Source organism: Xenopus laevis, chromosome 4S, assembly GCF_017654675.1.
Source record: "Xenopus laevis strain J_2021 chromosome 4S, Xenopus_laevis_v10.1, whole genome shotgun sequence".
NCBI classification, from domain to species: Eukaryota; Metazoa; Chordata; class Amphibia; order Anura; family Pipidae; genus Xenopus; species Xenopus laevis.
Window position 1 is genome coordinate 8,189,734 of NC_054378.1, and position 72,089 is coordinate 8,261,822.

General features: G+C 41.1%; 1 protein-coding gene across 1 annotated transcript; it reads left to right on the forward strand.

The window, feature by feature from the left end:
* Positions 1-3,176: 3,176 nt before the first annotated feature.
* Positions 3,177-56,208, forward strand: bbox1.S (butyrobetaine (gamma), 2-oxoglutarate dioxygenase (gamma-butyrobetaine hydroxylase) 1 S homeolog). Its single transcript, XM_018260139.2, has 8 exons — positions 3,177-3,484; positions 9,965-10,401; positions 19,062-19,176; positions 31,126-31,324; positions 45,692-45,797; positions 51,879-52,075; positions 55,060-55,226; positions 55,713-56,208. Exons 2-8 carry the CDS (start codon positions 10,018-10,020, stop codon positions 55,871-55,873), a joined length of 1,329 nt encoding a protein of 442 aa, XP_018115628.1. The 5' UTR covers positions 3,177-3,484; positions 9,965-10,017; the 3' UTR covers positions 55,874-56,208.
* The last annotated feature ends 15,881 nt before the right edge of the window (positions 56,209-72,089 follow it).

The window sequence follows — 72,089 nt, forward strand, 5'->3', positions numbered from 1 at the left end:
ACAAGAGTTCGCCAATCTATAGCTCAGATCAAGAGGCACGGTTGAGGCAAATTAATGCCAATAAGTCATCAGTGACTTCTCAGAAGCCTGACTGCAACTGGTTCCTTTCTAAACAAAATCAGACTTTGCATCACAACACATCTGACCAAACCACAAGGTCACCAGTCGCATTTGACCTAATGTAAATGTCAGGTGGCGGAACTTTCACACCGAAGATCTATCACTGGGATAAAAAATGTCTTGAGCTGCTTTATCAAGATGGATGCTGACCTACATTCATAGTGACTCGCATCTTTCAGCAAATATGGTTTCAGTCACCATACACCCTTGCTATAAAAATTAACTGCTGAGCAGGGATGGAGGTACTGAATACACATGAATGAAATAGTGCAGATTAAGTGTTGCGGATCTACACAGGCCTCGAATTATTAGCTAAAGAACGTAATTTTAGATTTAAACTTTCCTTTTCTACAGATGTTGATGCGTTTCTCTGTTACTTAATGGAATATCCAGACCCTGTTCCATGGGAACCCTTACAAGACTGCCAGGTAGCATTACAGAGCAGCAGTTCCCATAATCTCAGTAGGATGGACAGGAAAGTAAAAGACCTTAACTCACCATGTGCCAGACCGCAGATTCCTTTGCTGACCAAAAGAGGATATAGGATTTTTATTCAAAAATGTTTCATTTTGCGTGGTTAACAACTATGCAGTGTATACTAAAAAGTTGATTAAAGCTTCATTTGTTTTCCTTATTCTAAGGGGCCGATTCATGAAGCTCGAGTGAAGGATTCGAATTAAAAAAACTTCGAATTTCAAAGTGTTTTTTGGGCTACTTCGACCATCGAATGGGCTACTTCGACCTTAGATTACGACTACGACTACGAATCGAACGATTCGAACTAAAAATCGTTCGACTATTCGACCATTCGATAGTCGAAGTACTGTCTCTTTAAAAAAAACTTCGACCCCCTACTTCGGCAGCTAAAAGCTACCGAAGTCAATGTTAGCCTATGGGGAAGGTCCCCATAGGCTTGCCTGAGTTTTTTTGATCGAAGGATATTCCTTCGATCGTTGGATTAAAATCCTTCGAATCGTTCGATTTGAAGGATTTAATCGTTCGATTGAAGGATTTTAGTTCCTAGTCGAATTTCGAGGGTTAATTAACCCTCGATATTCGACCCTTCATACATCTGCCCCTAAGTGTTGTATTTGAACATAAAGTCATTTTTTTTTAAATCAGAATATTTTAGTTACAGAAGAAAAAGAAAATGTGCTTAATGAATTACTACAATGCAGGAGCCAGAGTTACTGAGCGCAATACAGTAGGCTTAGCCCTAAAAAATAAGGGACGTGAATATGATAGTTAAACCTTTAAGTTACCAGGGCCTTACAGAATACACCCACAAATATTAGAGAGTATTAGCCACATAAGGTTTAGATCCAGGAATGTAATGGTGGCCATACACAGGGAGATCCACTTGTTTGGCGATAATGCCAAACGAGCGGATCTCTCCCCGGTATTCCCAGATTGAGGTGGGCGATATCGGGCTGATCCAATCATGACAATCGGATCATAATGCAGGGTAACGGGTTATTGGATCACCGAACAGATGCGGCCTTAAAACACAGAGGATGAGGTTTAGATCCAAGAATGTAGGGCACTGGGGGATATTAAAAATCGTACGATATTTGGTGTGCATGGTATCCACCCACAAGGGGGATATTTATTAAAGTCCAAATGGAAAAACCTCGAAAAATTTGAGTATTTTTTTTTTTTACTATTAAATCCAAATTTTTAGGGGAAAAGATTTCCCCGGGATTTATTAAAGCCCGATCCGATTTAACTGTGCTTTTTTAATAATAAATAAGGTCACATTGTGGATTCCAGTTTTATATTAAAAAATGTGAAAAAAATTGGATTTTGCTAAATAAAAGCAGACCCTCAGGGGGTAATGTAATAAAAGCTGAAAAGTTTGCTACCAAAGTTTGCTACTATCCAATCAAACGCATCTGGTGGTTACGGGTTACTAGACCTGGCTCTTTTATTGCATTGCCCTGCAGAAAGTCTGGCACTACTGGGCTATAAGGTTACATCTAGTTTAGGGTAATGTCACACTGGGAGATTTGGGGAGATTTAGTCACCCGGAGACTAATCGCCTCTTCTTTGGGGTGATTAATCTCCCCGAACTGCTTCCCCCTGTCCTCCGCCTGCTAGAATGAAAAAACGCCTGTGGCATGGCACTTCGTTTTCCGAAGTCGCCTGAAGTGCAACTTAGTCGCCCCAAAGAAAAGCAGATTAGTCGCCGGGTAACTAAATCTCCCAGTGTGACCTTACCCTAAAATCAGGGCCGGAACTAGGGGTAGGCAGAGCAGGCACGTGCCTAGGGTGCAAAGTTAGGGGGCGCCAGGCACGCGCCTTCTCTGCTTCTCCTACCCCCTAGTCTGGTCCCCGCTTGCAGATGAATCCGGCGTGTGTGTGCTTTTTAGCACATGTGCACTGCGTTGGCTTTTCGCGCATGCGGGCATTCTTTTTTTTCTCGCATTCGAGCATCCGGTATTTCCGCACATGCGCACATTTGGTATTTCTGCACATGCGCGTCTGTGGGCGTTATGCCCGGCCAGGCAGCCTAGGGCGCTTGCCCAGGTTGGCCCGGCGCTGCCTAAAATCATAGTGTGTCTCTCTGTTTTCTGCTTGGCCCATTAGGAGAGCTCTTCACCTATTATCTTATATTGTTACCATGACTTATTTGCTTATCTCAAATGTGTTACAAAAGTATCTTATCTGCAGCTGTGGCTGTTCTGGGCTCTCTGCCAAAAGCCAATTAAGTCAGAAACTTTGTTTCTTTTTATGGCTGTTCAGTGCAGAGAAAATCTGGACTTTCCAGTACAAACAAGGGACTGCGGGTTGAGCTGTCAAAAGCGGGACTGTCCCGCTGAAAACAGTTGGAAGGTGTGTTTATAGGAGCTGGATCTTGTGATTGGGGTGGGGGCCTGGCTAAGATATGAGCTGAATAGGTCCACCGCCTGCCCAATATCCAAACCTTATTACTTGGTAGAGAAATTGAATTACAAGGCAGAAGCAGGAGGAGGGAGATCTAGTACTAAACACACTATCAGTCGCAGTAAATCAGTGACTGGCACCAGGGACTGAATAAAAGAACAGGCTGATAACAGGAGGAGCTCAGGGAGGGCTGAGAGCTGTGTGTTTGGCTGATTCACCTGCCCTAGGGCCACTGGGTGAAAGGGGATAGTGTAAAGCCACCCACACAGGGCTGTTTGTTTCTGTGACTAAACCAATGGCGGCAATAACACAACAATGTCAGTGCTGAGAGCGGCTGAGTCCTGTGACATAAGCAGCTGTGACCTTTCACCCACTTTCTGTGTCAGCTGCTCTGCACATTATTTCTGCTGCTCAGGGACGACCTGTACTCACCACAGCCTATGGGAGAGACACAGAACCAGCGCCTTCTCTGCTCCACCAGGTACTGGGCTCTCAGGCCCCTCACTTTCTCTTTAAGGCTTTTACAGTTGGGGGAGGAGGGAGTAATGCTGAAATGTATTCATTAAATGGGCAGCAGCACAGAGCTAGGAATAGTCTTCAAATACAATGTGCTGTTACCCTGCCCTTATGTGTGTGTTGTATTCAGGGCTGAAACTAGGGGTAGTCAGAGTAGGCCCGGGCCCAGGGCGGCCACATCCTAAAGTGTATGGGGAACGCAGCATTCCCTAGCGCTATGGCGCATGCACTCGCTTCGTGGGGAAAGATGCGCGCCTGGGAGACAAATCTGATGCTGCCAGTCCCTGTATTTGTTTCCCTGTATTTTTTTTGATTTGCACATGCGCACATGTGAGCGCATTTCACGCATGCGCACCCAGCTGGGTTTCCTAGGGCGCCTGATCGACTTGGCTCTGGTTGTATTCACCTATGATTAAGTAATGGATGGTATGAAACGCATAAGGTGGGCCATATGGGGTCAGTATATACCATTTTAATGTGATGTTTAATAAAAAAATTGACTTTTAACTAGGCATGCACCAAATCCACATTTTTGGGATTCGGCCGAATCCCCGAATCCTTCGTGAAAGATTCGAAAAGGTGGGGGAAAATGTTTTTTTTAGGGATGCACCAAATCCAGGATTCGGTTCGGGATTCTGCCAGGATTTGTCCTTTTTCAGCAGGATTTGGATTAGGCCGAATCCTTCTGCCAGGCTGAACCGAATCCGAATTTGCATATGCAAATTAGGGACGGGGAGGGAAATTGCGTGACTTTTTGTCACAAAACAAGGAAGTAAAAAATGTTTTCCCCTTCCCACCCCTAATTTGCCTTCGGATTCCGTTCGGTATTCAGCCAAATATTTCATGAAGGAATCGGGGGTTCGGCCGAATCCAAAATAGTGGATTCGATGCATCCCTAGTTTTTTTACTTCCTTTTTTGGGACAAAAAGTCACGTGATTTCCCTTCCCACACCTAATTTACATATGAAAATTAGGATTTGGATTCCTTTCGGCTATGCACAAGGATGCGGGCGAATCCGAATCCTGCTGAAAAAGGCCGAATCCTTGATTCGGTGCATCCCTACTTTTAATAATGTTTGAGTCTTTGGATATATATCTTTGATATCTAGTTCACTGTGTTGTATTCATGTCAGTAAGATCCTTTGTTACAGTGGAGGAAGCTGGGGAGGGAAATGGGAACCAATCAGTATTGGACTGGCCTGCAGGGAAACTGGGTAATAGCCCAGTGGGCCCCACTGCAAGTGGGTTATTTTGTCCTCCTGCGCTTCTCAGGACAAGCACAAGGTGCAGGCAGTCGCATGTGGTGGATTACGGCAAAGAAATGCAGGATCTCTTCTTTGCCGAAATCCACCGCATTTGCCTGCACCCGAGCGGACGCAATTGTTTGCAGTGCAGGCGAAGAAAAAAGAAGCTTCCATTGTAGAGGCTGTGGTGTAAGCCTTAGGGAGGCCGAATAAAATTTGCTGACTAGTTATTGGCTTATTAGCCTGTAGATGGTGCCAGTGACGGCCGCGTCCGAGCGATACCTGTCCAGGTGTGTTTGGTTTTCCCTTCTGAGCTGCATCTGAGCATTAATACAATCCTCGTCCTGATGGCTTACACTACCCAGAATTATTATCTGGTTGTTGGCTCTACGGACAAATGGTCAGATCATCCTTATTGCTCACATGTATGGCCTCCTATATTTGTCTATATTTTGGACTACCTTGCACCCAACAGCAGTGAGCACTGCATTATTAATCCAGCACATGGTGCACCTCGCAGTTTGCATTGCTTATCTCACAGGTATATGTTCTCCAGATGGACCATAGGATACGTAGAAACTTAAGTGGACCAGAGTACCTATCGAAGCCCAGTATAATTTTAACCCTTATGACTTCAGCACCTTTACTATGGGATTGCTAAAGGATGCCATGTATACTGCAAGAAATATTTTAAAAATATACCAAGATTGTCAATAACAGCTGGACAGATGACCTGACCTTCCAGGCACAACTCATGACACAGCACTTTTATTCCTACTTTCATCTGTTGCAGATACCCAATTTCCTAAGTACTTCTTTGTGTGTCAGGCCAAGAATTTGGAGGTGACTACTGTGCACCAGGCACTTTTAGAAAAAAATTATTTAACCCCCATATACAGTATCTGGGCCAGGAGACTGGCTGTTGAATGCTACATCAGATTATGGATATGGCCAATCACCAAATTATCTACATGTGATTGTTGGATTCAGCTATGAAACCTTGGATCAGCTGTCTTTGGTGACGAGATCAGTCAAAGATCAACGTATTTGGCCTCCGTGAAAAATGTGAATGTCCTCCTGTATATTCCCCCCTTAACAATAGTGATGGGCAACCAAATACCCACAGTTAAGCTGGCCATAGACGCAAATATCTGATCGTTCGAATCCTCGAACAATCGGACTTCCCTGTGTGCTGACCTGCCACTAACCTTCAGTTTAAATAAAATTGTAAAAGAACAGATCAGCTGATGTTCTGCCCCTGACAGCAAACGTATGAAAGTTTATGTCCGACAAAAGCTGGTGACAGTCTCCCACTCAAAATCGTCCAATCGGCAATACATGCAGAGATATTATCGGCAGTCGACAGAAATCTTTTAACCTTTCCGATCAACTGAACGACCGATCTCCATGGGACGTAAAATGTTGGGACCCTCCACACGTGGTCCTTAAATCGTACGAATTGAGGATTTGTATGGTCGGATCATATTCGTCTATGGCCAGCTTTAGTGTTTAAAACCACGCGGGTAGTGTAGCACTTCCCATTCAAGTAAAAGGAAGGCAATCCCTGGCAGATAGCAGCATATTCATCACCAACTTACCAGTACAAGTAGCAGTGATCAATACCCCATGTGTCTCATGAATGTAACCAGCTCAGCTTGTGGTTATTTATACTGATTCCATAAACAAGACAAGAATATAGAATTTAATTTAACGGTATGGTACCTGCCTTTTAGAATGCTCTGGACGTGGAGTTTTTATCGTATAACTTTCAGTAATTTAGTTCTTCATATCTTAAGTCTATTTAAAAAATCAAGTAAACATTAAATAAACCCAATAAGCTGGTTTTGCTTTCAATAAGGATTAATTATATCTTAGTTGGGATCAAGTACAAGTTACTGTTTTATTATTACAGAGAAAAAAGCATATCTTTTTTTAAAATTTGGATAAAATGGAGTCTGTGGGAGACAGCCTTTCCGTAATTCAGATAATAGGGTTTTGAATAACGGATCCCATGCCTGTACAAATAAATATATTCATAGCATAACCAAGAATTCAACACTTCAGGCCTTTCCCTTTTATTGCATGTGAAAGAATAGAGATACAGTTGCATTCTGGGCTTGATATTAACATTCTATTCATTATATACTGTATTTATTTTCCTCAGTCATTCGAACCTTGACCTTCTTGAAAGTTTTCCATAATACTATTAACCAAAATAGAGAAGGCTGTTAAAATCTTGAATACAAACTATTCATCTGAGCTACCAGGGCACTACTTGTTTGGGTAAAAATGTACCATTCCTAGATATACCATGTTATTTTAATGAGGAGCCAAAAAGTAAAACTTCTATTTGAAAATAATCATACATAGGCCTTTGTGTGTTGGATCAAGATTGAATTGAGTGTTGGCTTATAAGTACAGAGCTCCTTTTGTATCCAGTAGTGCTAATGAGTATTAACTGGATTAGTTCTGGAGATGGAGGTCAAGACCAATCATATATGTTACTGAAATGTATGGAGAAAGAGAAGTTGGGTACCTCAACCAGATAGGATTTTTCTTCTCAAGGAATACTCTAAATACTCTCAAATACAGGATTACCCCAAACCAATGCTGGCACTTTCAGCTGGTTGATCTAACAGCCAATGGAAGGCAGCATTAATGGTAATGGAAACACCAAATTCCTGGACAGCGCACTCTTCGGATCACATCAAGGATTAATGGTAATGAACTCTTCTATGGGACTGAAACACTCCAGAGAAGTAAATGCCCCATGAGCCTTGCATCTAAATGCTTCATGTACGATATCACAATAAACATTTCACAATATAGGTTAAAATTATTATGATGAACAGTATGGCAGACACCTCTTATATGGATAGAAATATACACAGAGGATAGTTCTAAAATATAAGAATATTAGATGTCACCAAGTAGCTCCATAATCATTTAAAGCTTCTAAATTAATGGGAAGCAAAACTGGACAAATTCGCCCATCTCTATACATAAGTTCTAATGAATTATTTAACACATAATATCAAACTATAGATTATAACTAATGACATTACTAAGCTCCTGTTTTAAAATGATATTTCACAGAATTCTGTGTTATATAATTTAAATAACAAAGAATGATACCAAAGCCTTTGTGGGTAGAAGAACATCTACCCATATGTGTGCATAACCATTCTTATACAAGGGTATATGTTATGTGGTATATTCTAAGAGACCTGCATGGTTCAGGGGTATTGTTTCTCTTTAATCCCTTCTTTTTACAAACACTATGGAGAAAATGGAAACAGTAATTAGGTGTTGGTTGGTGGAATGTTGGGAATGTCCCTGTTGGGCCATTGGTGTAACAAAACTGCAGGCTTCAGCAGTAGGGACCTATATTTGTTTTGGTTACGGTTGCCTTCTGCCTCAGCCTTGCAGTCGTAAAGACAAACCTTCTTATACAACTGTCTGTCTTATATAACCTATATTGCCCCGTTGACATGTTATGCCGTTCCTGTCCAAGAAGCTTTAGCATGAGAATGCCATTATGCAATATGTAAAATTAGAATACGCAAAAATGCCCTATATGGTTTCTCATGGAAACTTGAGCTGGCTAAAATTGGTGATGATTATACATTATGTTTTCAAGCAGATCTTCTAAAAGAAACAACATTTGGACACCCAAATAAGTATGCTGAAGTTTCAGGCTAGGGCAGTAAACATCAAAACAACAATTACAGTATGTCTTTGATGAACCCCAAGCTTGCTGTAATGCTGTTCTTATTGTATTGATTACAACAACCAACTTGCCTAGCGAATCAATGACTGTAAGTTTAGATTCCATGTGATTTTATTGTAGTGATCATGTCCACTTCTAGTTCATTTGTACAGACCAGCTTGCTGTAGGGGTTGGCTACTGTAGTTTATAACATCTCCAGGGTAGAAAAAACACATTGTAGGAGTAGGCTTACCATCTATGTTAACAATTATCAGCCTTACTGAGTTCATGCTCCACTTTGTGGATGAACATTTTATCAGGTACCTTACACAGATGTATAAAAATGTTAGCAAATTAGTAATCGTATTACAGTCCCACGGAGAGTCAGGAAAGCAAAAGTATAGTCTCCCCAAATCTCACCTTAAGTAATTTTAAGGTTAAGCCTTTCTGAAATATCTTGGAGAAAAAATTGGCCCTTGTACTAAAGTGTCACCTCTACTAGCCATCAGGTTGAGCACTAAGTCTAGTGCTTTGGGTCCCTAGGAGGAGCTGTCTCCAGGTCAGGAACCACATATCTACAAGTTCTCTTAAAATGTAATCTCTTGGTATCTGTCATGTTATTTCCCTAGACACCCAACCACTAGTTTCTTGTGAATCCAGTAGCTTCAGCTGAACAGGGCTATTTTTAGGATAGGACCTTCTACAACCTCCGGCCTTTGAAAACCTCTGAATTCGTCATTATATTTTTAAGATTTGGCCATAGATCTGTTGAACAGTTAAACTTACAATTGAAAGCTAATTTATATTTAAATCAAAATCAGTGTAAAGGTGGCAGTAGATGCACCAATAATATCGTACAAAACAAATTTTCATATGATATTTGGTGTGTGTGGTGGGAGATAAGCTGACTGATATCAGCAGAAGACTTGGATATTGGGCTGCTCATTGATCGACCTTTGAAGGCCTTTTATCAGGCAGCTTTGAAGGCCTTTGATCGGATTCATTAAACATATTTTCAATTAGTTTGAATGTAATTAGTTTGATTTTTGCTTTGTTTTTTGCCTAATGGCAAAGGCGGTCAAAATGTCATGTGTGATATTACGGACTCCCTTGATGCATTTCAATTAACAATTCCACTGGCTGGCGATTGATTTCAAGATAACTTCCATGGACACACTATCACAGGGTATTGTTTCATAATTGTTTCAAATGCAGTCATAATTATACAAATAATGTTTATGGTTCTATGGTCCTCATGGGGATGCTGGGCCACTGCATTCCTATGGGTGCATAGCACAATGGAAGTATTTATGTTGTGAGTACCAGCTGTAGTTGCTTTCATTGCTTTGTGTGCCCATGTCAAATCTTATCTGAAATTGTCGAAGAATAAACCTCTAAACAATGAGAATGTTAGAGTGTTCACATCACTCAAGAAAACAGATGAAAATAGCTGCAGCAATGAAATAATTGCATGTATCGCTTTTTTTGTCAGGTTCCTCCTGTTTGATTTCTAGGAATTTGTGCAGGTAAAGGAGTTCAGTCATCATGTGGGGCACTATCGCTAAACATTTACTGAAGGCTAAAGTCCACTGCCGTACAACACCTTTAAAGGTTCAAAAGAGCAGTCAATTCCCTTCAAGATCGCTGCTTCAGTTCATCCGTTGGCAGCACAGTGCAAGGGTCCTTGCTGAGGAACAGCCAGCTCCATCTGTCGCTATGATCCGCAATGTGGAGTCTTTACGGAAGGAGCGGTTTGTTTGTGTGCATTGGGAAGATGGAGGCCAAAGTGTCTACCCCTTTGTGTGGCTAAGAGATAACTGCCAGTGCCCTCAGTGTTTCCTTGGTTCTGCTAAAGCACGAAAACTTCCCATTGAAGATTTGGATGTAAATACAGGAGTGAAGGATGTTACCTTGACAAACAGCAAGAAGGTACTTGGTATTCTTTGTGTTTGTTACGGTGATATATGTCTTTGTATCTATCTATCTATCTATCTATCTATCTATCATCTATTTATCTCTGTTAGGCATTTTTGGTGTTGGATAGCTGTTCTGGGCATGTCGGACCCATTAGATATATCTTTCATGGAAAAATGGGGGTTGGCAGGATGTTGAATCAAGGCAAATAAGGTACATATGACAGAAGGAGCTAATTGGTTCAATCTATACCCATCTCTGTTTGCCATATGTATCATATTCCCCATGTGTCAACATCTGCCACCATCTGAACAGCAAATATAACCCCTGCACCAAATTTTGCTATGCTCTTGTCAACACTAAAGAACAGGAATGCAGGGCAGCAGTTGGCTGGTACTAGGAAAGATACCTGTGTAGCTGATTTTACTGGGTCAAAATGATGTGAAACATCTTGAAAATTAAGCATTTTTGTAAAATTAAGTAATACAGAGCTTATTTACAATGTACACAGTACAAACATGGATACTAATTGACTTTTTGTAAGGAAAATTGCATCTGCTTAATAGTGTACCCCACAAATGATGCACCATTTGCTAATGTTGATGAAAGTTAGTGTCCAAACAGGCAGTACTCATGGCATTGTCAATACGGTATTGAATGGCATTATTGTGTGTGTGTGTGATAATGGGTGCTGTACTTGAAAGGCATTAGCATGCAAGTCATAAGGTGCAATAAAATCGTGTGTATAGGTACAACATGCAAAGGTAGCATTAGATGTAACATCTCATCAGTGGAGGTGTTAGTCCCATGGTTCCTTTCTCTACTTAGCACCTTGTAAAGAAAGTTCAGCTGGCAGTTTAATGCAAGGTGCAGGTATAAAGATGTGTATTGTACCCTAAATAGCATTTAAATTGATGCAATTCTGTGCTTTGCACTTCATCTTTATTAAATATCAACTTCTATTTTAATTATACATACTGAATGTTAATAACTGAACATTTTTTGGCTTGGTTTGTGGTGGCCTCGGAAGACCATTAGTAGTTCTTAAAGGCCGTATTCACGTCACCAGGTTACATTCATGTGCATCAGCTAAAACAACATTACTGTAAAGATTTTTTTTTTAGGAGAAAATCACCCTTTTAGGTAAACACACTCCGAAAACCACATGGTGCCGTGACGTCCGCTCCTTTTAATTTACAGGAAGACACCAATTTATCATTCCATTTGTGAGGAAGCTGTGAGAGAAACACAGGAATCACTGATTTCAGGGCAGCTGCTGGGCGACGGACTTGCCCTGGATCTTAAAAAATAGCCTTAAAAAGTCTTAAAATAACAAGGTTAAATCTTTGGTTCAAACGATTTATGATGTTTAAAGAAGTGTTGTTTTTGTAAAAGTTAAGTAATTTGTAGTCAAGTTTATCTTCATGTCAAGTAGCGGAAGTGTTATTTCTTGATATTTTTATGACTGTTTATAAATCCTTTAGTCTTATTTCTTTGTAAAATAAATGTGATAGTCTTACAAGACTCATTGTCAAGGACCTTCTACGTCAAATGGGCAAAAAATGTACATTTTCCCAGGGACCATCCTCAAATAGTTCATCTGTTGACTAAAGCATTCTCCAATATATTGTACAACATATTAGTTTTCTTGATAGATGACAGACGAGTCAGGGTTTTCCAGATGTCATAAGAATACTAGCTGCATGAATGTATAATGCCAACTGTAACGATGGATAGGGAAGAAATAATGATGCTATTTTCCATGGTTTGGGCTAGGGACCATAGTTCCAGTAAAAGCTGCACAATGCCCGTCTTAACATTTTTGAGCTTCCTGGTTCGTAAAGCCATTCCTGAAGAAGAATGCCTTCATGTACAATAAGGTCCATACAAATGGTTTTGGTGAAATGGGAGTGAAAGAACCTTACTGGCCTGCAGAAATCCAGTGTGGATGGCAGGTATTTGGATACTTTTGGCCATAAACCACACTGGGGCTCATTTATCAATACTGGGCAAATTTGCCCACGGGCAGTTACCTATAGCAACCAATCTGTAATTAGCTTTTTAAAGCCAGCAAGCAGTACAATGAATGCAGCAATCTGATTGGTTGCCATGGGTTACTGCCCATGGGCAAATTTGCCCAGTGTTGATAAATGAGACCCACTGTGTTGATAGATGGCACTGCTCTAGACAAACCGAAACCTCTACTAGCCAATGTGCCAACTGAAGAGGGGTAAACCCCCTTACCCTTAGCTAGGGTTGCCACCTGGCTGGCAATTCACCAACCTAACTGGGGCTGATATTAAAAATTTACTGCCAATGTCCTGTCTTTGAACCTCTCTCTACCAGCTCCCTCCTATCCCACAGATCCCCTCTCTACCCTCTCTTCTGATGCTGTCGATGATGCCTGGAATTCGCCCCCAACTCTGGACCTTACATAATGTACACACAGGGGCCGATTTACTTAGCTCGAGTGAAGGAATAGAAAAAAAAACTTCGAATTTCGAATGTTTTTTTGGCTACTTCGACCTTCGACTTCGACCCTCGACTTCGAACGATTTGATCTAAAAATTGTTTGACTATTCGACCATTCGATAGTCGAAGTACTGTCTCTTTAAAAAATACTTCGACCCCCCTAGTTCGCCACTTGAAACCTACCGAGGCAAATGTTAGCCTATGGGGAAAGTCCCCATAGGCTTCCTAACAATTTTCTGATCGAAGGAATATCCTTTGGTCGATGGATTAAAATACTTTGAATCGTTCGATGTTAGGAATAGCGCTAAATCCTTCGACTTCGAAGGATTTACATTCGGCAGTCGAATATCGAGGGTTAATTAACCCTCGATATTCAACCCTATGTAAATCTGCCCCACAGTGTCAGACTGCAGTGTCCAGGTTCACCGGGGATGCCGCTTCCACAGCAACCCCCTCTGCACAACACAAACAACCCCATTCCCGCCCCACCACATGCCTTGTCCTGCCGGGCCATCTTGCTGACAATTTAAAATACGTGAGATTACTGAGTGTTTCTTTTATATCTGATGGATTTAGCAAGTGTTACACTGTGTAATTTTCCCCTTCCTTTTTCTGTCTACCATTAGGTACAGTGAGCTCCATTGTTTGGTTTTAATCAGCGTTTCAGATGGGAATTTTATAGAACCAATAACGAAACGCAGCCCTGGTGTATAGGTCTATAAGTAAATAAAAAACAGCTACCGTCATTTCCCCTATTGTAATAGAGTGTTTATCCTAATTTTATAGCGAAACCAGCAACATCAGCTCAGAACTTGGTTCATTTAATTTCATCAATAACTTTCCTCGACTGTTATTGGTGTAAAACTGAATTGTGGCCAGAGATTTGACTAGACTGGCCATATGGTTTCAATCTGGGAGAAGGATTAGAGCAAAAACTGCAACTCAGGAAAACTTGAAGTACAGACTGTGACCCTTCATAATTTGGTTCTTGAAATAATGAATGCTGGAATTAGATCTCCCAGGCATTCAGCTATTAAAAATAATCCTGGCTGTGATCAGAGCCAGATAATTCTGCGATCTGTCTTCGGCACATAGTCAGGTACCAAGGTAACCCTACTTAGCACCTAATAGATTTGCTGTGGATCAGAGTTTGGGGCATTAGTTCATTACAAGTTTAGTAGTGGAAAGAGTACAAAAGAAAAGGAGAGAATGGTGTAAAGGGGACATATAACTTGATGAGGCTGAGTTTTCAATTTCAAATGGTTTTTTCCCAAAACCATCAAAAAGCAAGATCACAATTAAATATGGTGTTGATTTTTTTTTCTCGATCATTAGCATGTTAGAACAAAAATTTTGTAAAAAAAAACTATTCTTAGACGCCGGCGACTATTCTTAGACGCCGGCGACCGTTTTTGCGCTTGACCCGAGTATAAGCCGAGGTAGCGTTTTTCAGCATATTTTGGGGGCTGAAAAACTAGGCTTATACTCGAGTATATACGGTAAACTAAAGTTGAAGGTAGTGTGGCTGACATTGTGACTTGCTGTTTGTTGCGGCTGTGAGCAGAAATTAAAGGACCAAGGACCATCAGGATGCCATCAATTAAATCTATCAATAACACTTTTTAATAGTCTAATGGAAATGATCTTCTGAAATATTCCAGTTTTCTGTTTTTATGCCACTGCAGAATGGATAATATTTATTGAAATAAAGTACAAGTATGGAATGCTACTTTGCCCATAAAGCTCCATACAAATCCTGCACCAGGGTGCTTTAAAGGAGAAGCAAAGCTACCGAAGCAGTTTATTGCCAATAGATTAGCCACAATAGTGCAAGTTATACGACTATATTTATTCTGCAGAAAGCTTTACTATACCTGAGTAAACAGCTCTAGAATCTCTCTGTTTGCTTAGGATGGCAGCTGCCATATTAGCTTGGGGTGACATCACTTCCTGCCTTAGTCTCTCCCTGCTCACTCCTAGCTCTATGCTCAGATTACAACAGGAAGGGGAGGAGGAAGGGGGGAAATGGAGGGGGAGTGGGAGAGAGGAGCAAACTGAGCATGCTCAAGCCCTAGCCCTGGAGGTTTAAGTCTGATACAGAAGCCCATGAGTACACAATAGAAGGAAAGAAATGTGCTGTTTCTTTTGACAGAGGACTCAGAGAAGCATTACTTTGAGGGATTACTTACTGGTGTATTTATATAGACCTTTCTGATAAAACTTACTTAGTTTTAATCTGTATTTCTCCTTTAAATGTGTTGCACTGTGTGTAACCAGTAAACCTGAAACCATAGCTCAAATGGGAACCTGGTACTTCTCTACTGCAATTGGGGGGTTATCATTTTTATCTACAATGGTACCTTTAAACCTAAACTTAATGGCAGGGAGTGAAATTAAAAACGATGTAGATAAATCGTTTTTACTTAAGCAGCTTTGAATGTGATGTATGAAACAATGCCGAAATGTTTCTCTTTCAGAGCGTATTGTCTTGTGATATGTATTTAGCAAACCAGAATGTTTTTTTTTGTGTTCATATAAATTTAAAATGACAGGCTTTACCATGATTTATGTAGAAAATGAAATCTTCTGACCTCTAGCAAGAGATCGGGCCAAGACAGCTGGGTGAACATAACAGGGAGAGAGATGTGCAAAACACACTTGTTATGAATTATGGGGGAACATAGTACCATGGAATATTTGAATCGCTGGATCATAGAGTCCGTATGTATTCTGCACCGGCTTTATGGCACAATTCCCACACTTCTCCTGTAGATACAATGTGCTCCTTCTGCCGAGTTATTCTCTACTCAGCAGTTTATTACAGGGTTCCTTTTTATCCTGTATATATTGTAGGCTTTTGTACAGTTATGGGCATCATGCAGTCTTCTGGCCCTCTGCTAGAGCTGTATATAAATAAAATAATTATGGGCTAACATAATAATAAAAAATAAACTATAATTTGAATATAGTTTGCCCAACAGGTAACATAAAAAGCTCATATGTGGCCACCTAAACGTCTGCTGGCAAGTAGGGATGTAGCGAACGGCGGAAAAAATGTTCGCGAACATATTCGCGAACTTGCGACAAAACATGCGAATAGTTCGCGAACGTCGCGAACCCCATAGACTTCAATGGGAAGGCGAATTTTAAAAGCTAGAAAAGACATTTCTGGCCAGAAAAATGATTTTAAAGTTGTTTAAAGGGTGCAACGACCTGGACAGTGGCATGCCAGAGGGGGATCAAGGGCAAAAATGTATCTGAAAAATCCATTGTTGACACAGCGCTGCGTTTTGTGCTGTAAAGGGCAGAAATCACACTACGTCACTCAGGTGATGTTTCTGGACACGGAATGTGAAAAAGCTCACACAGCGAGGTGGCACTTGGTTAAAGACTGGGCAAATAATGCCTGCAAGGTCAACGTATACACTACAGCCGTTGGATACGGAATATATTATTGCTGCTTGAAAAACGTCACTCGGGAGGTGTTTCTGGAGACGGTATTATTATTGATATTTAGACAGCTAGGTGGCAGTTGTTTGAAGAACAGATGCAGATGAGAGATCAGCAGCAGGACAGCTGCCCACAGCAGCTACATACAGAGCACTGCAGTAGAAGGTAGATTACTAGCCAGCAAAGCTACCTAACCTAAAATGTCCCTCAAATCCCTGCAGACTTCTGTCCCTACAATACAGAGCAGTATCAAGTAGATTACTAGCCAGCAAAGTTACTATCAACTGTCCCTCAAATCACTAACAGCTCTCTCCCTACACTAGCTCTTCCAAGCACACACAGGCAGAATGAAAAAACGCTGCAGGGCTTCAGTTTATATATGGAAGGGGAGTGGTCCAGGGGGTGTGGGGGTGGTCCAGGAGGGAGAGCTTCCTGATTGGCTGCCATGTATCTGCTGGTCTGGGGTGAGAGGGCAAAAATAAGCGCCAGCTAAGGCGAACCCAAATTGGCGAACGTCGCGCGACGTTCGCGAACATTCGCCGAACGCGAATAGTCGATGTTCGCGCGAATTAGTTCGCGGGCGAACAGTCCGCGACATCCCTACTGGCAAGTAGACCTTACTAGTGGCCCACTGACACTTGCCACTATACTGTTTGGCCACCTGAAGCCTTTATTGGCTAATTGTGTGTAGTGAAGCTTTTTTTGTGCATGAGGTTTGATATACAGGTATGGGACCTGTTATCCAAAATGCTCGGGACCTGGGGTTTTTCGGATAACGTTTCTTTCTGTAATTTGGATCTTCATACCTTAAATCTACTAGAAAATTTGTAAACATTAAAGGGATTATTTACTTAACTCTAAATGGAAAAATCACAAAACCAATTTTTCAGAATTTATTAAACCCCTAGGATGGAAAAGTCAGAATCTGAAAATCCGGCATCTCAGACCTGTCGAGGTTGCATATAAGTCAATGGGAGAATATCCCCAGAAGTTTTCGGGTGAAAATTCTGAAAAAAACATGAAAATCGGATGAAAAAATCCAAAAGAAATCACGAAAATCAGATTTTTTTACCGCAAAGCAAATTTTCGGGAAAATGTAATAATAAATAAGCGTAAAAAATGTGAGCGGATTTGATCGGAGTTTGTAGCAGAAAATAATGAGACTTTGATAAATAACCCCCTAAATAAGCCCAATAGGCTGGTTTTGCTTCCAATAAGAATTAATTATATCTTAGTTGGGATCAAGTACAAAATACTGTTTTATTATCACAGAGAAAAAATAAATCATTTTTAAAAATTTGGATTATATGGATAAAATGGAGTCTATGGGAGACAGCCTTCCTGTAATTTGGAACTTTTTGGATAACGGGTTTCCAGATAACTGGTCCCATACCTGTACTAACATGGGGGCTAAAAAGCGCCTTTACCATCTGCAATCAATCAGATTTGATCAGTTGATACAATTTTCTCTGAAATGTAGCACCTGCCCAGGGAAAAATTGGGGAGGCTGATCTATGAAAAAATTGAATTTTCACTTTTTTTCTAATTCAGAGAAATCTCAAATGTGTGCTCATTGACTAAAAAACTCCAGTTTCTATTGTGTAAAAGCTTAGGGAAGAAAAACAACTGGAACACATTGATATCACCTTCTACCCATGATTTTCAATGAGCCTGGCAAATTTAGAATTAACTTAGAAAACTCTAGATAGAAAAAAGCTTGAATTTTCCAAATACAACTTCTAATTATGTCTGCGTGAACTCACCAGCTTTTAGATGATAAATTGTAACATTTGAGTTTTCAAGTGTTTTTTTCACTGAGTTAGCACTTGTATCAATTTACCAAGAAGAGTATGTTTCTCCAGAGATTTGGGAGCTAAAAGCTGCTGAGCTCCATCCAAGCCAATACATAAGATGCAACGGAAACCTTTTTCACTCTATTTACTCAAAAATTCTCAAGAGTTTCCGACAATTTGCGAGTTGCTGTACCATTACACTTGATGGGAACCTTCCAACAAACAATAACAACTCAAGAACGAGAACTAATGCCTCTGACATGTTCCACATGTGAGATGTGGCAAAAAGATATATATATATATATATGTATTAAAAAGTCAATAACCTGCAGAAAGCAACAAACAATAAGGGGTTTATTTATCAAAATAAGATTTTTTTAAGTAAAAAAAGTCCTACCAAACTAGAATCCGAGATTTGAGCTTATTTATCATTGAAAAAACTCGATAAAATCGGTTTGGGAAAAAAAACTCAAAAATTTGTGGAGTTTTTTTTCTGGGTTTTATGCCTGAAAAGCTTAAATTTTTCATAAAATCACTCGAACCCCTAGATTTTTTTCGGATTTTTGTCCGAAACTCAGCGCAGACCATATTCTAAAATTTGAAATGGGACCTTTGCCATTGACTTCTACAGGACCCCGACAGCTTGGAAGTATTTTTGGAGGCTTTTAGCAGCCCTTTGGGGTATAATAAATTCCAGTTTTTTTCCACTAAAAATTTTGATTTTATAGTAAAAAGACCTAGATTTTTTGGAGTTTTTGGCATTTGGACTTTAATAAATAACCTCCAAAGTATCAGGCTAGTAACTCAACAGAGTCAGTTGGTAAAATAGATATTTGGGCACGAGAAGGCTGATGGGCATGAAACAACAACTGAAACATATGAAATAAAGAAGAAAGAGTTGGTAGTTGGCAACTTGGTTGCGGCCTTTCTAATATTTTAACTATACTTTATTATTGGCAGGTCTCCATTACGTGGCCGGATGAGCACCAGAGTGTTTTTGATGCCCAGTGGCTGAAGAGTAGATGTTTCTCCAAACGTGCCAGATCAGAAATGAAGGATGAACTGTTTGCCCCAGGTATTTCAAAGCATGGATTCCTAATATTTATGGTTTAGACCAGTGATCCCCAACCAGTAGCTCGTGAGCAACATGTTGCTCCCCAACCCATTGGATGTTGCTCCCAGTGGCTTCAAAGCAGGTGCTTATTTTTGAATTCCAAGCTTGGATGAAACTTTTGGTTGCATAAAAAGAAGTTGTACTGCCAAATTGAGCTTTCTGTAGGCTAACAGGTGATCAGAAAATGCTACCTGCAGTTTGGCTGCTATAGGTGATAAGAAATGTTGCAGACTTTGCTCCTTATATTACACAACATTTTTAGTGTGATATTTGGGGAAACAATTGAAAATATAGACATATTTGTTACTTATATGAACCATGTTGCAGTTCTTTGAGCTAATAGGTGCCCCAAACAAATGTAGGACCTGAAAGAGGGCTTTGACCCAAAAAGATTGTTAGGGGGTTATTTATCAAAATCTGATTTTATTTTCTCTGATTTTTGTAAATAAAAAAATCAGACCAAACTAGAATCCACAATGTAAACGTATTTATTATTAAAAAAGCACGATTTAATCAGATCGGGGACAAACTAGAGGAAATCGAGAAAAAACCCCAAATCGTACGATTTTTTTGGGGGGCTTTTTGCCCGGAAAGTCAGAAATAGTCTGATTTTCGGGTTAATTCCAGCACAGACCATAGAAACTTTCAAATAGGATAGGGACCTCTCCCATTGACTTTGTATATACAACCTTGGCAGGTCTGATTTTTGGATTCTGATTTTTTCCATCCTCGGGGTATAATAAAAAGATTAAAAATTCGGATTTTATAGTAAAAAAAAAAGTTTTTGGCAGTCAGACTTTAATAAATAACCCCCTTAAAGTGTGCTTTTTCACTTCAACTGAATCATTTTTTTAACTGGACTTTAGTACAAATATTATAGGGATTCCTCTGCACTTTCTGGACTGTTTTTATTTACAAAAAGCAACTCCTTTTAACAAACTTTTTGTCAGGTTCAGCCTGTGTAGTTGATAAGTAGGTTTGTGTTTGGTAACCCTGTGTACATGTTACTTGCTGGTTGAAGACTAGAAGCCAACTTTCTCTTTTTCTATTAGACAAGAGATGTGGCCAGCTCCTTTGTGTAGCCCCATCTTTCCCTCTGGTATCCTGTAAAAAAAAATCCAGAACAAGGAAAACTTGTTCTTGGAAAGGTTAAAGGGCATGTAAAGGCAAAAAAATAAAATTCCATCTTTACTTTCTTTTATGACAAAGAAACCTTTTTCCATTATACGTTAATTAAAAAATGTGTACAGTTTTTATAAGAAACCTGACTGTATGCAGTGAAATTCTCCCTTCATTTACTGCTGTGGATAGGAATTGTCAGACGGTCCCTAACTGCTCTGCAGGGAAACAATCATACTTATGAACAGAAGGGGGAGCCCCCGCCTTACTTCCCAGCCATGCAGAACTCAAGCAGCTTTGTTTGTTTCCCTGTAGAGCAGTCGGCGATTGTGAAGAGATTTGTATTGGATTTTATTTTTGCCTTTCTCCAGCTGCAGGGACAAAGATCATGGAGCCAGATTTAAACAGATAAACTGGGATTCTAATTGGAGGATTATTTTGCTGCAGCCACTGGTTCTCCAGAGTTGGAGAAAGTTTGTATTAAAAAATGCAAAAACTATAAAATCCACATTAGATTACATGACAACACAGGACCCAGTGCAGTCTGTATATTCTGATTATTAATCAGTCTTGCTGTATCAGCTGCTGGCAGATATTATTTGACTTGTGCTGTTTTGATCATTTATGACGATCTCTAAGCAGCCCAGACCACACTGAGCATGTGCACAGTCTTGGTCTTGCAAAGATGTATAACAAAGTTACAAGATGGTGACCCCCTGTGGCCAACTTTGAAAGCATAAATCATTTGTTTGATTAGGCTTGTGGTGCAGTCAGTTCATGTTTATGTTTAGTATACAAAATACAGCATTTCTAGCCTTATTCTATTTTAGACTTTACTTTATATTGTAATATATGGACAAATAACCAGTGTTTTTCTTATATGTATATGAGAGAGTGCAAATGAAATACTGGGACATATGCAACAGATGTTTAGCATCATTTAACCAGTGACCTGGAGTGATGGGACAGAAGGGATGAAGGTAGCACAGAAGGAGCCAGATGAACAACATATATAGGGAGGCAATGTTCAAGATTAAGCAGGATGGAAAAAATATGCAGAACTAGATCTGAGATGATTTAAGAGGTATTAAACTGAAGATATAAATAGAGATGATGTGCAGCCATTCATTTTGCTCCTGCAAGTTGATCCTTCAGGCATACAGAACATACCAGCTGAGCAGAAACTCTGAAGCAAACTAAAGCATGAGCGGACCTAAAAACCTACTTTTGAGAAAGAATAGGGGATACAAAAACACCTGCCTAAAGGCGCAGAAAACTTGCAAACAACCTCTAGTACAAACAGATATATCATATGTGCTTCATGAGTAAAGCGCTCTGCACTTCTAAAGCCACTAGGAGTATCAGAACCTGTAATCAACCCTGTGTTGCCTTTTGCCTCTTCTCACTAAGGGGCAGATTTACTAAAGGACTAGTTTGCTAGCCAAAACCGTCAAAATGACAATTCGCAGGGACATTACTAATTTACTAAAAGGCGTAGAGGATTTGATATCGAAAAAGTTCAGCACTAACGAAGTTTCCTGTCCTTTCGCCAGGCGAATTTTCGCTCAGGCAAAGGATCATTACTACGCAAATTCATCAAAGTGCAAATTGTACAATGCGCTACCCTTTTCGGCAGAGTTTGTTTCACAAGGTTATACCTTACACATTTGTTTTAGGGTGGGCTCGTGTCTAGGGTATTAGAGGATCTCTTTTGTATTTATTTTGCTTCATTGGACATTTTTAATAATAAGTGGCCACTTCAAGCATTTGCACCAACATCTTTAATAAAGACATATATACGACCTTTATGTACCTGCCCTATTCAAATTTACCTAATCATGTTAGCAAAGTTTCACTAGGAAGAAAGAAACTTTATCGAAAGTTCGCTCAGAAATGGCCACTCTGACGAATTTTCTTTGGCAAAACTTTGGCAGTTTTCGTCTGCCGAGATGTAACATCACATTTTGATAAATAAGAGTATGCGCTGCGAATAAACGTCTGACCAAGTTGCTCAAAGTGTGGTGGAGCCTTCCGAGGCAAAAATTTGTCCTTTAGTAAATTTGCCTCTTAGATCAAGTGAGTCTACTTAGGAAGTAGAGCTGTGGGAAATGGTCCAAATCTTTTCACTGAGGCTTCGAGAGAGAGAGAGAGAGTTACATGACATATTTGAAACCCATGGGCTGTTATTAACTAGTTGAACGGAAATTGTCTCCTTGCTTTGGTACTACACCAACATTCTATGGAAGCTTTAAAATTCAGGATCAGCTTCCCTTTCAGTAAACGAGTCAATATTGCTGTGGTGGGCAACACAATAACTTGTTTGGCTTCATATGTAGCTCCTGATCCTACAGATCCTACAGAATGAGGGATAATTTGGCCCAAGTGGTGTAAGCGCCTTGCACGATTGGCTTTAACAGCCAGTGTTACAGCCACAGAACACAATAATTAGTGTTAACTACTACTGAGTGCACCAGTGCTATAAGTATCTGCATTGATGAATGTGTTAAGTTTTGAGAAAAAAGATCCAACTGCTGATAATCCTTCTGGAATCCCCAGTTCTGTTTATGATAAATCTGGCCATAAGTACCTTTCTTACCCGTCTGCTTTTTAAGATACAGGATCCAGAATTGAGACCACTTTTTCAACAAGAGTTTATTCTATCCTCAGCAGAATCCTTCATCGCACTCAATGCGTGGATTAACTTTGTACTTTGAAATAACATATTTTTGCACGACTGTTCCTCAAATCCATTCTACAGAAGGAGTTTCCCAACAGCAATCCGACATGTGCTTTAATAATTATCACTGTAAGTCAATGTAGTCCGTTGTATCACATGGAGGGAAAAGGAAGCAGCCATATTGTTTTATGCTAAACTCATCACCTGTGTTGGATTTAGATTCAGTATGAACTGTTGGCTCTCCTTTGCCAGATGTTCAGCAGCATAATGAAAAATAAATATGGATGAGCTGCCAAGAATATATTTTTCCATTTATGAAGGTTTGGCCCTCAAATAATTCTCAAAAATCCAGAGGTCACAGTTCCAACCACAGTTCCCCACTGGCTGTAAACCGCTCAGGGAGAAGAACCACAGAAGACAAGAATGGAGTCAAACTCAATCAAGGGAATAGACGAGCATATGGTGATATGATAAAGTTCTATTAACCCATATCAGCCACTTGCAGGTAACGTTTTACCTGGCTGCTATATGAAAACGAACATTTGATTGGTTGCTATGTGTTACTAGACCTGGAACAAACTTTTTAATACTATTACTTTACCCTCATTGCATGCAGACTGGCAGTTGCAGTTGGGCAAAGATAAAGGTCAGAACTTGGCAAAAAAATATATTCACTTAGCTTTTGGGAGGCAAAATATACAGGTCATCTGTACATCTTAGGTTATCAGGTATGCCAACTGTGGCCCTCAGTTATCCGGTATAACGACTGTGACCCTAAAATAGCTGTTCAATCCTTAATCTCTCATACATTTTATACCATGCGCCTTATGTTGCTCAAACCAAAAATAAGAGGTTTATGCCTTCACTAAAACAATTAGAACAACAGGTACACTGTAGCACACCACAAACTTGAAGATTAGTGCATCAAAGTTGGTTTATTGGCCCTAAACAGTAGATATATACGAGGCTTGAGAAAGGGCCCAGTGGGGTCCGAAACATTGCCTTGTATATATCTACTGTTTGGGTCCAATAAACCAACTTTGATGCACTAATCTTCAAGTTTGTGGTGTGCTACAGTGTACCTGTTGTTCTACATGTTTCTTGGATCACAGGCGGATGGTCCTTCCACTGTTTAGCACCCTACCCACTAAAAAGGGTTCTTTCTACAGGTAGAAGCTTTTCATATTTGTGTGGAATTCACTAAAACAATTATGGTTGGACACTCTAAAACAGTGATCCCCAACCAGTAGCTCGTGAGCAACATGTTGCTCTCCAAGCCCTTGGATGTTGCTCCCAGTGGTCTCAAAGCAGGTTGTTATTTTTGAATTCCAGGCTTGGAGGCACGTTTTGATTGCATAAAATCCAGATGCCAAACAAAGTCTCAATGTTGGTTGACAGTCCACATAGGTGCTACCAATAGCCAATCAAAGCCCTTATTTGGCACCCCAGGAACATTTTTCATGCTTGTGTTGCTCCCCAACTCTTTTCACGGGTGAACAAGATTGGGGACCTCTGCTCTAACGTATTCTTTATGGCCCTATTGGGCAACTATCTATCCAGAACAGCTGGTTACAATCACACTAGAGGTTAATTATCCAATGGACTTATAGGATAGAAATGTTGAATGCACTTCTATTGAGCTCTGTGACATCACTGGTGTGTCATATTTGATTTCATCTGACTTTGGGGATATTATGACAACAGATCTCTAAAGCAGCCGTGTGAAATGGGTGTCCTTGCTTGTTCCAGACGTTCCCTTAAATGAACAGCAGATGGCCAGGAGACAAAATAAATTACAAGCAGTGCTTATCGCATTATGACCACATATGAACAAGCAAATCTCAATGGGATTTAATAGGAATTTGCAGCATCACTGTTAAATCCGTTAGTGACGTGTTGATAAGATTCTGAGGGTCTGGGGAAGTTACCGTATGTCTGCCAGGTTTACTTTGTACAGGAAAAGAAACTTTACTCCATTAAGATATCCTGCACAATGTGTGCACCATATTTATCCAAAGGTCCCCAGCAATTTTCTCATCATTTTTAAGGTTAGCAAAAGTTTTCATTTCCTTGAGAGACCTATATTTGGTTCTTTAAACATCTGCTGATACAACAATAGTTTAGTAAAGAAACTAACTATGGACTTGCTTTGGCTCAACGTTGCAGATATTCCAGTAAATAAGGGCTGACACATGATTGTGGTACAATGTACAGCATTCTGGATGGGGTGCCATTCTTGACCACAAAATGCATTTCATCATTACAAAATAAAATTTCTGGATACTGAACGGTCACCCAGGTGGTAGGTGAGATTGGTTGTTCGCTTGGCCCCTAGGCCAACAATGGAATATTGCTGGAACCTATTCAGGCCCACTGGAGGTAGAATACAACTGACTAACCCCCAGACAACTATCAATTAAAGTGGACCTGTCACCTACACATAAAAAGCTGCATAATGAAAGTCCTTTGCAAATTAAATATGAAACCCCAAAAAAATTTTTCAATAAAACATCCATACCTGTTATGAAGGTGTTTAAATATCTAAACTGTCAATCAAATATTACCTGCCCGCCTCTATGCCCGTGGCATAGAGGAGGGGCAGTCAATTACTTTCACTTTCCATTCAACACTTCCTACATGTCACTGCTCTCCTCACATTCCCCCTTCCCTCCTCAGGCTCTATAATTGTGTAGGGCAATGCACATGGACATTAGGTCCCCCATTCTGGTGCATACACAAGATTTTGGGGTGATACACAATTTCCCTTAATAACCGTGTCCACAAAATGGCTGCTGCCTGCTTGCTGTGATTGTATAATTCCAATACAGAAGGAAACAAAATTTAAATAATAAATACAGTGTAAGTAAAGTTTATTTTGCTCAACTAACGTGATAGAAAATAATTTGAAATTATTTCTTAGGGTGACAGGTCCCCTTTAAAGGGGATGTAAAAGCAAAAAAATAAAATCCCATTTTTACTTTCTTTAATGAAAAAGAAATCTAACTCCAATATTCTTTAATTAAAAAATGTGTACCGTTTTTATTATAAACCTGATTGTATGCAGTGAAATTCCCCCTTTGTTTTACTTGCTCAGATAGGAAATTTCAGACGGCCCTAACTGCTCTGCAGGGATCATACTTTCAAATGGCACTTTACTTCCCTGACTTCGAGCAGCTTTGTTTGTTTCCCTGTAGAGCAGCAGACGACCATGTAGAGATTTCTATCTGCAGACCCAGTGCAGTCTGCATATTCTGATTATTAATCAGTCTTGCTGTAACTAGGGATGTAGCGAACCGCCGATAATGTGTTCGCGAACGCCGTTCGCGAACACCGGCAAAAAATGCGAACAGTTCGCGAACAGTTCGCGAACTTCGAACATCCGAAAATCGTTTGATTCGAACGATCGAAGGATTTTAATCGTTCGATCGAACGATTTTCGTTCGAATCGAACGATCGAAGCCATTCGATCGAATGATTTCATTCAATCCAATGGCTTCGATCGTTCGATTCGAACGAAAATCCTTCGATTTTAGCGATCGAATGGTCGAATGGTCGAACGATTTTGACGCGAACGCCTATTGGCGAACGTCGCGCGACGTTCGCGAACTTGCGGCGGACGCGAACAGCCGATGTTCGCACGAACAAGTTCGCCGGCGAACAGTCCGCGACATCCCTAGCTGTAACTGCTTCTATGGCAGATATTATTTGACTTGTGCTGTTTTGATAATTTATGACGATTCCTAAGCTTAACCTTCCAACTGAAGCCCAGACCACACTGAGCATGTGCATGGTCTTGGTCTTGCAGAGATGTTTAATAAAGTTACAAGATGGTGACCTCTTCAAACAGGTCTTTGATTTGTCTTTATGATTTGCTGAATTGGCAACTACATATACAATTTCAATAAATATTAGTAAATCAGGTCAACTTTTGGTAGACTGAAAAATAATTTTTTTTGGTGGACTGAAAAAAAAATAATTTGCTGTGGGGCCCAGTGATATCTAGTTACACCACTGCAACTAATGTTGGCCTTTATATGTTCCTGTTTTGGCTGTTGTGGTTCAGTAACAGCAGGACATCCCTATTGTAAATGACTGAACTGTAAGATTCCTTAACTTGTCTTATGCTGCTGAATGGTTAATAAAGATGGCAAATAGTTCAGTTAATTTCAGTCATTAAATTTGAGGGAATTAAATTGTGAATGTTTTATTTGTTTTCTAGGTGCGTCTGACAAATGTGCTAGGTGCTAAGTCGTTTGGCCTATAAATAAGTTTATTCCGTCTCATTTTCCATGACTCAAATGGAAGTTTTTTTCTGTCGCCTGTTTCCTTTTTGCATCATCTCAAGATTTAATTTCCAGATGATAATAGTCCCATTCGGCTATGGCAACTGCCTGCTGGACTCCAGATTTAGACTGCAGGGAATGTAGACCTGCTTTGCACCAAGCAAATGATTCAAATGATTTCAAATGCCTGGGTATGTGTTGTAACAGCCACACTGTATGAAAACAATTATACCATTGCATTTAAGCTGGGAATGGGTAAAACCATTGATCCAGTAGCACATTACATTCTATTACTGTAAGACTTCAAAGAAAATACCATTGAATTTAAAGAAGTTTATATTTAAATTTAAGAAGTTTTCTATTCTTTCTATTCCTTCCTGCCACCCTCTGCTCCAATGCTTTTCCTTTTCTACTCCTGTATCTCACCAGAGCCGCAGAATCATGTCATCAAGGCTAAAACCAAGTCCTCTTCAAATAATCTAAACTTGCTCTAGTTAGAATTCATTCTTTTAATGGTTGCACATGCAGAAAGTTTTTTTTAGTTTCACATTCTTGTCCTTAAAAGTCATCTTCTCCTTAAAAGGTCCTACTTTGTTAGACTAACATTTTACACTGCAAAATAGCCACTCTTGTTTCATTAGTTGTAATTATGGAATGACATATTTACTATCATGGGTATTGTGACTTACGATGGAACCATGTTTAATTATATCTAACCTGTATGAGCTTTGTGGAGAAGACCCAGAAGCTGAAATGAGCTAAGATGCTCTTTACCCTTTGCTGAACCTTCTTATTTCTGCCTTGGCCCATTAGGTGTCTCCGTTTGTTTCCATTGTCCATGCAAAGAACTTGGTTGTTTGGTGTAGCTGTCCAAAGCATGGCGGTGAAGCTTCAGAAGGACCATGTATTAATCACACGCTATTGTTGATCGTAGTCAGGAAAACGTAGAAAAATTCTTAGGTACTTGTAGAACTCACCAGTTTTGAAGGGAGGTCCAGGTGCACCACCCGAAACCCTCAGCTTAAGGAGCGGACCACCGTATAAAGAATAAGGGCAGGCACTAGCAGAGACCAGTCTTCCAGGCCATAAGCCTACTGTATGATTAAGTATCTGAGAGATATGAAATGCGTGAGGTTGTATCCTTGAGTTCTACAATAAACTACTATGCTTTGACAAGCCTGCCTGGAAGACTGGTCTCTGCTAGTGTCTGCCCTTATTCTTAATTCAGAAGGACCATGGCCAAAAGACAATTGTAATATATAAAATAGAGCATTGACAAACCCATTAATATGGAAGTCAGTCCTCCTCAGTGGTGCCACCATTTAGTAGCATCTAATCCATGGAGTGTTATACCGATTAGATGCAAGTGGTTTGCTCTGATATAAAGATTGTGTTAATCCCAGATATAAACCATTACCAGGCTGCTGACTTTCTGAGCAGAAGAAAGCAATCACGAGTACTATTACTGCTACTCATCAGGCACAATGAAAACGTCTAATATTATTGACGCTGTCCATTAAGTGGTACTTCGGTTTAAGGCTTGTTATATTAAAGTGTCTCTATAAAATGGTGGATGGCTAAGTTGAAAGGAGAAAGCTATGTTTGATTCTCCTATTATCTCTTTATGATCTTTCAGACTCATCTTTCTTCTGTGGCTGCAGGCACCTAAAATAAAATGTATTTTTGGGGCACTTTAAACCTATTAAGTCAGGGGTGTAACTACTAGAGATGACTTCTTGCCCAATGTTTGCTTTGTTGGTGTCTCGTAGGTTTATGAAGGCCACAAATCACCTGGCTAAACATTTGGTGAAAACATATCCCTGCCACGATTATTTTCTTGTAAAATTTCTTTGGTATGTAATTTTAATACAGGTTTACTGCCCTTAACACGTGGCTTACATTTATTTTCAGCTCTCTGATCTTGGTGCAAACTGGATAGAAAATGTGTATTGTTACAGTACAAATTTCTTCAAGAGGTTACTAGTAGTTACGTTTCTTGTAATGAATGTTTTTTTTATGGGAACCTTTGGCTCCCAAGAAAACTATCGAAGGATGGTTTATGATTATCATGTGTTCGTAAATTTTAACAGATGTCTGTCCTCCCTATAGCCATGGAAAACAATGTATTCCCAGGCTGAAGAACGAGACAGATGATGAGGTACTGAGAACGCTGAAAGATAGATAAGGAGAGGTGTATGAATTCCTCACTCTTCGACAGAATGTTACGCAAGCAGATCTTAAACATGCAATATTTTGAGAACACAACGGTTTATTAAATTCCCAATAGTCAAGATCAAAATCAAGCTCAGTCACATTGGCTAAGGGCAGAGACACACGCTCAGATTCGGGAGAGATTAGTCGCCCAGCAACAGTCCAAATTTATCTCAATATTTTCTTTAAAAAACTCCGACCAAATCCGCACGGGTTTTTTCAGCTTATTTATTAATACACTTTCACAAAAATTTGTTTGCAGGAAAAAAATCGGAACAAAAGTGAAATCAGATTTTCACGATTTTTTCAAATTTCTCAACCAAAAAATCCAATTTCTTATGTTTTTTGCCCTAAAACTCTGAAAATTTCGGGTTTTTGCAGGAAACCACCCAGTGCACATCAAAAAATAATTGGGACATCTCCCATTGATATGCAACCTCAACAAGTCTGAGATGCTGGATTTTCTGATTCAGACTTTTTTTGTTAAATTCCGAAAAATTCGTGATTTTTCAAAAGTCCGATTTTATATTAAAAAAATCATTCATTTTTCATGATTTTTGCATTCGGAGTTTAGTAAACAACCCCCTAAGTATGCAGTACAGTTGTGGTAAAAGTAATGAAAGAATTAAGGATCAAGGATGGGTTGTTTTGAGAAAAGGTGAGGAGACATGATTATTCTTTAGAAATACATTAGAGGATATTACAGACAAATAATGGTGGGATTTTTCTTTCTATAGAAAAGAACTATAGCCCCCCCATTGCGATTTCTCAAGCCTTCCACCATCTTGTTCACCTAGATAATGACTGCAATAGGCCAGTCGTCTGCGCATATTTTTTCCTTTTGCACCACTAAAAATGTCATTCCTGTGTCTAATTCTCTTTACCCAAATTTTTGATTTGTTTTTCTAGTTCCAAATCCGAGTTCCTTATAGAGTTCTGGAACATTGTGAAAACAGCACGTAGGAACGTTTTTATCTAACTAAATGAAGCAGATGTTTCAGAGTACCAGTCTCATGATTTATGCTAAAACGTGGACCACTGTTCTCACTGTTGCTGTCGACCCATGTGATTTAGATGTGAAAATTGGTTATGATATGATTATGATGGAATTGGGCTATTCAAAATGTTGAGAAGCTGGATTAAAATTCCTCATAGTTATGCTGCTCAAAATATCCTACATGAATTATCAATTTTTTTGCAGTAATTTCTGTAATATATTTAGAGTTTCAGATAAATAAGTTGGCCACATACCAACCTGCATCATTGTCTGTGCATGTGTGGTCTTCCAAAGCATTCTGTTTGGAAGATCACCAAAGTAGATAGAAAAAACAATGTACTGATGAGTGAATGTACTGAGTCAATCGTCCTTCCAGAACTGCAGGGACCTGGTCTTCAACATCCAAAATAATGGTTAGAGTTCACTGGTATCTGATCAAATGCCAGCTAAAAAGAGTTCAGACCAGCTCTAATTACCAGTAAAAGCCTGTCGGTAGGTAGCAATTACTGGACAACTGTTTGAAGACAAACATCAAGTTGGTTTTTGTGGGTTTTTAGACTTGATGCAAAATTTGTTACTTGAGCCCCCTGTATCTTTTAATAAACAAGTGTTATCTTCCATAGAACACCAATACTGGGGCTCTGACCTTCAGATACCTACAATGTCTTACGAAGATGTCCTCAACTGTGACCAAACTGCATATCAGTGGCTGTGCTCACTTAGGAAAGTGGGCATTGTTCTTCTAGAAGGGGCTCCGGTCAAGCAAGGGGAGCTGCTTTCACTTGGCAAGAGGATTGGTTACATGAGGCTTACATTTTATGGGTAAGTACCCCCACTTTTTTACTCTTTGTTGCCATGTTGCTGCTTATTTCTACCTACCTGGGTGTAGGCATCTGAATCCTGCTTCCCATTTAAAAATATTGATGGTCCCTTCTCACTATTAGATCCAGAACTCAGTGGTAGGTACATTACAAGAGCACGTATGTGTTTCATGCCTGGATTAGAAAAAGAAGAATTAGAGAAGAAGCATTTCTTAGAGGAAGATGGAAATGGATAGGACTAGATTTAATCAAAGCTGGAGGGTAACATAAGGAAGCACTTCTTTACAGAAAGGGTGACAGATACCGCATTTATGACGGGGAATGATTTACTAAAGGAATAAGAAAGTTATACGGTATTTCAATTTAATCAACAACAAAAAGACCAATGTTTCTAATATCAAACTATATGTTTTTATGTCAAGATGGAATTACAAGAGGGCACTAGGCACTAGTAGGGTTTATTTATGGTTGTTTGACTAAGCTCAAGACAAATTCATATGCACCAAATCGTCACCCACTACTATGCTTTGCACCGATGTGCCAGATGCACCTGCTTTGATGTATAAGTAGCAAGGTTCAGCAAGTCTGGCACAAAGGAGCCTTCAACTTTATACTTGGCTCAAACAGTTGCCCCAGGTGAATCAAACATAAACACTGAACCATTACACATTCCGATACGCCGACATCCACACCAATGCAACCTGAGCCTCAGTCACAAACTGGATGAAACTTTTTTCCAGAATTTACCCATCAAGTGTTTATTATGTCCTGTTGTAATGGAGACAACACGTATTTAAGAATTCAGACTTGACAAGACATGATCTTAAAATGGAAACGAAAGAGATTTTCCATCCAACAGCTTATTGCCCTCCGGCATTTAAGTCAGCCATTGGCATCATCTGTTGATCTTTACTTGTCTCCTCTGGAAAAAAATCCTCTGTTATAATAATTTTTGAAAATGTTCCTGTCACTGCCTACATCTTGTATTGGTCCAAAGGAGCAAACTATATTGTTTTACTCTTGAACTGGGTATTTAAATAACTTTGTCAAGGCCAAACAACACCTATGACTTTGGTTTGAGCATAAATCTGTTTATAATGTGTGCTTCTTTTCTACTCCACACCCTTGGGTGTTGGCAAAGAAAGAGAATCGAGACCTTAATGTACTGAGATGTGTGGTAGTTTGGCCTAGTAATTTGATGGACACTTATGTGATCACTAATTGGGCTAAGCCAGATAAATGACTCTTAAAATTACTTGCAGGATAGAGGCTTCCTTTCTAATCTTTGCCCTCTTTGCTTAAGAATGTGTCATTTGAAACACTTGAGGCTGGTTTTTCACAGGCTATGGCCTGTATCTTCTGAAAGACATTAACTAAACACATAAGTCTGTTGAGCAGGTGGACAGTTTAGGACACTGAAAAGTGGGTTAAGTGGCACTGACATAGTTGAAGGGTGAACATGGATTAATCCAGTGACCTAGCACCCCTCAAAATACTAGGGATACCCTCATACCCCATATAGGTTAAATCCCAGCACTTTATGCGGGATTCCTAGTTGACAAAATCATTAGGACCTAACCATGAGTTATGGCATGTGCCTCTTTCTAAGGGTGTTTATCAAATTTGAATGTGCAGATAAGGCTCAGATTCAGTATGCTATTTGGTCTCAAGAAGTTGAGAGAGGAAAGGAGGAGTGGGTCTATGGTCTAAGGCAGGGGTCCCCAATATTTTTTTGCCTGTGAGCCACAGTCAAATGTAAAAGAGTTGGAGTGAAACATCAACATGCAAAATGTTCTTGGGGGTGTTAAGTAAGGGCTGTGATTGGCTATTGGTACATCAACAGTCAATATACCTGTATCGACTGTCCTCCTACAGAAGGCAGTACACATAGTTTTTATGCAATTAATACTTGCCTTCAAGTCAGGGATTAAAAAAAAAGTATGTGCTTTAAGGGTCACTGGGAACCACATCAAATGGGTTGGTGAAACCCATTGCTGGCAAGCCACTGGTTGGGGATCACTTGTCCCCATGTGAATTTATACCATCAAAATACTCCCATGCCAAGGAGGTACACAGGCCAACAGGTCTTCCTGGCTTGAGATATCTGACTTGGCCTTATTGTCTAATATTTAAATCAGGGGTCCCTAACCTTTTTTTACCCGTGATCCACATTCAAATGTAAAAAACGTCAGGGAGCAACACAAGCATGAAAATATTTCCAGGGTGTGCCAAATAAGGGCTGAGGCTGGCTCTTTGGTAGCCTCTATGTGGATTAACAGCCTACAGGAGGTTCTGTTTGGCAGTACACCAGGTTTTATTCAACAAAAACTTGCCTCCAAGCCAAGAATTCAAAAATAAGCACCTGCTTTTAGGCAACTGGGAGCAACATCCAACAGGCTGGGGAGCAACATATTGCTCAAGAGCCACTGGTTGGGGAACACTGAACAGCTGTAAACTTGGCCAAGAGATGCCAGATTAGTAACTAATATCTGTTTGCATATGATAAGGCTGCTGTATTAGCATAATATACAACAGCCCTATGTGATTATGTGATCCTTGCCTCCAAACTGGTATGTCAGAACTCTGTGGGCAGATTTTAAATAATTCTAAAAAATCTTTTGACTGATCTACAACAAAAATAAATTATAAGAAGATATATATAAGAGTTAAAAATGGTAATGATGAGAGTTTTCATACATGAAATTCTGCTTCTGCCAAAAGTAAAGATTATATCAGTGCAGACCATGGCAAATTTACATTTCAGGTAATCGAATAGTTTTGTTTCTAAATTTCCAATTATTCAGTGCCACAAATAGATCTGCATTAGTTCAACTCAAGAAAAACAAGAAAGGCTGAAAACTGATAGCTGCAACTGTTGATGGTGTGTAACAGTTCTGTACGGCGTGCCAATGAAAACACCAGATACTGCTCATCATTTTGTTTCATTTCCTTGAGGAATTCCAGTCATTTGTGTATCATCTGACTCATTCCATATGCTTCCTACACTCTGCATTATTAGGGAGAAAATTCAACATTGTCCATGCATCTACGGGGAAAGGGGTGTCCGAGATGCATTTAGATCCATGTGTACTCAAATGCAATTATGTATTAGTCTACATTATGTCTACAGGCAAAACATAGAAGATGTTAGAATAAGAATTATTTTTAACATATATTTCTAGACGTCTCTTAGATTCTGTGGGATCTAAAAGCAGTGATGTAACAATGGAGATGCAAACCCAACAGCTGCATTGGCGGGGAGGGGCAGATGTGTAATTCATTATGAACGTTTTTGAGCATGAATAGTAATAATGGTATGTGTGTGAGGAGTGGCTGAAAAATAACCATTCCAGGTGCTTTAGTTACAAGCTGGGATTCTGTACAAAGTTTACAAGAAATTGTGCCCACCCCCAGTTAGAAGACGGCAATAAAAATGTTAATGCCGCAGCCAGTATGGGCAACACATGGAACCCAAATATTCATACTGTGCTTCACTCTTACTCTTTTTTTTAATCAACCGCAAGGGTTGCCAACTCTTCCAAAATCAGTTGCTGGAGATGAATGTGGTTATTTAATTCTGTGATGTAATCGGCAACAAATACAAATTTCCTCTTACTCAAGATTCTGTTGGACCCAGATTTACAACTGGCATTTCAGCAGTGTAGGCATCATGCCAATTCTGGAGAATGCCAAAAAGTTAGGTCAATTCAGCTATTGGGTAAAAATTAAAGCGGCGTTCATTTGTAATTTTGTATACCCTGTGTTTTTACTAAAATATACTTTCTTGCAGCACTGTGGTGAACTTAAACTAAGTGATATCTGCTCTAAGGTGAATTCATGGACCTGGCAAGGTAATGCCAATCTCAAAGTCACTATGACCCTGCAGGTCTATTGGGCAACAGAAAGTTCAAATAAGGATAAATTAGAGATTAGAGAAGAGCAATTGAGGAACCAGAGGCAGTCCTGCTATGCACAAGAATGCAGAATAATTTATAGGGAATGTAACTAAATGGGATTCCAGAGGCCCCAACTGCATCTGGCACCTGAAGAGGGCCCATGGAAAGAAGCAATGACCTATTTTACCATAGATGAAAAAGTAGAGAGGTAAAGATATGTGTGGACAAAGGTAGAATGATTTTAAAAAGTGAAGCATGACGTTTCGGATGTTTGGGGCCATTGAAGAAGGTGACCCTGTACCAAGTTTTGCCCTGGGGCAAATTTATTTAGGAAGAAAGCTGAAATTGGATCAATAGAATAATTACATTACACACCCAATTCCACCAAAACCTGGTTTCACAGAGGATTTGGGTTGGGCTGAGATGTCACTTTTTGTAGTTGTCCATTTGATTACAATGTGTTGCACTACAGAATTTGCTGTTTGATGTTGTTCCCTTTGGCATTTTAGTGTCAGTCCCTGAGATCTTGTTCCTTCCATTTCCATACAATGTTTGATACCCTTAAGCTGGCCATACACGGGCCAATAATCGCGTCGGCAGCTTATTGGCCCATGTGTGGGGTCCTCCAACAGGCTTCCCTGATCAAAATCTGCCCGAAAGTCAGCCAGATGTTGATTGGGCAGGGTTAAAAATCCCATCAGATCACGGACAGCATCTGTTCATTGATGCGGTCCCTCGGATCAGCCCGATATCACCCACCTCTGTGTATGGCCACCTTTATAATTCAGTCAAGGTCAAACTTTAGTGATGAGGGGTATTGTTAATAATAGTAAGCTAGAGTTTGATCTGGCCTCTTAACATTGTGGTACACTGTAGTTTTTTAATTGTGAGCCACGTTCAATGTAAAAATGCTGGGGAGCAAGCAAGAAAAACATTTATGGGTTTTGCCAAAGGGCTGTGATTGAGTACTTACTTTGAGGCCACTGAGAGCAACATTGATCCATGAAACACGTTGCACGCGAGCCACTGGTTTAAGATCACTACTGTAGACAAGTCTGCTGCCCAAATACCTTAACAAAGGTGCAGACCGCCCAGTTTGGCTAATGGGCTATACTCCTTTAAAGGGGAAGTAAAGTCTAAAATAGAATAAGGCTAGACAGTTTTGCAAATTTATTAGCCAGTGGTGAAATGCAGACATTTGCCGCGAATTTTTGCCTAATTTATTTGCCAATCAATAGCTGCAACAAAATAATCCTCCAAATCTGGCTCCATGATCTTCGTCCCTTTACTGGAAACAGTAAAGGGGATGTAAAGGCAAAAATAAAATCCAATACAAATCTCTACACAGTCGCCGACTGCTCTTCAGGGAAACAAACAAAGCTGCTTGAGTTCTGCATGGCTGGGAAGTAAGGCGGGGGCTCCCCCTGCTGTTCATAAGTATGATTGTTTCCCTGCAGAGCAGTTAGGGACCGTCTGACAATTCCTATCCACGGTACGCCACTATATACACACCCCTTTCTCTGTTCACAGCTCAGCACAGCAAGATGCAACGTTTTAAAAGCTGCTTTAAAGACTAAGGGTTAATTGGCTGATGAGTACCAAACCAGAACAACCAATCAGCACTCCTCCTCCCACCTGCCCTTTCTGATTATAAATAACTTGAATCCAAAAACTCCATCTTTGTTTTGAATATTTATACTGGCAGCCGGTCTAGCTCCGAAAACTTCATCTGACAAGAAACACATGTGAAGCTAATAGGGTTAGGGTGGATCATGCATGTGTCACATTCGCTCTAGCACATAGGCCGGAAGCCCTTTGTTAGAAGATACAGACGGGGCTGGACTGTAACAGGCACTTTATTCCCAAATTAAAGCTAATGTGGAGACAAAAATTTCATTCGGAGTAAAAATGCCTCCAGATGTTGGGGACGTCATTCGCAACAAGCTTGAAGGCCAAGAATCTGGTGTCCCTGTTATAGAAGGACAATATTATGACGATTCTCTATGGTGTATACTGTATATTTGGGAGAGTATGTGATTTTATGAAAGAGAACAAGTTAGCCATTGGGTGCTTACTAATGCAAAGCTTGTGAAGAAACTGTAAGATTAATACTGAAAGCATCAAATTGAGGAATGCACATTTTGCACCACTCTTTGGATAACTTTAGTTAGTGCTAAGGTGCTAAAACACATGCGTGGGCCTGTAGAGTGTAACTAAGGGCATCATCTTCATGTTACACAAGTGCAATGGAATTCAGCAGACCTGGAACTGCTCTAGTTACTGTTTTCCATTCAAACCAGGATTTTGGAATCCAGATGGTGAATGGATCAGTCTTAATGTTCTACAGTATTTTTTGTTTTTACTTTTAACATCCAGGGTTGGACTGGCCCACCAGGACAACGGAAAAAATCCTGGTTGGTTTGTACCTGTTGAGCCCAGGGACTGGTTACAAAGAGCAGCTGGAGGGGGGCTTGTGGTTCATTGTAAACTACAGACAATATAGAAACCAGAAGTTAGACTGAGCAGCTGCCAGTCAATATGATCTATAGCAGGGGTCCGCAACCTGTTTTTACCGTGAGCCACATTCAAATGTAAAAAGAGTTGGGGAGCAACACAAGCATGAAAAAAGTTCCTAGGGTGCCAAATAAGGGCTATGATTGACTATTTGGTAGCCCCTATGTGGACTGGCAGCCTACAGGAGGCTCTACTTGGCACTATACTTAGTTTTTATACAACTAAAACTGCCTGTAATTCAAAAATAATCTCCTGCTTTGAAGCCACTGGGAGCAACATCCAAGGGGTTGGAGAGCAACATGTTACTCATGAGCTACTGGTTGGGGGATCACTGATCTATAGGTTATTTCCTTAAAGTGCAGATGATTAACATAGATACAGAACTAGTATTACCTTCACCCTTCCCAAATGACAGAAAGGCCGTTTCCCATAGACTCCATTTTACTTAAATAATTTAATTTTTTTTTAATTATTTCCTTTTTCTCTTCAGTAATAAAACGGTATCTTGTACTTGATCTCAACAAAGATATAATTCTTCCTTATTGGAGACAAAACAATCCTACTGGGCTTATTTAAAGTTTAAAATATTTTTTTTAGTAGATTTAAGGTATGGAGATCCATTAGGGCAGAGACACACGCTCAGATTCGGGGAGATTAGTCGCCCATCGACAAAGCTCCTCTTCTGCGGGGCGACTAATCTCCCCGAACTGCCTCCCGCCGGCTAGAATGTAAATCGTTGGCGGGATGGCAATCGGTGCGATTCGTTTTCCAAGTCGCCTAAAGCTGCCTCACGTGGAAACTTCAGAAAATAAAGCGCCCCGAGTGCCATCCTGCTGGCGACTTTGATTCTAGCTGGCAGAAGGCAGTTTGGGGCCTTTCTGTCATTTGGGAAGGGAGAGGTGTAGGCAAGTTCTGTATCTATGTTTATCATCTGTTGGCAGAAGGCAGTTCGGGGAGATTAGTCACCCCGAAGAAGAGGAGGCATCTTTGCCCTTATGGAAAGACCCCTTGTCTAGAAAACGCCAGGTCCTGAGTATTCTGAATAACAGATTCCATACCTGTATTATGGATTTTTGCAAATGTATGTAGTGCTACTTTGTTATGCAGATACTCCATCATGTTTACCATATATTTTAATTAGACTGTAGTGGTGCTGTGTCTGGTTATGCAGCTGCAATGGCTCCTCATTAAGCAGCAACGAGCTTGCCAATCAGAAGCCTCTGTGGAGCCCAGTAACGTATTTGCTGCCAGCGAGTAAGTGATCCTGCTCGTGCCTTTCCTCTTCGTAATCCACATTGCATTATGCACATGGCACGGTGCCCTAGCACATAGAGTAGCCGCTCTTGTTCTAAAGGTCATTACTTATAGACCTGTCTAAAGCTGGAAAACACTTCATCTCTTGAAGAAAAACATTATTTCTTTCTCAATCAGTACATTAAAGGGTAAATGAGACCCAAGTGCATAAAACTTCATATTAGAAGGAGAAAGGCAACTTGCACCAGCTGCAGTTTGAACTGTGTCTGTCTAAGTGGTGGAGCCCTAAATCATTCTGTCGAGGGGCTTGGAAGCCATTGTTTATTTGGCTTTACTAACTGAACAGTGCAGTTTCCATCATCCTTGAGTCTACGTGCCTAGGCGATACAGTGAGACATAAACTACATTTTAATTTATCATATTTGTCATGTTCTCTTATCCCGAATGGGATTCTCACAGTACAGAGTTCTAGATCTTGGGCGCCAGCTTGGCCTTCCTCTGGCACAAATTAGGGAGCACTGGTGTGAGTTGAGGGTGTAACAGCACCCATTACTTATCATCTGCTTTATGGCTTTTGCCTCGTTTAATGCTCTTGCAATCTTTTCTGAAGTTAAAGTAATTGACCCATTGTGAGTCATGTGGGCAAATAACATAAGTGAGTAGTGATTATAACTGATTACACCACTAAGCGTTATTTATAAGGATGCATTTCTCAGTTGGGAGGCTGGAGATAGCTATCCCTCTGTTGTTGGAGCTGAATTTAGCTGCTCTGTACTGATTCTCTGCAGGGACTGGGAGGAGTGACAGGAAGGAAGGCCGGCAGGACAGGAAGGGGAAGTGATGGAAGATGGCACAGAGAGCCGGGGTGCTGTAAAGTGATTCGATTGGTGCCAGTCAGGGTTGCCAGGTTGTCGGTTTTCCGACCAAATTGGGTTACCAAATTAAAGCCTAGGAAGGTTTTGAAAGTACAAACCAGCCAACGTACGGTTTTAGGCTACTTTTTGGGCCTTTGGGTGGTTTGTACTTTGGAAACCAGCCAAAGTTTTTCCTTGCCCTAATGTGCCAAGCCTGCGTCTCCCAATGCATGTTGGGTAATGTAGCTTTTGTTTAACAATTTGCCGACTGCCAAGTTTAAAGTAAGACTACAAAACGCAGCATGCAATGTGTAGAAGTCAGGAGTTACCAGATTTTGGGCTCTGTACCCCAGTCTCTCGTCACACTTAAGCATTCTCACATTTTCCGATGACTTTCCTCAATTTCAGACAATTTTGGGGCAAAAATCTGCTGGCCACCAAAATGTCTAGGGGTTGAGCGGTTTTACCAATATTTATTGAAATTGTATATGTATTAGGGCCTTATGGGGCCCCTATACCTCCTGGGCCCCCCTCGGTCGTTACGCCCCTGGTGATTGGCGAATCTGTCCCATTTTGCTTCATGGAAAAATGTGCGAAACAGTGAAAATTTGAAAAAGGCGTATATTCACATATATTCATTTGTTTTTAGACATTGTTATTAGGGATGCACCGAATCCAGGATTCGGTTCGAGATTCAGCCTTTTTCAGCAGGATTAGGAATTGGACAAATCTTTCTGCTAGGCCGAAACGAATCCGAATCCTAATTTGCATATGCAATGTAGGATTTGGTTCGGTATTCGGGCGAATCTTTCGCGAAGGATTATGGGGTTCGACCGAATCTAAAATAGTGGATTCGGTGCATCCCTAATTTTTTTCACTGCACATATTGTGCTATTTTTGGGCTACCTTTGAAGTGCCTCTTGGCTAGTTTTGAGCTGGTTTTATAGCTGACTTTGGCTGGTTTTCGAATTTAAATCTGGCAACCCAAGCCAGTGTACAGTAAATAAATAGTAAATAGGGAGCCTCTGTGGGAAGAAGGGTCCCCTGTCAGTTCTTATCAGGAATAAAAGGTCACTTCAGTCAGGGTCCCCCAACAAAACAGGGATTAAATAATATTAAGTTTTTTGTGTCTGGCTGCAGGTGTAAAACTTACTCTTGGGGTCAGGACACACAGGCAGATTCGGGGAGATTAGTTGCCCAGCGACAAATCTCCTCTTCTTGGGGGCGACTAATCTGTAAATATAAATCTGTCAAATGTAAATAGCCGGCTGGGTGGCACTCGGAGTGATTTGTTTTAAGAAGTTGCCTGACGAGGAAACTTCGGGCGACTTCGGAACTAATCGCTCCGAGAAAGGCTTTCTCTCATAGACTCAATTTTATCCAAATAATTAAAAAAATTTAAAAATGACTCCCTTTTTCCCTGTAATAATAAATAGTACCTTGTATTTGATCCAAACTCAGATATAATTAATCCTTATTGGAAGCAAAAGCAGCTTATTGGGTTTATTTAATGGTTGTATGATTTTCTAGTACACTTAAAGTATGAAGATCCAAATTACAGAAAGATCCATTATCCGGAAAACTTTGAGCATTCTGGAGAACAGGTCCCGTACCTGTATTAAATGAAAACCAGTAAAGCAAAGCAGACGATATCCTAAATTCAGGACGATATCCTAAGTTCCCTTTGCTTTTTTTATTTTGTTCCTTTTTCTTCTCCACGTTTAGTAGGTGTAGATGGGATTTTTGGGATTTTTGAGCGAAAGACTGTTTACATGGGCACAGTTTTATAGGCCGAGGTGGCAAGACAGGTTATATACTGTAATTTCCCAATTTTTCAACGGCGTATAAAGAATGGGCTGAACTGTTACCGTACTTGGTTTATTATGGGGCCTTTTCCCCTGCCAAATCCACTCCGCAGTGCTCACGTTCACCGCTGCGACCAGAACAGCCAGGGAATCCCAGCCAAATGGGGTTTTCTGATCTGAATAGTAAAAGTCATGGGTTTTTTATGCTTCCCACCTCAGTACAAAAGTTGAGGGCGCATGCGATGGAGGCGGTTTGTCTGTAACAGCTTAAAATGAATGGAGGGGGAGGTTGTTGAGTGTTTGGCACGTTGGAAGCATTCTTTCCAGATTAGGACATAAGAGTGAAATTTCCTTCACCACAATAATATCGAGACCACATATAAGTTATGTTAATGTCTACCACTAGTACAGTTGATCAGCACAATATGATTCTAATCAAAGAAATGTGCTGCTTGCGAGGATCCATCCTCCTAACAAGGGGAAATGGCAGAGATCGCTCCTCGTCTCTCGGCCTAGGACTATTCTGGCTTGGGACTAAATACCGCAAAGAGAATATCTGGCAGCAGACGCAGTGTTCCATGGAGCAGCTCAGTAATTGCTGCACTTGCTCCAGCCAAAACGACTCTGTCATCCTGTGTAGACTATGTCAGACATGTAAATAATGGGAGTTTATACAACAAACTGCTCCAAGGCAAGGATAAGTGCGGGGCTCTGTTGAGCAGTGTGGTAGCAGGCTGTGCACAGCAGTAGCTCTATTCCTGCCGAGTACAAATTCTTTATGAATTAATCTCACTGTTTATCCTCTTCTTTTGACCTTCTGTTCATGGCCGGCGTATCCCCCCAGTACACACACGCACACACCCTCCAGCACATTCCAACAGCAGCAACGCAGACAGGGAAAGATTTATTCAATAAAAATCAACAATGTTGAAAGCTCTATAAAATGCCAAATGCGCACATGTTAAGGGTGCCCACTGAATTGCCAAAAGAGAAATATCCAACAACTGTCAATGGGACAGAACTTCTGGGTGAAGCTTCTATTTTATTTTTTTGCATTATCTTTCTATTATATTCTATTGAGACCCTTTCTTATTTATCTTTTTTTAGAAGTTAAGATGTAGTATGTTATAGAATGACTTATGTGCAACTTTTCAATACGTCTTTATTTGTTATCGTCTTTTAATCATTCGCCTTCCTTTTCTGCCTTGTTCCCACTTTCAAATGAGGGTCACTGACCCAGCATTAGCGTTGCTGGGGTTAACAAAGTAGAGTTGACACAGCCAATCATGGGCTAACACATCATAACCACATTCACTGATATCACAAGCCGTATGAAAAAGTTTGGGAACCCCTCTCAGCCTGCATAATAATTTACTCCACTTTCAACGGAAAAAAATAACAGTCGTATATCTTTCATTTCCCAGGAACATCTGAGTACTGGGGTGTTTTCTGAACAAAGATTTTTAGTGAAGCAGTATTTAGTTGAATGAAATTAAATCAAATGTGAAAAAATTGGCTGTGCAAAAAGTTGGGTACCCTTGGAATTTTGCTAATTTGAATGCATGTAGCTGCTCAATACTGATTACTGGCAACACCAAATTGGTTGGATTAGCTCGTTAAGCCTTGAACTTCATAGACAGGGGTGTCCAATCATAAGAAAAGGTATTTAAGGTGACCAATTGCAAGTTGTGCTTCTGTTTGACTCTCCTCTGAAGAGTGACACCATGGGATCCTCAAAGCAACTTTCAAAAGATCTGAAAACAAAGATTGTTCAATATCATGGTTTAGGGGAAGGCTACAAAACGCTATCTCAGAGGTTTAAACTGTCAGTTTCAACTGTAAGAAATGTAATCAGGAAATGGAAGGCCACAGGCACAGTTGCTGTAAACCCCAAGTCTGGCAGGCCAATAAAAATACAGGAGCGGCATATGTGGAAGATTGTGAGAATGGTTACAGACAACCCAAAGATCACCTCCAAAGACCTGCAAGAACATCTTGCTGCAGATGGTGTATCTGTACATCGTTCTACAATTCAGCACAATTTGCACAAAGAACATGTGTATGGCAGGGGGATGAGAAAGAAGCCCTTTCCGCGCTCACACAAACAGAATCACTTGTATGTGAAAGCTCATTTAGACAAGCCACAGTAATTTTGGACAAAGTGCTTTGGACTGATGAGGTTTTTTTTATTATTTGGTCATAACAAAAAGCGCTTTGCATGGCTGAAGAAGAACACTACATTCCAAGAAAAACACCTGCTACCGACTGTCACATTTGGTGGAGGTCCCATCATGCTGTGGGGCTGTGTGACTAGTTCAGGGACTGGGCCCTTGTTAAAGTCGAAGGTCGGATTAATTCAACCCAATATCAACAAGTTCTTCAGGATAATGTTCAAGCATCAGTCACAAAGTTGAAGTTACGCAGGGGTTGGATATTCCAACAAGACAATGACCCTAAACACACTTGGAAACCTACAAAGACATTTATGCAGAGGGACAAGTACAATGTTCTCGAATGGCCGTCACAGTCCCCCGACTTGAATATCATGGAAAATATATGGGATGATTTGAAGCAGACTGTCCATGCTCAGCAGCCTCACCTCGTGAGGCAACTTCGGAAAACATAATGCACCGATTGCGATCCCAACGCCAATTTACATTGTAGCCGGTGGGAGGCAGTTCAGGGAGATTAGTCGCTCTGAAGAAGAGGAGATTTGTTGCTGTGCGACTAATCTCCCCGAATTTGACCACGTGTCTCTGCCCTAATGCACTAAAGGCCCCCATTCACTGGCCGATAAAAGGTGCCGACAGACCGAGTCTGTGTGTGGGGCCATCCGACGGGCTTTCCCGTTCTATATCTGCCCGAAAGTCGGCCAGATCTCGATCAGATGGGTTGAAAAATCACATAGACTTCAATGTGGGCATATCGGGCAGAGATCCACTCGTTTGGCGACATCGCCAAACAAGCGGATCTCTACGTCTATGGCCACCTTAAAGCTGGCCATAGATGCAAAGATCTGATCGTTCGAATCCTCGAGCGATCGGACTTCCCCTTCTCCTGACCTGCCATTAACCATTCAGATCAAATAAAGTAGAAAAGAACAGATCAGACGATGTTCTGCCCCTAAAAGCAATTGTATGAAAGTGTCCGACAAAAGCTGGTGACAGTCTCCCTCTCAAAATCGGCAATACACGCAGAGATATTATCGGCATCCGATCGACCAAACAACCGATCTCCACCGGACGAAAAATGTCGGGACTCTCCACAGATGGTTCGAAAATCGTACGAATCCTCGATTCATACGGTCGGATCTTTGCGTCTATGGCCAGCTTAAGACTGGCTTTGAAGCTGATCAGATAACTGAAGGTCACATGCAGATGACAGTTTTTGGAAGCCAATGAGAAAGTCGTGTTGTAGTGTAAATTCATATAAAGTTAAAAAGCTTAAGTTTGAATATGGGGCATTTGAGTGTAGATTTAAGTGAGAAAGTGCATTGGCAATGCACCCCAGCATTATAGGTTATCTACAGAAAAGACCTCTTTGTAAAAGTCGGTAAAACAATAGATTTGCCTCTTTAACATGGAAGGTATAGCTAATAGAATGACTTTAGTATAGAGAATGGAGCTGACTTGCTTCCTTTGTGTCACCACATCATCACACCACAGCAGATATGTCCCAGAATGTTTCACTTCACAATGGAAGGAAGGACACTGTGAACCTAAGGGGAGTTAGGAAATAGTTCCCACCAGTATCAATGTTTCCTTTACATACTTTTATATTTATTAGATAGTGTTTATGCACCTTTTCTACATAAGCCCTACTGAATGACAAGAAGGCAGGTATAGTATATTTTTAATTTAAGGCTAAGTTTTAATATAAGTTGGGAAGGCACATTGGAAGCTGGGAATTGTCGTTTACATGTAGTGTTAAGGCTTTTGAGGATAATATGCATAAGTATTTGGTTTCCTTTATTTTGGAAGTTATCTAGATATCTCTCTGTTACTTGACAAAGTGTCATATGTTCCCTTCCATTGTGTTGTTATAGGTACACTTGGCAAGTACAGGATAAAGCTGATGCGAATAACGTTGCCTATACAGCGGGGAAATTAAGCCTTCACACAGATTACCCGGCACTTCAGTATCCCCCAGGGGTAAGGACCTTGAATCTTTTGTTCCAATTTAATTTCTCTATCATTGCTTTAATTTAAAGGACAACTAAGAATAATTGACTGGGGGGGTCAGTTTTTTAGGCACCAGAATTCAATCTCTTACTTATGGGTGCTATGCCATCATAGTCACCTATTTCCTATGAATCCCTTGACACCGGCAATGGTTCTGGATAACCACAGGGGATACCTGGGAAATCAGTGAAGATGGAGCCATGGAGCTAAAAGGAAAGACACCACAGGCTGGTGCATTTCTTACAAAAGAAGAGCAATGATCTGCAGTATTCTGGTATTCTGATAATCTGGAATTTCAAATTGCTGACCTCCATCTGATGCTGACATGTAGCTCCCATCACTTACAGTCAAGGGTTCTGTTCTAAAGTGGTGAAGCATAGAGATAAGTGAGTGCTGGGTTCTCTGCAAACATCTTCTGGCCCATTTTATTGCAGTTTGTGGCCAGAACATTGGGCACACATTCCATACTGAGCTTGCTCATTTATACATGGTGGTTCTCCAACAAGAACATAGTCCGAGTTATGACAGAAGTCAGAACCATGGGCTGTAGGGTAGAGTGCCACCAAACCCTTCCTACAACCTTTCAGGAACATCCATTCAGGATCTTAAAGCTGGCAAGGTCATGTAGAAGGTAACGGGAGTTATCTGCCAGTTACTCACGGAGGATTTCCAGGTGGGGGTCTGCAGGTCGCTGGTCTGGTTGCGGGTCTCATCTAAATTTCTTATGTTATCTACTATTGTCTTTATTTTACTCCTTTTAAAGTTTTACTTTAACCTATAGCCTACCCTCATTCTTTAGGGTACCCGACCCGCTGCAGGACTCTACCTTGGGGTATAATAAATCTTGAAAAATTCGAGTTTTTTTCTAAAAATTCATATTTTATAGTACATAAAACTCAAATTTTTTCAAGTTTTTTGCATTCAGATTTTAATAAATAACTCCCAAAGTGTATAACTGTAGCAAGGCATGGGAAATCTTGGCCAACACTTAGGGGCCTATTTATCATGCTGTATAAGAAGGGGTGAGAAACATTACCGGTTATGTTGCAACTAATTAGCAATTGGATCTCAACAATTAGAAAACAAAAGCAAAGATTGATTGGTGGCTATAGGCAACATCACTGGTAATGTTTCTCACCACTTTTTATGGCACAAATGATTAATAGACCCCTTAGTCCTGCTCAAAGTGCATAAGCAAATACTGCCTTCATACTGAAAAATCTAGGGGCAGATTTATCAAGGGAAACTTTGAAATTCGAATTCAAAAAGACCAACAGAAATTTCATCAAAGTTTTTTTTTGGCCAAAAAGGTCTATTTCGATCGAATAGGTCTGTGTTCAATCGAATTCGAATAATACGAATCAAAGTAATAGCGCATTAGAATCTTACGATTCGAAGTTTTTTCCAAAAAAAACCTTTGAAGTCCACCAATTGACTTCAATTAGGTTCTAAGAGGTCCCCATTTTCCCCCAAAAAAACTTTGATTTTTCAAAGTCCAGCAATTGACTCCAAATAGGTTCTAGGAGGGCCCCATTGGCTAAAACAGCAATTCGCCAGGTTTTAGATGGCGAATGGTCGAAGTCAAATTTTTCAAAGAGACAGTACATGATAAATTTAGAAATTCTAATTTTCGATTTTTTTTTCAAATTTGAATCTAATTTGGACTATTCCCTAGTTGAAGTACACAAAAATTAGCTCAAAATTCAAATTTTTTTAAATTTTTTCACTTCAAACTTGGATAAATCAGCACCTAAATGTTCAGCACCAGGGCCACTTTAATAAGTGGCCAAAGCTTACTGATATCCATAGCCCACCACAATGGGGGGCAGCCATTGGTCCTTTTAACCAAATTGACCTCTAATTAGCTGTCACAATGGTCTCAATTTACCCAGAACAGTCCGAAATCACATCGAAACAGCCCCAACCAGCCCATGAAATAATGACTGTCTATGGCACCTTATTGCAGCCCCTCTGGCATTAGCCACAACCCACAACACTGGGAAAATAAATGTGTGTTTCTGTTTATGCCCGACGGTTATCAGCCCACTGGTTCTGGTGCTTTCCTGTTACAAATCGAGCAGAAACGATATAGAAATGATATCCAGAAGGCTTATTGTCTTTATGGAGGTCTTTCTAGAAAACAGCAAGGCTCCAGATCCCAGTGTAACCTCCTTTCTCCAACATGGGTGCACTTATCTGCGCAAACTGTAAAAGTGCAAAGGGAAAATCCATAGATGGAAGAGAATAGCAGATGTTGCTGCACTGAGCTCATATCCGTGTGTGTTCCAAGAATTACGTCGACCCCATAGGATTACCAAAATCCTGTCGACTTTCCAAACCCCCATAAAAACACAGTGCAGGCATTGACTCCAGTCTGTAATGAGCGCTCGCTGTATTTTTCTTCTCCTCCAGTGGTTGCTCCATGTACCGGCCCAGTCTGTGTAAATGGGGTTCCTGAAGCCCAAACATTCCAATAATGATTCCGATGGATAAAACAATCAAACAAGCACATGTTAACCATAGGCAGATAAGGGTTGGGATGAAAGCGCTGGAGCATCTTCAATAAGTTGATCCCAGATCAGTTTGAGGCTGGAAAGATGATTTCACCCTTTTTATTGGTGCTTTTTTACCCACAGAGCACATAAAGCATTTTTTGTTTTTTAATGGATCATAAAAAATTATGAAAAATAGGGTTTTATAATGTTTTCAATTTCTTTTTATTCCTCATTTTTCTATTCAGGCCTCTCCTATTCATATTCCAGTCTCTTTTTTAAATCAATGCATGGTTGCTAGGGGAATTTTGGACCCTAGCAACCAGATTGGTAAAATTGTAAACTGGAGAGCTGCTGAATAAAAAGCTAAATGACTCAAAACCCACAAAAAAATCAAAAATCAAATTTAGAATATTACTCTCTACACCATACTAAAAGCTAATTTAAAGGTGAACAACCCTTTAATATATATATATATATATATATATATATATATATATATATATATATATATATATATATATATATATATATATATATATATATATATATATATATATATATATATATCACTCTCTGATATTGATTCTAATAACATGGATGGTGGGGTGTAGAAGGTGCCAAGTCTAACCTCGCTTAGGGGACATGTGGGAGACTTGGACAAGATGGGGCGGCCCACTCTGCAGGAAAGAAAGTGCCCTGGGCCACTGTGCTTTTTAATAGGGATGCACAGAATCCAGGATTCGGTTCAGGATTCATCCAGTATTCGGGCTTTTTCAGCAGGATTTAGATTCTGCCGAATCCTTCTGCCCGGCTGAATACTGAACCCGAATTCTAATTTGCATATGCAAGTTAGGGGCAGGGAGGGAAAGCGCGTGAAGTTTTGTCACAAAACAAGGAAGTAAAACATTTTTCCCCTTCCCATCCTTAATTTGCATATGCAAATTAGGATTCGGCCGGATCTTTCACGAAGGATGCGGGGGTTCGGCCGAATCCAAAATAGTGGATTCGGTACATCCTTAATTTTTAATGACGAGAAACACCAGAAAGCAAGTGATCAGTGATACTATGGGGTATATTTCAAATGGAACCCCCTCTTGTTATTATTATCATTGTAGTTTGCTCCTCCCAGATGCATTGAGAAATGATATTGGCCCATTCATGCCACAAAAAGTCAAGGCCCAAAACGCATTTATTTGACGCAGTGAATTGTCTCTGCAGTTTTGCAAATTTATTCGCCTGTGGCGAAACATGGAAATTCACCGCAAATTCGCGCCTGACGAATTTATTCCCCCATCACTATTCATAGCATTTTTCTAAGGCCATGTATTGCCACGTATTGTGTCTGTGCTAAAGTCTATGGGGCAAATTCCCTAAGCGGCGGAAATGCGCCAGCAACGGCTTCACACCCATCGCCACACTTCGACAGGCGTGAATTCGCTAGGACAACGGCAATTCACAAAAGTGCGAGGTTGCGTCCAGGGCACCGAACGCTGGCAAATTTTCGCTTGCGTTACTTTGGCAATCAAAGCGAAGATGCGCTAGCGTTGCATAACTTAGAAAAATTATGCTCTAAAAATTGAGGAACTCCTATGCACTCCTTGCACTTCGCCTGGTCTGAACTGGAGAAGGCAAGTCTAGCGAATGAGGTACCATTCAGTAAAATCCGCATCTTAGTGAATCTTAGTGGATTTGCGTCCATTCGCCAGAGCAAAAATTCTGCCCCTATAAGTCCTGTCTGTGCTCCATACTTTGTGCACTAATAGAACCAATCCTCGCTACAATCGCAGCATTGAGGAAACTAATAGCGAGATGCCTTCCCCAGGAGCTCTTTGCTAAGGATAATATTTATTTAAGTAACAGCTTGGCCGGGGCTTTGGGTAGAGCAACAGCACACAGCTCTAATTTGGCAGGAACATTAGTAATACAACAGCGGCTCATTGTACAGACATTAGAGAATAAGAGAATTTATTGCTCGTCACAAGACAGTGGTGGGTCAGGAAAACCATGACCCGCACATCACTAGTTCATGCAGGCGGGACATGGCCTCACACCCATTTACAAAGGTGGAATTTCGAATACTGACATTTCGACTGGGAGGTTATTTAAGAAAAAATTCAAATGTCTAATATGCCATCGAATAGTTCCGACCTGAAAATTTAAATTGTATTCGAATCGTTTTCAATTTGTACAAATGTATTTTTTCTCCAACAAAAAAAGCTCGAATGTCAGGAAGGCTATTGACATCTCCAAATGGCTCATGGACCTCCATTGACTTGTACATGAACTCGGCAGGTTTTAGGTGGCGAATATTCCGATTAGGACTGTTTCCATGGTCGAATTTACTTTCGAATAGGATTAAAATTCTGATGTGTGAATTTTGACACCAAAATAAATTAGAAAATTCTCATTTTCTATTTGACCATTAAAAGGACCAGTAACATAAAAAAAAAATGTAAAAAAAATTCGTTAGTATACAACAAAAAAAACACAAAGACAAATTAAACTTTGAACTTTATTAAGAAATAAGTTCCCGAAACTCCGCTTGCGCTCCTCTTCAGAAAAAGCGATCCATCGAACGTCGCTCGATTTCTCCTCCCTGCCTTCCTTATAGCAGATAGCCAAGGAGGAGAAATCGAGCACCGCACAATGGATCTACACCCTCTCGCCTTTTCTGAAGAGGAGCAGAGTTTCGTTAACTTATTTCTTAATAAAGACTTACTGATTTCAACGTTGAATTTGACTTTGTGTTTTTTTTTGTTGTACTGGTCCTTTAGTAAATCTGCCCCTGACTGCCCGTGCCTTTCAACCGTGCAATGGAACATGTTGGAATGGACAATCTTGGGTGTAATTGCCAAACTGGTGCACATGGATAATATAGATGAGTACAAGCTGGATCAGGGTTGTGTCTACACCATTTTAATTCTGCACCCATTGCCGTGCCTAGTGATTGTACGTGGCTCTGCCTCTGTTTACAGAACACATTTATACACATTTTCGGGTGGAGGGAAAGCAGACAAGTAGGTTATTCTCCCTGCACTGCTGTATTTGGAGCAGGAGCATCACATTGAGGTTGTTTGTATATGGGAGGACCCCTGTTCACTTAACCACAGAAACAGGATCTCCTGGACAACTGGCATCATACGTCGCAAGTTTCAGAACCCAAAATGGTGCAATTTAAGGTCGAATAGGCATTGCTGGTTGAAAAATATAATGTGGGACCCAGGATGGTCCAATTCTGTAGTTGGGAATACACTGGGCCCTTTTACTATCACATTTCAGGGTCATCATTAAGAGCCAGAACTGCCACACATTTCCCACCTCTGCCTAGGGTTGCCACCTTTTCTGGAAAAAAATACCAGCCTTCCGATATATATATTTTTTTCCTATTAATAACATTGGGATCAGCCATCATTTTTACCGGCCAGGCCGATAAAATACCGGCTTGGTGGCAACCCTACCTCTGCCCTATCTCACATCAACTGTAAAGTCGTTTTTTATTGGAACGAGAGAAGAATTCTAATGCACATTGCACTGACTGATCCTTTCCACCCTTCAGGTTCAGTTCCTTCACTGCCTGAGACAAGCAGAATCTGGAGGTGAGAGTGAAGTGGTGGACGGGTTCCACGTCTGCCGCAAACTCAGAGAGCAGAATCCAGAAGCCTTTGACATTCTCACGTCTACTCAGATCGATTTCACGGACACTGGAGTCGATTACTGCGATTTTGCCCTGCAATCCAAGCAGCGGATTATAGAGTAAGCGTGTTTGGATACTTTCCCCTTGTTATTTCTGTGCATGCTAGCCAGAGAGAGAGAGGTCCGCTCAAGAGCTAAGGCTGCCACCTTATGGAAGAGAAGGGGACACCCCAGATATTTCCATAGTTAAAGGAGAAGGAAAGCTACCGAAGCAGTTTATTGCAAATAGATTAGCCACAACAATACAAGCTATAAGACTATATTTATTGAGTAGAATGCTTTTCCATATCTGAGTAAACGGCTCTAGAAATGCTCTGTGTTTGTTTAGGATAGCAACTGCCATATAAGCTTGGTGTGACATCAATTTCTGCCTGAGTCTCTCCCTGCTCACTCATAGCTCTGGGCTCAGATTACAGCAGGGAGGGGAGGAGGGAGAGAGGAACAAACCGAGCATGCTCAAGCCCTAGCCCTGGAGGTTTAAGCTGAAAACAGGAAGTCTGATACAGAAGCCCATGAGTACACAATAGAAGGAAAGAAATGTGATGTTTCTTTTGACAGAGGACTCAGAGCAGAATTACTTGAGGGTTTACTGACCTTTCTGATAAAGCTTGCATAATTTTAACCTTTCATTCTCCTTTAAATGGGTGTAATGTATGAACTGATGGAACCTAGTGCATTTATTTTCCTTGACATAGGCGTTGACCTCTTGAGAATCAAACCCAGTGTTGGGTCATTAGTCCAATTCACTCTGCCAGCCATGACCCAAACAACACAGCACCAGATGAAAAACTGACAAATACAGTAGTAGAAAGACTGTCCTGAGTTAGCCATTGATCAAAGCAGGAAGATACAGAGTGAAGAAGAGGCCTTTGTGGGTCCCCTCATTGTTGCACCTCCTTTCTTTGTGCTCGTAGATTAATGTAGGCAGTTACTGGTACTTCTGTAGCACAGTGTACCCAGGGGCGCTGCCCCAATGAGGGGAGTTGAAAAATCAATGCGCCCTCCATTGCCGCATTGCAGGAACCACCTCAGGCAGCTCCGGTATTAGAAATGGCGCTGAGTATAACAAGCTGATAGGTGACAATATGTAAATACCTATTTCTAAGTTCCAGTAGGCTTATTAGAGTCAATACCCTTCCTTTCTTTGGTTATTGTGCGCCAGTAACTCTCACCTTTGACTTTAGGGTTCAAGGTGTCTTACTTGGATCAAGTTAAAATCTGGGATCAATGGAATTGCTGCCTAAGAGTCCCCTTCCCAGTTCCAACCTAACATGACAGACGTGATTCTTGCTACAAAAGCAAGAAAGGTTTAGGACACTCTAGAAAGCCTTAGACATTTAGTGTCACTGTGACACTTAATCATAGGCTTATGAAGCCTATGAAGATATGATTAAGCCTATGATTAAGTGGCACGAAATGCGTAAGGCTCGAGATGTGTCAAGGATTAGGTAGGGGGCGCTGTGGAGACTGATAGGGAAAGGGCGAGTACTTGAGGCAGGAGCTTTATGTGCCTAGGGAACACTTATAGGGGAGGAAGGAACAGGTTGATGAGGGCGAAGAGTCAGTCTGGATCAGATGCAGAGCAGAACAGGACGGAGAAGGCGAAGCTCAGGACTGGACTGGACTAGGCAGGAAGAAGAGGGTGACGACTCAGAACAGGAACAGACTGTACGGAGCAGGAGTGGAACAGGAACAGACTGGATGGGACAGGAAGGTGCGGGCATAGATCAGATCAAATTGGGGATAGAGTGCAGAAGGAGACTAGAGCAGGATAGCAGGAGAGGACTGGAGTGGATAGCAAGACAGGACTGGAGCAGATAGCAAGACAGGACTGGAGCGGATAGCAAGACAGGACTGGAGCCGAGGGAGACTGGATAGCAAGAAGACAGGGTACAAGGCAGAGCAGGTCAGGAAGCAGGATCCGGCAAGGCAGGTACAAGATGAAGTGAGTGAAAGGTACAAGGTGGAATAGGAAGCAGAAATCAGGAACAAGGAAGGCAGGGTCAGGTCAAGGTCAAGGCTGGGAAGGTACAAGAAAGGGTAAAGCAAGGACAAACAGACAAAGGTAAGGAGGAATAAAAAGGGAAAAGGGGCAAGAGCTAGAACTAACTAGTTAGGAGCGCTGCCGCAGTACTAGGGAGAAACAAGTGCTGCCCTTAAATAGGGAAGAGTCAGCCCAATTTTGGCTGATTATAGCTAATCAGGCGGCAGCTGAGCTGGGGCTGGAGAGGCCAATCAGGCGGCAGCTGGGCTGGGGGTGCAGAGACCAAGTTACACATAGCGAAAAACCCTACAAGCTGCTCATCTGGGCAAATGGTCAAGGCATCCAGCCAGAAACCCAAAGGTCCCTGGCTCAAATCCCAGCAACACCCGACAAGATGTTTGTTTAAATAAAGATTTACTGTATTCTACTTTTTAACTAATTGACTTTTGGTCTCATCCATACTCATCCTGGGGCAGGAGCCCTTGAGCCACTACTCTACTTCTGTGAGTTTATTCTACTAGGATTAGATGCTTTTTATGCTAAAATATATATATTATTCTTGCTGCCTGCCCTGACCTCAGCCTGTACTGACTTTTTCCAACTATAACTGAAGGTCTATGTCTGTTCTTGTGAACTCTCTTACCTCTCCAAACTCTGATTAAGAAGGCTGAGGAGTACATTCATGCTAGATGTGGTGCAGCTGCCGTGAGTCAAGAGGAGAACCTTCCTTAAGTGACACTTTACCCTGGTACCCCTGAGATTTTCACATTTTAGTGTAGGAAACCGCAACTACACTTTGTACATTAGAGTAGGAAAGGTCTCTTAGGCGGCAATTCCAAGGTGACTCGGGACCCAGTTGGAAGTCAGAATCAGAGACCAATTTAAATACCCAAGTCTAGAGATTTCCTGATCTCCATCCAATCATCTAATTGCCCCATGTGACAGTCTCAGCCAAGAGACTGTCCCATGTGATATCTGGTCGGTTAGGTTGGAACTGGTTGGCCAAATCAGTTTTGCTCTGTATATTTTTCAATACCCGTCCCTTTTTTCCTTTTTAAAGGTTAGACCCAAATGGGGATCTTCTGCGGATCAATTTTAACAACGCGACTCGGGACTCTGTGTTGGACATTCCAGCTGAACAAGTGCAGCCGTTCTACTCCTCCCTCAAAGACTTTGTGGATGTCATGAACAGACCCGAAAATACCTTTTCTTTCAAAATGAAACCAGGTAAATAGAAATAATGGAGAGAAACATGCATAATTATATATTCCCCTTCTTCCCCTCTGGAGCATATAATATACCGTATATACTCGAGTATAAGCCGAGTTTTTCAGCCCCCAAAATATGCTGAAAAACTCTACCTCGGCTTATACGCGGGTCAAGCGCAAAAACAGTCGCCAGCGTATAAAAATAGTCGCCGGCGCCTAAGAATAGTCGCCGGCGTCCAAAAATAGTCTCCAAGAATATTCACCGACGTCTAAGAATGGTTGCTGGCATCCAAAAACGAGACGCCGGCACCTCCAATGGGAGCAGAAACCCTCAATTTTTTGATTGAAATTTACCAGAAGCTGCTGTATTTCTCACCCTCGGCTTATACTCGAGTCAATAAACTTTCCCAGTTTTTGGAGGTAAAATGAGGTACCTCGGCTTATACTCGAGACGGCTTATACTCGAGTATATACGGTAATAATATATCATTTGTTTTTCTTCCAGGGCACGTGGTAACGTTTGACAACTGGCGAATCCTACACGGCCGCCGCAGTTACCAATCAGAAGCCTCAGTCTCACGCCATCTGGAAGGTTCCTATTTGGACTGGGATGTTGTTTTGTCCAGAATGAGACATCTAAAGAAAAAGCTGGAGACTGACAGTTAAACCTTTCTATTATACAGCCAAGTTAAAGGGAAAGTAGGCTTTGTTTATGAAAACAGAATAATTAGAAGCCACCAAGGAGTTCTATGACCATATGATTTTACGAAGCCGCAGTATACTAGAAGCGCTAGTAAATAGGCCATGGGACTCCAAGACGACATATAGGACATCTTTAATAATCAATGACATCACAATTCACTATTTATCGGAATAAAATTTACAGGTTACTTGTACATTGTTTCCCTAAGGGTAAAGTTACACCTGGAGATTCGGGGAGATTTAGTCACCCGGCGACTAATCGCCTCTTCTTTGGGCCGACTAATCTCCCCGAACTGCTTTCCCCTGTCTTCCGCCTGCTACAATGAAAAAAACGCCTGCGGCATGGCACTCGCGGCGCTTCGTATACTGAAGTCGCCCGAAGTTTCCTTGTGAGGCAGTGCCATGCCGCAGGGGGAAGCAGTTCGGGGGGATTAATCGTCTCAATGAAGAGGCGGTTAAATGTCCCGGAATCTCCAGGTGTGACATTACCCTTAAAGGAGAACTAAACCTCCCCCCACCCTAAGCCCTGCTGAGCTTCCAGGCATTTCCCCCCCTCTCCCTTTAAAAATTCTCCCCCTTAAATGCAGAAAAGCTCAACAGAGCTCCCAGTCGCCATCTTGTGGATCTTCGTGTAGTCTTCCAGTCTCTTTGCGGACACGAAGCCTGGCGACGCATGCAAAGTTTGGCCAAGTCAGGAATCAACTGCGCAAATCAGTGTTGAGACCCAAAGACTATACGAAGATCCGCAGGATGGCGACCGGGATCTCCGATGCACTTCTCTGCATTTAAGGGTGAGAGTTTTTTTTTTTTACACTTAGGGTAGGACTACATGAACGTTTTCGTCAGAATCAGTCGCTCTGCGACAAGTCACATGCGACAGAAATAAGGTAAGAGAAATGTCGGATGAAGCTGCAGCATTGATCCGACGCGGCACTGCACGCTGAGTCTGCATCCGACAGTCGTGACGCTGCGACTTCATCCGACATTTCTATCTCTTATCTTATTTCTGTCGCATGCGACTTGCCGCAGTCATTTTGCCGCAGCGCGTCGGATCGAAACGAAAACCTCCATGTAGTCCTACTCTTAAAGGGATACTGTCATGGGAAAAAAATTTTTTTTCAAAATGAATCAGTTAATAGCGCTGCTCCAGCAGAATTCTGCACTGAAATCCATTTCTCAAAAGAGCAAACAGATTTTTTTTATATTCATTCTGACATGGGGCTAGACATTTTGTCAATTTCCCAGCTGCCCCCAGTCATGTGACTTGTGCCTGCACTTTAGAAGAGAAATTCTTTCTGGCAGGCTGCTGTTTTTCCTTCTCAATGTAACTGAATGTGTCTCAGTGAGACATGGGTTTTTACTATTGAGTGTTGTTCTTAGATCTACCAGGCAGCTGTTATCTTGTGTTAGGGAGCTGCTATCTGGTTACCTTCCCATTGTTCTGTTGTTTGGCTGCTGGGGGGGGGGAAGGGAGGGGGTGATATCACTCTAAATTGCAGTACAGCAGTAAAGAGTGATTGAAGTTTATCAGAGCACAAGTCACATGACTGGGGGCAGCTGGGAAATTGACAATATGTCTAGCCCCATGTCAAAATTGAATATAAAAAAATCTGTTTGCTCTTTTGAGAAATGGATTTCAGTGCAGAATTCTGCTGGAGCAGCACTATTAACTGATTTATTTTGAGAAAAAAAATTTTTCCCATGACAGTATCCCTTTAAGTACATCACGGGGAGGGAGAGGGGGGCAACTCCTGTAAGCTTTGGCGGGGGATTATGGTAGGGGAGGTTTAGTTCTCCTTTCAACCAGTTACTGTGTTCACAGAATGGTCATCTTTGTGGGATCTGCCATACTGCTGCTTTCTGATGAACAATTCTCCCTGGGCTTCTAGAAAACCCTACCCAATATTATTATATACATATTATAACACTGCACTGTTATTTTTTGTAGTAAAATCTGATTACAAATGGGCAGAAAATGAGTTATGTTTATACAAACTATAGACTAACAATACAATGAGTCACAAATTCCAATAGGTTTCCATCATTCTTGTGTAAATACCTGGAGAAAAGAAGAGAATAGAATGGAATGGTGCAAATATTACTCCAGGTCTAGTAACCCCTAGCAACATCAGATGTGATGCTGGGTTTTTATTGCCCCTTTTGCAAAATGTGACACTAATCTCTTGGTGTTTAGTATAAATGCCAGACACATTGTCTTTTTTTTTGTTGTTGTTTTATTGTCTGTTTTACAATAAGACTCGTACATTTAACACAAATTGCTGTGTCGGTGCCTTCCTTCCCTGCGGCTTCTAAATGTAACGGAAACACAAGGTCGCAGGACAATCCCAATTCATGGGTCATAGTCTGAATAGGAAAAATAATTGGGGTAATTTCATAAAGCAAGTTGTCTGCTACTGCTGTGATAACCCATAGCAACTGATCAGCAGTTAGTACTTATTAGTCAGTTATATGAAAGCGTTTGGTTGCTATGGGTTACTAGACCTTGATTCCCCAGATTACTATGTTGGCTTAGTCCTGCAACCAAGGGGTTTGTTGGACAGACGACCAAGAAATTGGGTCCCCTTGGGGATAGGGTTTTTATCTGTCCGTATTTTACACCCTAGTCTCAAAAGTCACCCGCCTGAATCTATACATCACCCTCCCACCTGCTGTACCTGTTCCTCCTGACACCATAATTTTGGACCTGCATAGGGGTAAACTTTCAGCCCTATTTGCTGGGGACCTGCCAACAATGTAGTGTGGGGGGGGCCATGCTTAATGATGGTTTCTCTAAAGCTGGGTCCCCAGTATTAGGGAAAAACTGGTGCCCTTTCTATATCCCTCCAGCTGTTGTTATATGACTTCAAACAATATAATAGGCTTAAGTGCTTTTCCTAAGGGCAGAAGCAACTTCGGGCGACTTCAGAAAACAAAGCGATCTGAGTGCCATCCCGCCGGTGATTATAGCCGGCGGGAAGGCAATTCGGGTAGATTAGTCCCCCTAAAGAGGAGAAGATTTGTCGCCGGCAACTAATCTCCCCTAATCTGACCGTGGATCTCTGCCCTTAAAGTGGACCTGTCACCTACACCTAAAAAGCTGTATAATAAAAGTAATTTGCAAATTAAAAATGGAACCCAAATTATTTTTTTCATTAAAGCATCCTACCTGTTATAAAGGTGTTTAAATAACTCAGCTGTCAATCAAATATTACCTATGCCTTAGGCATAGAGGCGGGGCAATCAGTTACTTTCACTTTCTATTCAGCACTTCCTAGATGACACATTTCCCCTCCCTCCTAACACTCTATCATTTGGTAGAGTACTGTGCATGGGCATTAGGTCCCCCATTCTGGCGCATACATACGATTTTGGGGTGATACACAATTTGTTCTTAATAACAGTGTCCAGAAAATGGCTCCTGCCTGCTTGCTGTGATTGTGTAATTCCAAGACTGAAGGAAACAAAATGTAAATAATAAATGTAGTGTAAGTAAATTTTATTTTGCTCAAGTAACATGATAGAAAATAATTTGGAATTATTTCTTAGGGTGACAGGTCCCCTTTAAGGAGCTCCTGGAAAGCTGGGGACAATTGCTTTCTCTGCTCTACAAAAGAACTGTCCCTGATAGGCAAGACTGATAGACAAGACTAATAGGCAATACTGATAGATAAGACTGATAGACAAGACTGATAGATAAGACTGATAGGCAAGACTGATAGACAAGACTAATAGGCAAGACTGATAGATAAGACTGATAGACAAGACTGATAGATAAGACTGATAGACAAGACTGATAGGCAAGACTGATAGGCAAGACTGATAGACAAGACTAATAGGCAAGACTGATAGGTAAGACTGATAGACAAGACTGATAGATAAGACTGATAGACAAGACTGATAGGCAAGACTGATAGGCAAGACTGATAGACAAGACTAATAGGCAAGACTGATAGATAAGACTGATAGACAAGACTGATAGGCAAGACTGATAGGCAAGACTGATAGATAAGACTGATAGACAAGACTGATAGGCAAGTCTGATAGGTAAGACTGATAGACAAGACTGAGAGACAAGACTGATAGATAAGACTGATAGACAAGACTGAGAGACAAGACAAGACTGATAGATAAGACTGATAGATAAGACTGATAGATAAGACTGATAGACAAGACTGAGAGACAAGACAAGACTGATAGATAAGACTGATAGATAAGACTGATAGATAAGACTGATAGACAAGACTGATAGGCAAAACTGTGATGCAGACCCTTAAAGGGCCGGGGGTTCATGATCCTCAAATTGACGTTTCTCTTTTCTATTTATGGCCTTGACATGGATTTGGAGACAACCCCCTGGCACATCCCTAGCAGCCAATTAGCAGTTGAATAGGCGCTAAATACTCTGCATCCCTGGTTCTGACTCCTGAAATAATATAGCAGAAGGCAGTTGATTAACAGCGAGAAGACTTTCATTACACTGAAGAGTCACAGCCGTAGACTAGAGAGGGACAGACTGACATAGATTGCCTGCAGATGGCAGCAGTTAGCTGTATTTCGCTCCCTACGGCTGAATTAGTTGTAAGTAAATTCTATGGATTATGTACATGGGATTCAGGCAGCACAAATTAGGGAGGAACTCTGTGGGCGATTTCGGGGCGATAAGGTAAGAGATGGAAATGTCGGATGAAGTCGCACCGTTCATCCTACGCGACACAACTGTCGGATGCAGCGAAGTGTCTCTCTTATTTCAAAGAACTCAGATGCCTGAATCTGCACCGAGGGGTAAGTAAAGACTTAGGGGCATTTGCCCGGGGTAACACTTAGGCTGGGGGGGTAAAAGGGTTTATGTAGGGTTTTTTTTAACTTTAGGGTTTAGTTCTCCTTTAAGATTGGAATTTATCCTGATACTTTGAAAAATATTTTACTGGATCTGCATTTAAAGTATACGTAGGTCTATGGCTAGGGTGGCCACCTGGCCTGTATTTATACCGGTAAAAATGGTGGTTGATCCCAAAGTTATTAATCGGAGAAAAAAGATAAATATATAGGAAGGCCAGTATTTTTTTTCCGGAAAAGGTGGCAACCCATATGTTAGATATTTCAGCTGTTTTCTTTATGGATCCTGTTGGCAAATAAAACGTTTCCCAAATCAGTAGAATGGGACAACACTGGTTCCTGACACCACTGCCGGCACTTTCAGGCAACTGCCAGTTACAGTAACTCTATGGGAGGCGCAGGGTTTGCCTAAAGTCCACCCGGGCCACAGGCGTTAGTGTCTATTCCAGGACACATTGCACTGATCCGCTTTTCATTTCCAAATATTCATTTCCAATAAACTACAAAGCCAATAAACTTGCGTGTGTAATTATATATCATGGAGTGCGGGAACAGGAATCACATAAATGACTACAACACCCAGAGGATTAATATCCGTTGTTATAAGGGAATTCTATAACCTGGCACCCCTTACTTTAAAGGGATACTGTCATGGGAAAAAAATTTTTTTCAAAATGAATCAGTTAATAGTGCTGCTCCAGCAGAATTCTGCACTGAAATCCATTTCTCAAAAGAGCAAACAGATTTTTTTATATTCAATTTTGAAATCTGACATGGGGCTAGACATTTTGTCAATTTCCCAGCTGCCCCTGGTCATGTGACTTGTGCCTGCACTTTAGGAGAGAAATGCTTTCTGGCAGGCTGCTGTTTTTCCTTCTCAATGTAACTGAATGTGTCTCAGTGGGACATGGGTTTTTACTATTGAGTGTTGTTCTTAGATCTACCAGGCAGCTGTTATCTTGTGTTAGGGAGCTGCTATCTGGTTACCTTCCCATTGTTCTTTTGTTTGGCTGCTGGGGGAAAAAGGGAGGGGGTGATATCACTCCAACTTGCAGTACAGCAGTAAAGAGTGATTGAAGTTTATCAGAGCACAAGTCACATGACTTGGGGCAGCTGGGAAATTGACAATATGTCTAGCCCCATGTCAGATTTCAAAATTGAATATAAAAAAATCTGTTTGCTCTTTTGAGAAATGGATTTCAGTGCAGAATTCTGCTGGAGCAGCACTATTAACTGATTCATTTTGAAAAAAATGTTTTTTCCCATGACAGTATCCCTTTAAGTTTAAGCTTTGCTTATTGCTGAATGTGTGAGTAAGTGCTGCCATTTCTATGGTGCTGTTTGGGCCTATGTGATACAATGCAGACACAAGTAGTGACGGGCGAATTTCTCCCGTTTCGCGAAACACCGAACAATTTAGCGAAACTCGAGAATTGACGCCCGTGTCAATTATGGACGCACGGTTTTGTTTCCAATAAGGATGAATTCTATCTTAGTTGGGATCAAGTACAAGCGACTGTTTTATTATTACAGAGGAAATTGTTTTTAAAAAAGAAATGATGAATTAATTATTTGATTAAATGGAGTCTATTGGAGAGGGCCTTCCTGTAAGCAAAGCTTTTTGGATAATGGGTTTCTGGATAATGGATCCCATACCTTGTACTTGATCCTTACTGGAACAAAACCAGCCTATTGGGTTGCCTGGACTTGACTACGTTGTATTTCTTAACCCCTTGGATACCGCGAACTGTGTTTGGTGCCGGCTACTTCCTCCGTAATTCCTCCGTACTTCCTCCGGCTACTTTCGGCTACTTCCTCCATTTCCCAAGCTGGAGCCTTCGGGCCCTGACACAAAGCCTGATATGTGGCAACTCTAGGAAACATAGTAACATAGTAAGTTAGGTTGAAAAAAGACACCAGTCCATCAAGTTCAGGAAGACGAAAAAAAAACATCTGAAGCCTCTCCAATTTGCCTCAAGGGGGAAAAATTCCTTCCTGACTCCAAGATACAATGGGACCAGTCCCTGGATCAACTTGTACTATGAGCTATCTCCCATAACCCTGTATTCCCTCACTTGCTAAACACCATCCAACCCCTTCTTATACCTATCTAATGTATCAGCCTGTACCACTGATTCACTTCCCAGCTCTCCCTGTAACACCCCTTTCCCTCCTCTAATCTCATTGGCTCCCTCCTGTCTGCTGGGAGGAGCTACTGGTGAATAAAGCATCCAACCCTTCCTTATACCTATCTAATGTATCAGCCTGTACCCCTGATTCTCTCCCCAGCTCTCACTGTAACACCCCTTTCCCTCCTCTAATCTCATTGGCTCCCTCCTGTCTGCTGGGAGGAGCTACTGGTGAATGAAGCATCCAACCCTTCCTTATACCTATCTAATGTATCAGCCTGTACCACTGATTCACTTCCCAGCTCTCCCTGTAACACCCCTTTCCCTCCTCTAATCTCATTGGCTCCCTCCTGTCTGCTGGAAGGAGCTACTGGTGAATAGAGCATCCGACCCTTCCTTGTACCTTTCTAATGTATCAGCCTGTACCACTGATTCACTTCCCAGCTCTCACTGTAACACCCCTTTCCCTCCTCTAATCTCATTGGCTCCCTCCTGTCTGCTGGGAGGAGCTACTGGTGAATGAAGCATCCAACCCTTCCTTATACCTATCTAATGTATCAGCCTGTACCACTGATTCACTTCCCAGCTCTCCCTGTAACACCCCTTTCCCTCCTCTAATCTCATTGGCTCCCTCCTGTCTGCTGGAAGGAGCTACTGGTGAATAGAGCATCCGACCCTTCCTTGTACCTTTCTAATGTATCAGCCTGTACCACTGATTCACTTCCCAGCTCTCCCTGTAACACCCCTTTCCCTCCTCTAATCTCATTGGCTCCCTCCTGTCTGCTGGGAGGAGCTACTGGTGAATAAAGCATCCGACCCTTCCTTGTACCTATCTAATGTATCAGCCTGTACCACTGATTCAGGGAGACAATTCCACATCTTCACAGCTCTCACTGTAACAAACTCCTTCCCAATATTTAGCTGGAACCTCTTTTCTTCTAATGGGAATGGGTGAGAGTGGATGATATAGATCAGTATGCAGCAACGGTATCTATGTCCCTATGGTAATATGAAATACATTTATAGGGCACTTTTTTCCTTATTAAATCCAAGTGAAAATATAAAGCCTCTGTTTAGTTTTGGGGCACAAAAGCAGGTTATTATCATTCCGTCCCAGGTTAGCAGAAGGGATTAGCAGGGCTGCTGACTGATGGCCAAAACGTTGAGTCGAGAGCAACAATTAAGGCGTCAATGAGAATCAACTCGCCCGTCAGTCCCGAGTCCCGTGTTTGAAAGGAAAGGTGGAATTCCCAACACAAGGAATGTAACTGAGACCGCGCAGCAGAAATATGAAAATAAATACGCCATTATTTCAGCTCTACATTTCAGTTTCAGAACCAACAAAAAGACTTTTCACAGATGAGAGAACTGGACAATGCCAAGGCTTTTATTAAACAAAATACAATTCTCACGTCTCCGTTTAACCATTACAGTGGCAATAACTAAGCACAGGGTTTAAATATGAAAATACGGGTGTGGGACCTGTTATCCAGAATGCTCGGGACATGGGGCTTTCCGGTAGGGTTGCCACCTTTGCTGATGGCTAAACCCGAACACGGGGGTCAGGGCAGATAACACCGGGGGTGAGGCAGTGATGTAAGAACAGGCATGATGACATCAGAGGAGGGAACAATGATGCTGGTGGAGTTATGACATCAGGGCAAGGCTATTGCATCACTTAGATACAACTGGCTGGAGTTCTATCCAGTATTCTCAATGTTTTAAAGTGTTGATGCCCAGTTCAAAACCACACAGTTGGCAACCCCTATATTCTGATGATTAAGCCCAATCCTTTAATTACAGGTATGAGATCTATTATACAGAAATCAATTATCCAGAAAGCTCTGAAAGGTACTTTTTTATTATTACAGATAAAAATCAAATTGGTTTTAAAAATTTGGATTATTTGGATAAAATGGAGTCTATGGGGGAAGTCCTTTTCCGTAATTCAGAACTTTCTGGATAACGGATCTTATACCTCTATTGAATTGTGGGTAGGTACTGGCCAAATTATAGAGACACACAGAGACTACTGAGGGCCCAGTGAGTCACAGCTGTAGCTTCAACACATCAATATAGCTAAATTAAAGATGCCCCAGTAGTTTCCTATCTTCTTTTCTGCTGATTCCCAGCACATGTTCTTGGGCAGCTGCCATTTATCTGAGCTTAAGGACCGACTCACAATATACAGCATATATATAATATAATAGACATGATGCAAGGCTGATTATTAATCAGATTCATATTACATGGCATCTCAGAAACCAGTGCAAGACCTATCAGAATTTATTAATTGGTGCTGTAGCAACGGCTTCATTGACAGGTGAAAATTTTCTGCTTGATAATTTGCGATGACCCCTAAACTTAGCAACTCATACTGAGCATGTGCAGTGTCACTTATACTCCTAACATAATCCAAGATGGCGAGCTCCTGAAAACAACTTTGCAGGCCTGGATCATTATTGTTATAGAAAAACGGAACCTCTGGGCTGGTACAGTACGTTTAGAATATAAAATGCTTCATTTCTACCCATATTGGATTTTAGGGTTTCATTTCCTTTAACAAAATCCAAGATGGCGAGCTCCTGAAAACAACTTTGCAGGCCTGGATCATTATTGTTATAGAAAAACGGAACCTCTGGGCTGGTACAGTAAGTTCAGTATATAAAATGCTGCATTTCTACCCATATTGGATCTTAGGGTTTAATTCTCCTTTAACAAAATCCAAGACGGCGAGCTCCTGAAAACAAATTTGCAAGCCTGGATCATTATTGTTATAAAAATACGGAACCTCTTGGCTGGTACAGTAAGTTCAGTATATAAAATGCTGCATTTCTACCCATATTGGATTTTAGTGTTTAATTCTCCTTTAACAAAATCCAAGATGGCGAGCTCCTGAAAACAACTTTACAGGCCTGGATCATTATTGTTATAGAAAAAGGGAACATCTGGGCTGGTACAGTAAGTTCAGTATATAAAATGCTGCATTTATACCCATTTTGGATTTTAGGGTTTAATTCACTTTTAACAAAATCCAAGATGGCGAGCTCCTGTAAACAACTTTGCAGGCCTGTATCATTATTGTTATAGAAAAACGGAAGCTCTGGGCTGGTACAGTAAGTTCAGTATATAAAATGCTGCATTTATACCCATTTTGGATTTTAGGGTTTAATTCACTTTTAACAAAATCCAAGATGGCGAGCTCCTGTAAACAACTTTGCAGGCCTGTATCATTATTGTTATAGAAAAACGGAAGCTCTGGGCTGGTACAGTAAGTTCAGTATATAAAATGCTGCATTAATACCCATATTGTATTTTAGGGTTTAATCCTCCTTTAAACCCTGATAAAATGTTGGACGATGCTTGAAGTTGCCATCTGCTATGAATATTCTGTGTCTGGCTGGGTAAAAGAACATGAACGTTATTTTTTTTTATATGAATACTGTAAAAATAAATGTTATATGTAAATATTTCTGGTTGAAGACCAGTTGCGCACTGCAATGTGTAGAAGATATTCTGCCCTGAAACGGTTAAGTCGTTCTTTGAGGAAGTTTCATCTGCTTAACCAATTTAATCAATAGGATGCAGGTGCTGCATGAATATACAATGAAAAGAAAATAACATATGGCCCGTTCTACACATCCAAGCATAAACCATTTCCTACCATTTATTCCTACAGGAAAAAGAAAACTTTTCAACCCGATCTTCTAATGTGCTGAACCAACGTAGATCTATGGAAGATCGATTTACGGACAGGCCCGTAATTAGGCAACGTGTTCCCTGTCCCCAATATTTAGAAACTAATGAGGCTTCGGTGAGGGGCGCAGGTGCGGGGTGAAACAGTTGCATTGTGGTCAGATGTAAAAGTCAGAATGGAAAGAAGGAAGGAAATATTTCAGGAGGCAGGATATGTCCCGATTTCCCAGGAGAGGCCATAAAGCTTGCGGGAAACTAGATACAGTATTCAAGCAGGAAATCGAAACAGGAAAGAAATCTGCTTTGGGTTTGTAGCCAGAACTGTGATTGTCAGGACTTCTCATAAAGCCATGGCTAGAGGATAGAATCAGGCACAAAGTATGTTTATGTGAGTTTAAGGGCAGAGGCACACGCTCAGATTCGGGGAGACTTTGGGCGACTAATCTCCGCGAACTGCCTCCCGCCGGCTAGAATGTAAATCGCCGGCAGGATGGCAATCGGTGCGCTTCCTCTTCCGAAGTCGCCTCACGAGGAAACTTCAGGTGACTTCGGAAAACTAAGGGGCAGATTTACCTAGGGTCGAATATCGAGGGTTAATTAACCCTCGATATTCGACTGCCGAATTGAAATCCTTCGACTTCGAATATCGAAGTCGAAGGATTTAGCGCTATTCCTACGATCGAACGATCAAAGGAATGATTCGAAGGATTTTAATCCATCGATCGAAGGATATTCCTTCGATCAGGAAATTGTTAGGAAGCCTATGGGGACCTTCCCCATAGGCTAACATTGGCCTTGGTAGGTTTTAGATGGCGAACTAGGGGGGTCGAAGAATTTTTTAAAGAGACAGTACTTCGACTATCGAATGGTCGAATAGTCAAACGATTTTTAGTCTGAATCGTTCGATTCGAAGTCGTAGTAGTAGTCGAAGGTCGAAGTAGCCAATTCGATGGTCGAAGTAGCCATATTCGACCATTCGAAATTCAAAGTATTTTTTCTTCTATTCCTTCACTCGCGCTAAGTAAGCGTTCCAAGTGAAATCTCGCTGGCGATTTAGATACTAGCCGGCGGGAGGCAGTTCGGGGAGATTGGTTGCCCCCGAAGAAGAGGAGATTTGTCGCTGGGCGACAAGGGACGCATCAAATCCAGGATTCGGCCAGAATTCAACCTTTTTCAGCAGGATTCGGATTCGGCTGAATCCTTCTGCCTGGTCGAACCGAATCCAAATCCTAATTTGCATATGCCAAGACAATTACATATGCAAATTAGGGGCGGGGGGAAACCGCGTGACTTTTTGTCACAAAACAAGGAAATAAAAATGTTTTCCCCTTCCCACCCTTAATTTGCATATGCACATTAGGATTCGGGTCGGTATTCGGCGCATCTTTCGCAAAGGATTCGGTGGTTCGGCCAAATCCAAAATAGTGAATTCGGTGCATCCCTATGGGCGACTAATTTCCCCGGATCTGAGTGTGTGTCTCTGCCCTAAGGGTGATGCCATTTTGTCTCCCATGTTAAATCTGCACTACTGTGGGCGACAAAACATTCCATGTTTCCTTCTCATCGGCTGCAACTCTCAACGTCAATAAGGAATCATCTTTGCAAGAAAACTTCAGGGGCCTCATATGATTCCCCACCAATGATTTGTATTTATATTTGTAGCCAATGGGAAGGAAACCAGTGACGTTTTGTTGCCTGTAGTAGTGAAGATTTATTGTGGGTGACAAAATGTCCAGTGTATTATTAGGGCAAGGAAAAGTGAAAGAATGTCTGTTATTTACATGAGCCCAGGCTTGGAGAATGGAAGAGAATGGTGGAGAAGAACAGAACCTAGGCCTGGAGTAAGCAACTCAATTAATACACATAATTACTACATGGCAGCACAGAAACCAGTGCAATTAGCATCAGAATTGAATAATCAGCAAACCTGTAGCATCAGCTTATACTACAGACAAACCTTAAAGGGCATGTAAAGGCAATAAAATAAAATCCCATTTTTACTTTCTTTAACGAAAAAGAAACCTATCTCCAATATACTTTAATTAAAAAAAAGTGTACTGTTTTTATAAGAAACCTGACTGTATTCAGTGAAATTCTCCCTTTATTTACTGCTGTGGATAGGAATTGTTAGACGGTCCCTTACTGCTCTGCAGGGAAACAATCATATTTATGAACAGCAGGGGGAGCCCCCGCCTTACTTCCCAGCCGTGCAGAACTCAAGCAGCTTTGTTTGTTTCCCTGTAGAGCAGTCGGCGACTGTGTAGAGATTTGTATTGGATTTTATTTTTGCCTTTACATCCCCTTTACTGTTTCCAACTCCAGCTGCAGGGACAAAGATCATGGAGCCAGATTTAAACAGATAAACTGGGATTCTATTTGGAGGATTATTTTGCTGCAGCCACTGGTTCTGCAGAGTTGGAGAAAGTTTGTATTAAACAATACAAAAACTATAAAATCCACATTAGATGACATGACAACACAGGACCCAGTGCAGTCTGTATATTCTGATTATTAATCAGTCTTGCTGTATCGGCTTCTGGCAGATATTATTTGACTTGTGCTGTTTTGATCATTTATGATGATCCCTAAGCAGCCCAGACCACACTGAGCATGTGCACAGTCTTGGTCTTGCAAAGATTTATAACAAAGTTACAAGATGGTGACCCCCTGTGGCCAACTTTGAAAGCAAAAATCATTTGTTTGATTAGGCTTGTGGTGCAGTCAGTTCATGTTTATGTTTAGTATACAAAATACAGCATTTCTAGCCTTATTCTATTTTAGACTTTACTTCCCCTTTAAATATGATTATTGCACTTACTTTACAATCACCCTTTACTGGTGACCATATAGCTGCATCCACCGCCCTGGAACCCCCGAATCGCGTCCCTAGCATATCTCTATCTCTCCCACTTGGTCTTGGAAGTCTCATTATGGACCAGGAAAAAAAACGACTCCATTGAATTTTCTTATAAAAATGACAAATGTTTTCTTCTGTGTTGAGTATTTTCTCCAGGGTGGTCCTTGCAATGTGACATGTTTCTTAATATAAAACAGTAGAGCAGAAAAAAAGGGCAAGTGGAATATGTGCCGGAAATATCTGCGACGTGTCAGCAACATGGGTGTGTATTATAACAAGTCATGAACCGTGATTTCCCATAACTATGTGTGTTTTCTTATGTCAGCGCAATACAATCGGAGCCCCGGAGATCTCCCACGTTGTTTTCTTTTCCACGGTAAACAAACGTCTGTCATCTGTAGAGCTTGAGACAAGTTTACGTTGTACTTACTCTGCCCAAACCATTGATCGTACATCCCCCAAATAATCCAGGGCACTTCATTGTGAAATTGTCAGCTCTGTTATATTATGTCGATGAGGCGGAACTATATTGTGTTCCTCTCTCGAAAACGCTGCGAAATGACGCCGAAGATCCAGTGCTCTGGGTTATTTAGGGAACATATTGAGAAAAACTGGGGGAGGCACTTGATTTCATCCAGAGAACATCGAGTATTTATGAACTGGAAATAGTTGATTTTTGGACCCATAAGAAAATATGGGGCAGATTTACTACAGAGCGAAGTGGCTAGCGCTAGCGACTTTTCGCTACCCGCGGGGACATCGCCAATTCGCTAGTGAACGGGACCATCGATAGCATTCATTCGCACTTCAGGTGACTTCGGGAAAACTAAGGGGCAGATTTACCTAGGGTCGAATATCGAGGGTTAATTAACCCTCGATATTCGACTGCCGAATTGAAATCCTTCGACTTTGAATATTGAAGTCGAAGGATTTAGCGCTATTCCTATGATGGAACGATCGAAGGAATAATCGTTCGGATCGAATGATTTGAAGGATTTAAATCCATCGATCGAAGGATATTCCTTCGATCAGAAAATTGTTAGGAAGCCCATAGGCTAACATTGGCCTCGGTAGGTTTTAGGTGGCGAACTAGGGGGTCGAAGAATTTTTTTAAAGAGACAGTACTTCGACTATTGAATGGTCGAACGATTTTTAGTTTGAATCGTTCGATTCGAAGTCATAGTAGTAGTCGAAGGTCGACGTAGCCAATTCGATGGTGGAAGTAGCCATATTCGACCATTCGAAATTCAAAGTATTTTTTCTTCTATTCCTTCACTCGCGTTAAGTAAGCGTTCCAAGTGCCATCTCGCTGGCGATTTAGATACTAGCCGGCGGGAGGCAGTTTGGGGAGATTAGTTGCCCCAAAGAAGAGGAGATTTGTCGCTGGGCGACTAGGGGTGCATCAAATCCAGGATTCGGCCAGAATTCAACCTTTTTCAGCAGGATTCGGATTCGGCTGAATTCTTCTGCCTGGTCGAACCGAATCCAAATCTTAATTTGCATATGCCAAGTCAAGACAATTTACATATGCAAATTAGGGGCGGAGAGGGAAACCGCGTGACTTAGATTTACTAAAGAGCGAAGTGGCTAGCGCTAGCGACTTTTCGCTACCCGCGGGGACATCGCCAATTCACTAACAGGCGCAGGTGCCAATTTGCTAGTGAACGGGACCATCGATAGCGTTCATTCGCACTCTATCGCCAGGCGATTTTTCGATCTGGCGAACAATCATTACTCCGCAAATATAGATTTTACAAAATGTTACCTCTTTCACCAGAGTTGACTTCTCCACCTCAGACCAGACGAAGTGCTAAAAAGAATCTAGATCTTCCTAAAGTCACTTACATCATATCCTGTGAGCCGAAAATGCATTAAAGTTCCAAAAACACTGGCGACTTTTCCTTTTTTTGATGCGGAATTGCCCGCAAATGTCCTACTTGAACTTTTTTTTGGGGGTAAAAGGTTTTCTCCAGACATTTTATAACATATGGAACATTCATTTTACAGTGGGCTCACGTGTAGGGCATTATATTAACGAAATAACAAAATTGATGCTCATTGCCCATCACTGCACCACTGTAAGTAAATGTCCAATGTTTAGAGCAATAAAGTGAAAAGGGAAGAAATAGACTCGCGGTCCATGGGTGCATAGACATGTAACAAAAAACTAAAAGTTTGTGAGTTTTTCTTCAAGAGAAATGACCAAAAAATTTAATTAAAAGTTCAAATCATTTATTGGGACATACAGGTGAAGGCCTGACGCGTTTCGTGCCTGTTGGCTAGACCTTGGGGCAAATTCACTAAAGGGCAAAGTGACTAAAGCTGGCGAAAATTTGCCGATTTACTAACGGGCGCTGGCGTAAATTCGCTAGCGAAGGAGATAGACTCTAGCGCTACTTCGCATCTCTAACGTCAGGCGAATTTTCGCTCTGGCGAATGGACATAACTACGCTAATTCACTACCTCTTGCGCCAGACTTGCCTTCACCACCTCAGACCAGGCGAAGTGCAATAGAGTAGATAGGACGTCCTCAAAAAAAAGTTGAAAATTCTAAGTCCCAAAAAACGTTGGCGACTTTTCCGTTTTTCAGGGTGATAGGCTGTAAAAGAGCGTAATTTTTTTTTTAGGGTACCCGGCTTCCCCCCTACATTTCCTAACAAAT

Coding starts and splice junctions, on each gene's coding strand:
- bbox1.S (XM_018260139.2), top strand. CDS start 10,018: ATGTGGGGCACTATCGCTAAACATTTACTGAAGGCTAAAGTCCACTGC. Junction 10,402..19,061: donor CCTTGACAAACAGCAAGAAG/GTACTTGGTATT, acceptor TATTATTGGCAG/GTCTCCATTACGTGGCCGGA. Junction 31,325..45,691: donor ATGAGGCTTACATTTTATGG/GTAAGTACCCCC, acceptor GTGTTGTTATAG/GTACACTTGGCAAGTACAGG.